Genomic DNA, 64,678 nt, shown 5'->3' on the forward strand with positions numbered 1-64,678 from the left:
TAAAGTGTGTTGAAGAGCAAGGTATTAATCCTCAAGGAAAAATAGTGTCTACTTGTACTCGTCCTTCACCTAAAAATTAGTCTACTCAAAATTATATGATGTGAAAGCAATAAATAAAAAGGAAACATAAATCAAAAGCAGTAAGGCAAATACGGTTAAACAACCGAGGGAAACGAGATGCTCGGGCATAGATTTCCTCTAGGGTTTTGTAAGTCTAGAACAAAGGTTGTAAGTTAGCAATCTCATTTAAACTGAGAGAAATCCTAAAGTACACTATCCCCTTTCTCAAGATGAATAATAATTGATCCAATACGATGCTGATATAGACAACCCCACGATAGCAATGCACTCCATAAAATCTTAACAAGAATCAACAAGAATTCAAATTGTAGACAACCCTTCTCTAGAAGTGATCGCCCCTAATCCCAAACAAAGTAGAAATGAGATGTCTCTCTAGATCTACTCCTTATGATTGCAAAGAGTACAAAATTAATTGTCAAATCACTAGGAAGGATTGTGGTAGGAAACTCTCGATTCCAAAGTACCCTCTTTCTTGGCTTACTCACAAATCCCCTTCAATCGCAGCTTGCCTATGCTAAGTGGGTCTCTCAACGTGTCACACAAGCACATTAAACATGAAACTAGGGTTTTCACCTTAATAGCATTCAAGACAATAAGAACACATGATTATATTCAAAAGTAAAGGATTACAACTAGAAACCAAAATAAAGCATGAAAGATCTGCAACCAATATTAATCAAATCTAACCCTAGAGTTTATATATGCGCAAATACCTACAAAATTAATTCTCCATCAAGGGAGAACAATCATACAATCCACAAGAGATAACAAGAATCATTGAATGCATTAAAACCCCCTCTTCTATTGCACCAAAGAACTTCCCCCTTTTCATTCATAGACTCCAGTAAGGTGCTCCTCAATGGCTCTAATCTTCATCATCCAAGGTGGATAAGCACTCTCTCCTTGATGATTTGCCCTCCATGATCTGGAGAAAACTTTCCCCTCTTTCCTAAAGCTTGGCCCTCAAAAGATTGCCTTAAAACCCTCGTCAAAATCTTTTATACTTAGGTACTTATGAGCTGCTTACAAACATAAGAATGAGGCTATAAAGAGCTAGATATAATGGGTCACTTGCCTTATGAGCCACATATAAGGTCTTCTATATTGGTGTTACGGCCCAGCTTACGACCGTAAGCATTGGGCCATAATCTTCTCTAAATTGCGCTTACGACCACCCTTACGGCCATAAGTATGCCCCAGGGTTCTTGGTCTGAGTCTTACGGCCATAAACACGCCGTAAGATGCTCGTAAGTGGTTTTGTCTGCCATGTTCTTCAGTTGCTGATGTCGAGAAAGCTCCATTTTCTTTGTTTTAACTCTTGATTGCTTCTTTTGGCGCTTTCTCTAGTCCTTTAGCATTGCCCCGCACTTGAGAATATAATTTTCACCATGTTTAGCACCGTCTTCCATAAAAATAATCTAATACACGCTGAATAAATGTACAAAATGATATTAAATAGAGCATAAATATATGCTTATGAACTATAGTCACTATTTTAAAATTTCATGTCGACATGGTTATTGTTTAACTCCCATTAAGAAGGTTAATGCATAGTTAATTGAAGACTAAAGCTTTTATGTTAAAATAACTTTATTGTTCTAAAATCAAGCAAAATATCCAAATTTCAAACTAAGGATTTACAAAGTAATCCATTGGACAAAAATACTAACATTCATATGATCCCATTTCAATATAAATAATTAAATTATATTTTAAAAAATAATAAACTTAATATTTCAATTATTAACCAACATAATTAAATTGATGAAGGAATTTATGATTCAATGAAAGAAAAATTTTATATAAGTAATTTTAAAAGAAGAATTTAACAAATACATAAACAATATTTTCTCACATATAATAACAAATTATATACATATATATACATAAATTTATATGGTGTTTCGTACCTGATTAACTCCTAAAGTAACATAGATTCAAGTGAAATCAAGTTTCTCTAGTATGCCCTAAAATTGGTAATAACCTATTAATTTCTCTAATCCACAAAATTTTAAAAAATTTCAGAGATAGAAAATTTCCAAGTTTTCACATGATGATTGCCTAGTTTAGGAAGTCATTCCAAAAGGAATTGAAATTATGAAATTCTGAAGGGCATAATACAAAAAGGGTCAAACTAACATTTAACTCTCATTATTGTGTATTATAATGTTGCCCTATTATATATAAAAAGAGTTCAAGGAACATATATATTAACAGCGATAAAGACATCCTTGAGATGGAGATATTTTGCTGCAAGAGCTCCTTGGACCCCACTCTTTTAAATTATCTTCCTGTTTATCTTTTTAAAGTTAATTTAATTAGTTTCTTTCAAAATTTTATCTTATCCTCTCATAACTATCCACCCACATTTTAGGTAACCTCCCACCTGCGCGATCTTTTAAATTTTAATAAAAGGGATAACTTCGTAGTCTTCTCCCTATCATCTCTATAGCGTTGTGGTGGGAGAATCGAGAGGTTCTCTTGTTCCCAATTGTCAAACGAGGATCCCAGCGACTTCCAAATTCAAGGTTAGGCTATCATCTGTTTTTTTTTTGTGCCTTGTGGTTGTCTTGTTAGGCAGTGTGGGGTGTTGTTGGTGTTGTATGTTAGAGGTTCTCTGTATGTAGGTTCTTCTTGTTCTTTTAAGTTCTTCTGTTAAATATGGCTTTATAGTTTTTAATGCTAATGTATTGAAAGCATGTTACTAGAATGTTAAACTTGCTTGTGTTACATGCGTGGTGCAGTGAATTCATGCAAGCTTTAGTTCTCTATGTTTCGGCCTGGTCATGTTTCATTTTTTTTATAAATCCTTATTTACATGGAGGCTAAGTTGATGTATATTTTATCCTTCAAGGGTTAATTAGTAATGTTTTAGCAATTTAATTATCTTCTTGTTGCACTGTCCTGTTTGGGTTAGGAGGTGCAGTGTTTTAATTGAGGTCTTATGTTATTCAATAATATTTATTTCTTAATCCTTTATAAGAATAGGTGTTATACTTAAAATCCAAAAATCCTAGTTAACTTGTAAAGTTAGGGTTATTGAACTGATTTTTTGTCTATAGGTTCTTTTGTGGAGAGTTATGTGGGAGTCAATTTGGATTTTTAGGGATTTAACGAATATCAGGTAAGTATCCCACATATAAATTATGCTATGTATATACGTTATTTGACACTAACTAAATTTATGAATTTAATCATTTTAATTATTCATTTTATAAAATTAGATTACTGTTCTGAATCTGACTTTATCCTTTCAAGTATAATTAATTTCGAATTTATCATTTAGTTATTTAAAATATTTTGGATTAAAGACGTTTTAAACTAAGAGATCTGGAAATTATTTAAATGTTAGTTTACTTAAATTTTTGAATTATTATGTACTACGTTTGAAATCCGGATCATATCATTCCTGATTTTGTTTTTTATTCATTTGTTTAAATTATAGTTTAAATTTTGAATTTCAAAGTTGTAATTCATTTGTTTTATTCAAATAGTATAACTTGTGAATTTCAGATACTATATTTAAACTTTATTGTTAAATTCTTATTTAAATTCAGATTTTCTATTTTCTGATTTTGGGTATTTTATTTAAATTTTGTTTAACAAATATTATTATTTTGATTATCTGTTAATGTATGGATTCTATTAATTGGTTTATTTTGATATGACAAAAAATGGGATCATGTTACTGTAAATTCTTGTAATTTGCTTGTTTTGAATTTTGTTAGTTCATTGTTTTGTGAACATAAGGTACTTTGATATAGAAACTAGTCCCCAACTAACTATGCAACAACCCTGTCACTGGGGGTTAAACACTGACCGTGTCGACACGTATTTTGTTATAGAAACTATAGTTTCCCACCGCTTGCCGTCGGTGAAGAATATCGGCCTTTGATAATTTTGGTTCGTGTCACCGAGGGTAAAAATCTGGCTTTTGATAATTTTGCCTCGGGTCACCGAGGGTAAATATATGAATTTTGCGATTTTGTTTTGGCAATAGTTGTTTGGGGGACCTATATGGTTAATTTTTGACATCTATGTTATGTGAATTAAATTTGTGTTGTTGGTTTTGCAAATTGTTAAATTATGATTTTTGATAAGTGATCCCTATATTTTTAGTGGGTGCTTACTGGGCTGTCAAGCTCATAAATTTTGTTGATATTTTTTTTTCAAATCAAGAGTAGAGATCAGTGACGGATAGCTTAGCAGGGATCGTTGAGCCACCGTTAATCTTATAAGCATGTAATAAGTCCCGTTTGTTGTTGGTATAGGTTTTATTTAAATAAACTTGTATTGACTGTGCAAACATTTAGTTTGTTCTTTTTGTATCGAGCTCTATTCTCGTTTTTAGTTTCTCTCTCTGTTAGATGTTTTGTGTTTTGTTGAGAACAGGTTTTTAGGTCTTGCATGCCTACTGGGCCTCGGCTTGGTTGGTGTGTGGCCGTTTGTCAGTGCACTGGGCCTGGTGAGCCAGGTTCGGGGCATAACAAGCTCCTATCGCAAATGAGATGTGAGGAAGGAAATCATTTAGTTACAAGACGCAAAGGCTAGGAGCTCCAGAGAAATCATAAAGCAATTAACCGTAGGCTACTAGCCAAGCTATGTAAGAACAATCCGAATTAATGGGCATCCAGATAATGAAGAAGCTCATGGAACTAAAAAAAAATTCTCTAGCATAAATATACCTCCTAACAAGATACATCCCACATTTAATAATAATAATAATAATAATAATAATAATAATAATAGTAATAAGTTTGGATGATCACAAACTCGTCGATTGGGGGGAATAGGATCAAATCATCGAGATTCAGAGGCAGATGAAGATAAGAGAGAAAGAAACTTCGTAACTTTAAAAAGAAAAATAAAATAACAAAATAACAAAATAAAAAACTAAGAATTAATAAAAGGTGGGGTTCCACAATATTCTCCTCCCCTTAAAATGATTTAGTTCTCTATGTTACATAGGGACTCACCACCCTAACTTCTCCATAACTGCAGTTGTGGGGAAGGTTTGGTAAGGGTATATGAAGCTAGAGAGAATTGGTCTCACAGGTGATATGGGACTATGGACCTGAGCCACTACGTCCCAACACCCCCCTGGGCCCACAACGGATGTGGGACCCAAGATCATAACTGCAGTTGTGGGGAAGGTTTGGTAAAGGTATATGAAGCTAGAGAGAATTTGTCTCACAGGCGATGTGGGACTATGGACCTGAGCCACTACGTCCCAACACTCTACACCCACACCTAATTACCCAATAAAATTTCAAAGACCAACAGATTCAAACAAAACTTGACTATGATATTGCTCTGAGGACGATGGTCACAACAAATGAACAATAAACCAGGATTTGCCTTCAGCGCATATCAAACATAGCATAGAAATCAATGCTCCCAGACATCCCCTATTAATAATCATCAATATGAGGATCTATTATTACGTACTTGTCATCCAATTCTCAAATAGGATTTAAAACAACAAACAAATTACCACCATCTCAATACATCAAAACCCCTCATTTAGACATATTAATCCTGTAAAGCCGATGAATATGATGGGAAAAAAACCAATGGATAAGATTTAATAAAGAGGTGTGTTCTTCAAATAAACAGACAAATAATAAGTGAAAAAGAAGCGTTTTTTTTTTTTAAATGTATTAACATCAATTCAGATTACAATAAGATTACAAACGCTTAGAGCACAAATCTATCATCTAAAAAGACCATAAATACAATATTGCAGGATACCTAAACAATTTTCACTTGCCCTAAGTTCAATCACATTTAATTAGACATCCTTCTTACAATTGCTACCAGACAAGTTGATCATGCATAGAATGGCTCCTCTTGCTGCTGAATAGTCAGCAGCTCACAAAACCAATTCTTTGATTCTCTGAGATAATGTGGAAGCCTCAAAACCACTTGGCAAACCATCAGCCTGCGACATCACAAAATATCACTCATAAACTTACATTTACACCAGCAGAACGTGTTTGATGGAAAAAAGAAAAAAAAAAATCATAAAACATTACAAGTACTTGGGTATGAATTGTATGATAAATCTTGTCACCAACAACAGAGAAGCTGCCATTAATGACTACAGCACCTTCTTCCTCAAGAACGGAAATGACCTTGTGAAAAATGAAGGGGTTTTTCCAGCTCACTAATCAGAACCACTTCAAGGACAGAACCCAGTTCCTTTATTTCAATCAGAGGCAATCTATTAAGTTCTATCATCTTTGCACCATTATTTTCATTGTTAAGTTCTTCAGTCTTTATTGTTGCGTTCTTCTTTTGCTTCAAGTTTTCAATCCTCTCTTTCAACTTCTTTATGTAACATGCAGCTTGGTCCAAGTCATTTGATGCTGTAGATGCTTGCTGCAATGCATTAAAATCATATATAAGAGGTTTAAATCTCATAATCATTGTAAAATAAGAAGCATTTTGATCAGCAGTGGTGCTAGCTAGTGTAAACATGATTTTCTTAGTGCCACTAACCAAACATTGTAAAATAGTGAGTAATTACGTCATTACATTTTTGGAAAATAAAAACACCTAGAACTTTAGAATTTATAAAAAAAATTGGGCTGTTTGTGATACCAAATTATTGACCACAAATAAAACTCTAGTTCCAATAACTTAGCAACAATAAAGGATATAAATTTGGTTGATAAATTGGGTTGACATTATAAGGGGAGAAGGCACTGAACATAAAGAATTATAGGAGAATTACTCAAGTGCGTTAGAACAAAACTATATAAAGTATCTATTAGAAGCAAAAACATAGATGGACGAGGACGAGGGCTGGTCCAAGTGGTTAGAGACTTAGGGCCATTTAAGCAAGTGATTCAAGTTAGAATCCTTGTGGATGTAGAAAACCCCACGTGTGAGAGATCTACCCTCATAACACGCTCCAGTAACCTCACCTTGAATTAGTTTAGAGTTAATAAACTCTTAAGATTCTAGTGGTCAAATGACCGAAAAACAAAAGGGGGAAAACTAGTAACTTCTTAGTCATGTATATTAATAAGGGAACAAGCACTTAATGTGAGAAACTTCACATACCTTAATAAGTCGTTGATATCAAGGTTTTTTGCAGCTAACTAATCAACTAAACAGACTACCTCACCAGATAAGCTCACAATACAATAAACCTGACAAACTTAAAATCTTAAATGGAATTGAAGAACTAGGAAAAGAACTAGCATCCTTGACATACAAAGAAGAAAAAAAGGACTACAAAATCTTTTTACCTTTGTAATTAATTTTACATTGGTGATCTCTAATAATACAAATTCTACTATTAATCTATATATCATAACCTCGCTCAAACAGCAACTCATTTTGCAAAGAAGATTTTGGTGAAGACCACAAATATAATAAACATCAGCAATATATGACCTAGAATTTAGAGCCACTTCTATTATAATATGAATGTGATATTTGCCCATAACAGAGATTTTTGAGATATTTTTTAACATTAGCTTCAATCATGATAATATCATGTAATGTCGGGAACAACACTTTCTACATTAGAAACAATTCTTTCTGGGATCACATATGATTGATGTAACTTGATTATAGAAACCAGACATTTTGTTGATCTTTTTACTACTACATTGCAGGTGAGTAACATAGCATTCTCAAATTTATCTCTACTATCAAAAGTCCTTCAATTTTAGCATGTTAATTGCTTTCATCTCTTTGTTCATTCTTGCCTATATGCTTGTAATTGCCAAATCTTTAATTACAATAATAACATTAAAGATTAAAGATATTATTCTTCCATATTTCACAGTTTTTATCTCTTCCTTTACCTCATTCATGTCCATAAGAAAAAATTATTTTTCCCTTTCACTAATTGCCATTAATTGTGTTCAACCATACTGAGGACCTTGTGCACGACTAAAAGCTTGATATTTTTTTTATTTATTTATTGATTGGGTTTTCAAGAGTACTAATAGGGGCTTTATTGTTTGTGCAGTCAACCCTTTTGATCTTTGTCGTAATCAACGCTCATATGCTATTATTTTTTAGTTATAGTGTGAAGAATCCTTAAAAAATTCATGAATCTTTATATCATCTTCAATTAGTTTTATTTGATTTAATATCAAAGTCATTCCCCCAAAATAATATTCAACTAATTCTATATCATGCATATGTGGATTTACAAGCGTACTATTTTAATTGTTATGATACTTCAACATCTTGGATGATTTGTAAAAGTGCGCTATTATTTTTTTTTTATAGCTTGTAATCCATTTTTGCTCTATTTTTATTGTGCGACATCGTCTTTTTGAATAAGATCCCACAAATATTGAAATCACAATACCAATTCCATCTCAACCCTCCAAAGATAATAGTTTGTGCTTTCAAAAAAAATAAAAAAAATAATAATAATAATAATAATAATAATAATAATAATAATAATATAATATTCATTATCCATACACTAATATATGGAGCATGCATATATTTAGTGAGGCAAACTTTCAATACCCTAATGGGATTGGGAACATGCACCCACACGAAACACACTAGACTACCACTCCCACAATTAACATACATGATACTGTATGCAGAGAGATAGATCATACAAATTAGGTCTTATAAAGATCCAAATAAATTAATCACGTACACTAACCTTAGAATACATAGTATACTCAAACTATATCATATTTTAACTCAAATTAATATTTATATAACTTCAAAAATTATTAGCTTGAGTGTACTGCAAATTCCAACAATATCAACACACAATAAAAGACTCCAAATACAATAGGTAACTCTCTTATATATTTAACAACCTTATCAAACACAAAACGAGTTTGCCACCCTAAGATAGTGATTGGACATTGATTAAGCATCAATGCAGGGAAAGAGGGAGACAAGCAGGGCAAAAGAGAGGCATAGCCCCCTAACTTTTTACAAACTAGGTCCTATACAATAGAACAGTATCACTAAATTTTTGCTTGTTGATAAAAGTTTTTTTCTTTCTTTGACCAATTTATATTCTGATGTAAGTTTTATAATTTATTCAATAATTTATATTGGTAATAAATTCTTTTATATTTTTTATTCATAAATTATGACTAATTGGTTTAAGCGATCAACTACTTATGCATATTTCAAGAGAAACCTTGAAGATAAACCATCATCAACCTCTGATGATGAAACTTCATCTTTTATCCCTAATGTTGAAATCTCATCATCTATCTCTAATGTCAATGAATTAAATTAGTTTTTGTTAAGATTAAATATTGAAATTTTTATTATTTGGACCCTAAAAAAATTTCTGGGTCCATCTGCGCAATACAAATTTACATATGGACAACATTGCTGTATTAGATAGAATGATTGCAAATAAATGATGAGACAGGAATACATGACACAACTGTATATATATGGAAAGGTTGCCTAGGTGCAACATAATAGTAGCAATTAGCAAAAGGAATAGTTCCATATAGACGGCCAATAGATTGAAAATATTTGTTTTTAATTATATTTTAATCTCTTTTCTTTCAAAATTGTAAATGGAAATGGCAGAGGAAAAGGATAATAAGAGAAAAAGAAAACTCAGTTGAATGTAACCTATGCAATTGTATCAGGGGCATCCGCTCTACAGAGCAAAAAGAAAAGGAAAATCGTGCATAAATATTAATTAAAGATATATTTTGTGTATGTGTCCTGAAAAACAAATTTGTTTATATAGCCCCCAACGCTAGTCATATTATGCATATATATGTAAAAAAAAGGTTTAACAACATAAAACGGAAAAACAAATTAAGAACAGGAAGAAAATAATTATGGATTCACATGTATGCCCTTAAGTTTTGATCTTCACTAGTTATATTTATTTATAAATTAAAAAGATCATTATAAGTTTATATAGCCTAATGGATTGTTACTAAAGTAATTAAGACATTTTTTATGGTCTAGTAAATAGTTAATCATGATTAACTTTGTATTATAATAATCTCAACATCTGGAGGGATATATGCAGTAATTTCCGTTTTTTGTGAGATAAACATAAATATTATTTTTATAGAAGTATACCGATAACAGTAGAGCTTTTTAGAGGTATGTAAATGCAAAAATTTTAAAAAGAACCCCCAAAAATCCACAAAATTAAGTTGGCTCTAGATTTGAATTAAGAAAGATAAGGAAAAAAAAAAACCTCCATGCAAAAAGAATTACAGAGAAAAAATAAATAATTTTTTTATAATTTGTAGCCGGAGGAAAAAGTTACCTTAGCTTCAAAATGATAGTTATATGCGAATATGACATGATAAAAACTAAAAAAAAAAATTCGACATGACATGACATGACATGTATTTGTCGTTTATGAACATAAATAATAAAGGCTGGAAAGGGAATCTTCAATAATTTTGTGCACATGTTTTATTTAAGTTTCTGAAAGTCAAAAGTCAGTGGGACATCAAAGGGCTACTTCCGAGAAGGGGGGGGGGATGTGTCATGTTTTCTGCGTAGTGATCCAAAGGCTGGTTAGTGGTTACTTGAGTAGAAAAAAGTCACTCAAGAAAGTAATTTAAAATTCCATGTATAGAACATAAACTATCCAACTTCAGGTGGTTTTGAGCTTATCAAAATAGAAATAATTAGTGTCACTAGCTTGTCATGAAGCAATTTCAGTGGTTTCAAATTTCTTATTTGATTCTCTCTAGTGTTAATTTGAGACATGAAATGGAATTGGCCAACACCAAGGAACAAAAAGAACATTATTAATCTTTCATATGACACCATCTCATTTTGTTTTCTCTACCTCTACTGAAGAAAATGAACAGAATGAAACAAAATTGCTGGCTGGCAAAGGGAGTGAGAGAGAGATTGATTAGAGACAAACAAGCACATACCATGGAGCTTTTTTTGTCCTCCTTGGGTATGAGCTTTGAGAGCTTGAAGCACAAATGCTTCATGTGAATTCGTCTATTCTTTTCTACTGTCTTCCTCTCCACCTTAGCTTCCTCGCTTCCATTCTTCATCTCTCTCTCTCTCTCTCTCTCTCTCTCTCTCTTTGTCTGTCTCTCTGCCACAAGCTAAAGATAAAGGAAAGAACAATTTTTTATGACATCGCTCTTTTTATATATATTTATTTATTTATTTATTTATTTATTTTATGGTCAAAAGAGCAAAAAAAAATATCCCAGCCAATGAAGGTCACAGCACTGGTGTTGTCCCGTGAAAACCTCTTCCCTTCCGCTCCGCAGTAGTGTCTATAGGCAAAGCATGTGGGGGCACATGGATGGGGACACACATGGGTTTATTATATCAGGGAGGGCTTTACATAATATCAAGAATGTACTTCCAAGTGGTCTCACAGGTAGACATGGCCACGGTTCAGGAACCGCTGGTTACGGTTCCTAAACCCAGCGGTTCCGGTTCAGAATTGAGCCGGAACCGAACCGCCTAAAGTAAAGTTCTTGGCGGTTCGGTTCCGGCTCGATTTTCGGTCCCAGATTCCCGGCGGTTTGGTTCAACTGCTCCGGTTTGACCGGTTCATACTGGTTCGATTTTTTTTTTTTAACTAAATAATTAACACAAAAATACATGAATTAATTTAATACTAATATAAGCCCTTTGCAATCATAGATTTAACTAAGAACTTTGCATTTAACTAAGCACTTTTGTTATCCTCTTGCATGAGTAACAAAAGTTTCGCATGACATACGATCATATAAGTTGGACTGAATGTCACAAATCGAGCCTAATTGGCTAATCAAGTATTCGAATCGGACCTAATCAATAATCAATTTGGTTAATATCTTTAATTATTTATTTAAAAATATCTTTTAAACATGCAATTACTTAATTAATTACTAATTAATGATATTAACAAAATAAAAAAACCTAATCATAAATGAGCGTTATTTATATAGTATGACATTATTCATATTATATTTATATAATATAATATGAACTTTTGTTTTTGAACCTTTTGGTTGAGCAGTATGTGGACGCTAGGTTGAGCAGAGATATGGAACCACTGGGTTCCCACGGTTTTTTAAATTTTGAAAGCCGGAACCGAACCTTATATGAAGGTTCGGTTCCGGCTTTTAGGACGATTCTTGCTTTTTCGGTTCGGTTCCCGGTTTTTGGCGGTTCGGTTCCACGGTTTCGGTTCAAAATGGCCACGTCTACTCACGGGAATATACAAGCGATAATTTTTTAAAGTTGTTCAAAATAACGAACAAAAAAATCCTCCCATTTTAAAGAATCCACATGTTGTTCTCAGAAATTTCAATATTCTAAAAAAACTGTTTTTTTGGCATATTGACCACAAGTTCAACCTAGTAAAAAAAAAAAAATTCACTTAGGGGTATGGAGTTAATACATCAACACATTACTCTCTTATTTGCATGGGTTTTAGAGTTTGAGGTCAAGTCCTCTCCAATGGAATTAGTTTTGATATGAAATGACAATAATGCTCCGCTTTGAAAAGCAAACCTTTTAAAAGGTTTAAATTTTGATCTAAGGCCTATAATCACATTCGTTGTCACACCATAAAAGGAGTTAACTAAAAAAATTGTTTGCCGCGCTAGATGACCTCTTAACAACAACTTCTCCATTTCTTTAACAAAGAACCCATTGTTCACCTTTGAGCCAGAATCTTATCTTTTGAAGACATTCTCTTTTCTTGGTTTCCCTAAGTTTTGTTTTTGATTTATTATTTTTTTATTTGTATGATTTTCGCATCCAATTAATCATCTCCTTTTCTTAGATCTTCCAAGGCTTGTCCTACAGTTAGGCTACCCGTCCAAAAAATGGCAGGGTTTGGATAAATATATAAGGTCTGATAACCGGGATTTGGACAAAAAAAAAGAGCCCATTTTAAAAATGGGTCGGATTTTTTGTTTTATTGTTAAAGGCCTGGGCCCAGCCCAGCCAGGCCGTAGTTATAAAATATATTTATTAATTAGTTTTCTATATACTTATATATGTAACGGTTTGAATTGACATTGATTATTTAATAATTAGTTTTGTATATATTTATATTATATATATATATATATATTGTTGATTACAATTGATTATAATAGTTTGAATTTTAGTTTTTGTAATTGAATTAAAATGTGCATTTGGTATTTTAATTTTAATATATTTTGTAGAATAATATTTGGTTATATTCACAGATTAATATTATTGTTAATATTTTTTATAACTTATATATTATTTGATGAAAAACCTATTTGGGCGCATTTGGGCGAGCCTTCGTTAAAGGTTTTATCAAATTGGGCAGGTTCTAGCAAAAGTTAAGGCCCTTGTTATTGGGCCAGCCAGGTTGGATTTGGACAAGCTTGAATTTTAGTAATTATAGACTCAACTTGGCTCGAACCGACCCATGGACAGGTCTAGATCTTCCCTTCCCCATAGGAGGCTTTGCCTTATCTCCTTTCAATCATGAACTATATACCATTCTGAGAAAGAACTCACTGTGAAGATGCTAGAAATAAACCCCCCAACTAAAAGACATGAAAGCTAGGTTAATTGGTAAGGACAAAACAAGAGTTTTTGCTTATTTTCCTTTTGGGGCGTTTTGGTTGGGGGTAATATTAGATTACCCATGGATTGTGGACCAAAAAATCTTATATTTCCTAATTTGATTATATAAAGTGAGAATGTCATATTTTCCAAATTGGATAACTTAACTAATATTACCGGTATTATAATTAACGACTCTGGTAATCTCACATTCTAAGGGGAATATGATTTTTTGTTCCCGTTATACCCTTCAAATTCAATAAAATCTCAAAAAAAAAAAATAAACTTTTTAAAAATTGCTTGAATTTTTTGAAGTTAGTGATAAAATATCTTTAATTAATTTTATAATGCTTTAGCAGTTTGTTTTGAAACTGGACATATATTTTATATGAAAATATACATATCCAAACGCTTGGATGAAGATAATAATCATTTGAGATTAATTTTTTTTCAAATATAAAGTTATAAGAAAAAATTATATTTATTTAAAACAAGTATGAATTAATTAATATATATTAATAAAAATCAATTGTGTAAAAATCAAAATTTTATTTTTAATAATTACAAATATTTATTATTAAACCATTTCGAAATTTAGTTGGAAATACTATGAACTTTGATATATTTGGGACTTATTATCTAATGTTATTTTAGTAAATATGATAATTTATAATGAAAGATTTTTAGCTAACCAAACACAACAATGTTACATTCCAGTCATATTATTGATTTGTCAACCAAACAAAAATTGCATATATTTCTTTGAGCATGACTTGAGAATCATATTCATAGTAATCATATTTCATACCGTAAGAATAAGATTCTGTGAACCAAACGACCCCTTGTTGTTTTAGTTTTTTTATTTTTATTTTTGTTGAAAATCATCCAATTATGAGCAAAAGGAGATTCATGTTCATTTTGATTCTTGGTTCAATTATTAGTTCAGCCATTTATGTATAAGTGTTTTATGTAATTGTTATTTACAACCAAAACGTAAACGACAAAGATTTAAAAAAAAAAAAGTATAGATGCAAATAAATTTTAGAACTTTATGCCTGCCGTTTAGATAGAACAGTAGATTAATCTTCGTAAAAGATGTGGGACTATTTATGATATTATAAAATTTTTTAAAATTAGTTGATAGATTATATTGAATTGATTAAAACTTAAACTAAAATATTTAAATATCGTAATTATTTTAAATTTTAAAAATCAATATGTGAAGATAAGTTTCATCCAAAAAAACCATATTGTGGGTTCGTGCAGACCGACAAGGTGACCAAAACAGAGAAGGAGGCACACTTTGACAAGATACCATGACTCTATGCTACAAGGAAAACTGTTTTAGAAAGCAAACATTTATTAGTTTCGTTATGTCATCTCTCGCGGGTAAAGAAGTAAGTCCTTGTTATTTGAGTGTTGTAATATTTCATATTTGTTATTCGACAGTTTCTATATATTACTAAAAGTTTTTGTTTATTACTAAACATTTCCATTTCCATTTAATACTAAGGCTTTCTATTTATTATTAAAAGTTCCTACTTATTATTAATTGTTAGTATTTATTAATAGAAAGGGTTTATGCTTATTATTTAGAGTATGTGTTTATCATACACGTATTATGTTTAGTATTTAGAGTTTTGATTAACATATGATACTTGTGCCACCTTAATTTTTCAAGCGCGTCTCCATCAATCAAGAATATATTGACCTTGTAAGAGCCTTATAGAGAGAAAGCCATGTTTTCCGGATGACAAAAAATGAAAAATCTTCCACTGCATCCCTTTCCCGTGGCAAAGAGAACTAGAAACCCGCAACGAAAAAGGGTTGCGATCACTCCCCATCAAAAAAACTCTAGCAAAATAGTAACAAATATTTTTTTATGGATAGACCTCCAATTCATCGCCAAGAAGAAATGTTCAGCTGATTCATATGGTTGGATAATCTAGAGTACGCAATATTTAGTTTATGCCAGAACTATAGGATGGATAAATAGGATTTCTCCCTGTCAACGCATCTTGACTTGCAAAGCTATTTATATAATAGATTAACGCTTTTTTATGTCCCCATGGTATTTATTATACAGCATTAATTAATGTTTATTAAGTTATGTCCCACTTATTATTAGATGTTTCCACTTATTACTAATCCCTACTATATATGTACTATACTTTGCCTATGCTTACTGTTTTATATTTTTTGCATATAACATAGCATTACCAATTATAACCTTATGATTTTGTTTAAAATATTTTCTTATAAATTAGTTTATTTAACATTATTTTCCATTGATAATGTTTACATTTTCTCACATAACAATAGTCTGGAAAACAACTGGAAATACACCATCCTAGCCCATCTCTATACTACTGGAGGGAAAGATAATAGTCACAAAAGATGTCTTAAACATTCGGATCATGATTGTCCTTGATTTATTAAAGAAGAAACTCTCATCATATAGAATGCAGCTTTCTGTAATAATTTCCTCAAGCTTTTTGTGTGTGATGCGGCAAAGATTAGTTTTCCATCAGTGGCAATGTTTATGTTACTCACATATCATACTCATTAGCCTAAACCTTAGTGAAGCGAGAAGATATATACTAAGTGGAAAAGATAGATAATAATTGGAAATATACTATATTAAGCTGAATATCCAACTCAGCTAAAAGCTAAAATTTTAAATGTAAACAACGTATATTAAGCAAAAACATCATATATTAAATGGAAGGTTGGAAATACAAGCAAGAAGTAGAAAATTTGGAAACAAGATATATTATAGAAAACAAAAAATACGATATTGACTGGGAGTTGGTTAATGCACAGAAGCACAAGTAATAAATACTTCTGATTATGAAGAACACAAAGCTAGCCATATAAAATTCCACCCGATATAAAAACATAAACATACGATAATTACAGTGGGAACAAAGAGCCCAAGAGAACATCCACTTTTTCTTCAACTATATCAATGGTGAGATCGACTACGTTTTTGCTAAATATGTCGCATATATAACACATGTTGAAAGTCAACCTCTAAATCAATAAGATAAACCATTCTGTGATCCATTGTGACAAACTTCACACTTACATAGGAAAACATCAAAGGCCCATCGTTCACATATCTTAGTTAATATTGATTCCACAAATAACAACACATAAACTACAGGACTTGTTTCGCCTCTTTATATCTTATGATAACAAAAAAGTTTTCCATTAACAATCTATAGCAAACACAACTTGCACTAACATAGTTTTATGTTATACAAGATATGAGAAGCTATTCATAAAAAACAAGAAGAGAATTCTGTTGAAGATCTGGGATTCACCTGAGTACAAAAACAGAGACGGAGAAGATGAAGAACTCACAGGAATCACAAGGTGTTGGTGATGATGCCTCTCAAGCTGTTCTCTGGTCAAAAACTGGAAAGAAGGGAAGAAGACTTCACAAAGAGTTAGTCCATCCAATGAGCATTCAGGCTCTCACATCATATTATATATCAAAATAAGAAGACAAAACAAAACAGAGTAACAACGTCATTGGCCAACAACTTAAACTTAGTTTCTATTGATCATAACATAATCTAGTTGAGCTCTCTCATTGGCCAGATACAAACACCATATAATATTAACTAATATTATACTAATTAACCCAATCAAAGATATACTTAGCTTAGTTTGAACACTCTTGACTGGTACTCTTCAGCTCCCATTCTCACCATGCTTCTCCTGACGAGAACCATACTGGATCATCATCTTCATTCTGCTAAAACACCATACATCTTTGCAGTTTCACCATGACCTCCAGCCATGCATTGAACCCATCATCGCAGTTTCTCTTTACCTTTTGTCAGCCTCGCATCTTCAGTCATATCTCCAACACCCCCTCTTGAGTGAAGAGTGCGCATTCGAATCAGACCTCTCATGATTGAGTGCTTCTCTGGTGACAGAGGCTTAGTTAGAATGTCTGCCAATTGACGGTCAGAAGAGCAATGATGCAAAGATATAACATTGTCTGTAACTAAACTCCGAATGAAGTGATAACGAACATCAATATGTTTTGTTCTTCCGTGATGAACTGGATTCTTGGCAATTGCAATCGCTGACTGATTATCGCACCATAGAGGAGTTGCTTCATTGATTAACACCCCAGCTTCCTGCAGAATCCTTCTGAACCAGACAATCTGACAAGCTGTTGAAGTTGCAGCAATGTACTCAGCCTCTGTTGTCGAAAGAGCCACGATCTCCTGCTTTCTTGAGCTCCAGGATACAGCATTGGATCCCAATCGAAGAAGGACTCCAGAAGTGCTCTTTCGATCCGACATAGAGCCTCCCCAGTCACTATCTGAGTATGCTTCCAGCATCCCTGCATCACTTCGTGGATACCACAGTCCATAATCCCTTGTACCAGCTAGATATCTGACTACTCTCTTTGCAGCTGAGAAGTGTACATTGCTGGGAGAATTTAAAAATCTAGATAAGTAACTTACAGAGAAGCAGATGTCTGGACGAGAGTGCGTAAGATATAAGAGTTTTCCAACCAGACTTCTGTACATTCTCTGATCTACATGGCTGTCGTTTGAATTTTCAATCAGCTTGTCATTAACTCCCATCGGTGTTGCCACTGGTTTACAGTTTGCCATGTTTAGCTGCTGTAAGATACTCTCAATATAACTCCTCTGTGCAATGAACGTGCCATCAGCCTCTTGATTCACCTCAAAACCAAGAAAGAAATTCAGTTTGCCCAAGTCTGACATTTCAAACTTCTTCATCATTTCAGACTTGAAATTTTCAATAAGAACACTAGAAGAACTATTGTATATTATATCATCCACATATACACTTAGCAACAAACTTTCTCCATTATCCAGCACTTTCTTATAGAGCTTATGCTCACATTCGCTTCTCACAAAGCCTTGTTCCTGAAAGTGCCTGTCAATTTTGCTGTACCATGCCCGAGGGGCTTGTTTTAGACCATAGAGGGCCTTCATCAAGCGATAAACAAGGTCCTCACTTCCTTTGATCATATACCCTTCAGGTTGCACTACAAAGACCTCTTCCTGCAAATCCCCGTTTAAGAAAGCTGACTTGACATCAAAGTGGTAAACTGGCCAGCCCGTTTGTGCAGCCAATGCCAGGATCAACCTCACTGTTTCCAACCGAGCAACTGGAGAAAACACCTCCTCGTAGTCTACTCCATATTGTTGTGAGTATCCCTTGGCCACTAGCCTGGCTTTCTGCTTCACCACCTCCCCTTGAGCATTGAATTTTAACTTGTATATCCACTTCAATCCCACAGCTTGTTTCCCCGATGGCAGCTTGCACAAATCCCAGGTGTCATTCTTTGTAATGGAGGCTATCTCCGCATCCATAGCCTCTTGCCACACCTTGTGTTTGACTGCCTCCCTGAACTCAGTTGGGACAGTGGCACACAAAGCAAAGGTGCATGTATTATATATATCTGCCAGCAATCTTGTTCTCTTTGGTGGAGAACCATCAACTTGCTTCTCATATGGAGAATCCCTTTGCTCATTGACGTTGTCTTTTGTTTCACCTTCGTACTCTACAGCATTCTCTTCAATTGTAATCATATGTTCCTTCTGATGCTTGCCTTCCCAATTCCATCGAGACCCTTCATGGAACACAACGTCCCTGCTCACTATGATCTTGCAGGTGAGTGGATTATATAATTTGTAGGCCTTGGACTCTGAACAGTACCCAATAAGCACACACTTCTCTGATTTATCATTCAATCTCTGATGCTTATGTGATGGAATTAGAGCATATGCGACACTGCCAAAGACTCTAAGAAAGCTTACAGTGGGCTTGAAGCCATGCCACACTTCATAGGGGGTCTTGTTCTGGAGTGCTTGAGTGGGCGATCTGTTGATGAGATGCACTGCCGTTCCCACCGTTTCTCCCTAGAACTTCACAGGTAATTCTCCACTCTTCAGCAAACCTCTAGCCATTTCCACTACTATCCTGTTCTTGCGCTCCACCACTCCGTTCTGCTGAGGTGAGTAGGGGGCTGTATACTCTCTTTTAATTCCCAGCTCGTCACAATACTTCTGGAACTCAAGCGAGCAGAATTCTCCTTCTCGATCACTCCTCAGCATCTTGAGTTTCAAGTTGGTTTGTCTTTCCACCATTGCATGAAAACGCTTGAACTTTTCCAGAGCCTCCGACTTGTTTTTGATGAAGAACACCCAGCACCACCTGCTGTAATCATCAACAAACAAGTAAAAATACTTGTTTCCGCCGAGAGATTCTTCACTCATCGGTCCGCACAGGTCCATGTGCACGAGCTCAAGACAAGAGCTTGCCCTCCGAGACATTCCACTGGGGAATGGACTCCTTGCCTGCTTGGCCATCACACAACCTTCACACTGAGCCTCTTCCTTCAGTACTGGTATCCCCTTCACCATTCGCTTGCGAGATAACAGGGATAGGCTTCTATAGTTCAAATGTCCAAACCGCAGGTGCCACAGCTCCTCTTGGCTTTGTTTCTTCACTACAACATTCAGGCTCTCAACATTGGTTATATCTAGTGGAAACATATTATTGCTGCACCTTGAAATCATCATCTTTTGATTCTTCCGTGAATTATCAGTGATAATACACTTATCATTCTCGAACACGATTGAGTATCCCTTTGCTACCAGTTGGCCCACGCTAAGGAGATTGTGCGCGAGTCCCGGCACGTACTGAACACCATGCACTCGCTTCAGCTCTCCTGATTGCGTGCTCACGGACACAGTCCCTACACCAAGAACTTTCATCTCTTTGTTATCTCAGAGTCTCACACTAACCCTCAATGACTCATCTAGGCTGCTGAATAGAGACTTGTCTCCAGTCATATGATTCGAACATCCCGAATCAATCAACCACACCGAATTATGATGAGTTTCGGCGGGGGTGCAAGCCATGAAAAGATTCTCGGCTTCACTCTCTTCTGCTACAAGACCTGCTCTTGTATCTGGTTGCTTTTCTCTCAGCTTGCATTCGGCCTTTATATGACCATATTTTTTTGCAGTGATAGCACTGGATGTGACTTTTGTTCTCACCTCCTCTACCTCGATTGCTCTCTCCACCTCTACCTCGACCACGAGTGCTTCTCCCTCGTCCATGAGAGTAGAATCTTCCTCGGCCTCTGCCTTCACCCGATGAGCCACCTGAGTAGTTCCCATTGTTATGATATGTACTAGTGGATTCACTTCTAGACAGAAAAGCCTTCTCACCAGCCTTAATAGCCGAGCGATTCACCCTCACCTCGTGTGCTTGAAGTGTTCCACAGAGGTCGTCAAGGTTTAGTTTCGAGATTTCCTTCGATTCTTCTATGGCCACGGCCACCAAATCAAACTTAGGTGCTAGGCTTCGGAGAACCTTTGACACAACTTCCGAGACCCTTTATCTGGTTTGTAACAGTGATCACACGAGATGTACTCATGGACCCCTTCATCATCTCTCATTTGAAGAGTCTCAAAGTCTTGCCGGAGAGCTTGAATCCTCACCGCCATCACTTTGGAAGTCCCTTGGCACTGCTTTCTCAGAGTTTCCCATGCATCATGTGCTGATTTAGCTTCAGAGATACGGTCCAAGTTTGGGCCGTCGACAGCTTGTTGGATAATACTCAGCGCCTTGGCGTCTCACTTCTTGTTCTCTCTTTTCACAGCCTCGTACTTCGACTCCGCCACTCCAGTCTCGATAAGATCCCATAGTTCTAGAGACCTAAAGATGGTCTTCATCCGAAGACTCCAACGGCCATACTCTGGCCCTGTGAAAACCGGAACCGAGGGCTGAGAGAGTGTAACCGGAGCACTTGACGCTGCTGTCGCACTGCTGGCTGCCATCCGAGCTCTGATACCAGATTGTTGAAGATCTGGGATTCACCTGAGTATAAAAACAGAGACGGAGAAGATGAAGAACTCACAAGAATCACAAGGTGTTGGTGATGATGCCTCTCAAGCTGTTCTCTGGTCAAAAACTGGAAAGAAGGGAAGAAGACTTCACAAAGAGTTAGTCCATCCAATGAGCATTCAGGCTCTCACATCATATTATATATCAAAATAAGAAGACAAAACAAAACAGAGTAACAACGTCATTGGCCAACAACTTAAACTTAGTTTCTATTGATCATAACATAATCTAGTTGAGCTCTCTCATTGGCCATATACAAACACCATATAATATTAACTAATATTATACTAATTAACCCAGTCAAAGATATACTTAGCTTAGTTTGAACACTCTTGACTGGTACTCTTCAGCTCCCATTCTCGCCATGCTTCTCCTGACGAGAACCATACTGGATCATCATCTTCATTATGCTAAAACACCATACATCTTTGCAGTTTCACCATGACCTCCATCCATGCCTTGAACCCATCATCGCAGTTTCTCTTTACCTTTTGTCAGCCTCGCATCTTCAGTCATATCTCCAACAAATTCACACAGAAGATAAATGTTTCATCAATCCTTCTTTTTGCATTTTAGGGTGGTGAGCCACCATAGAAGTTGAGATGGTCGGTCCAAAAGATTAAATGGATGGCAATGAATGGCATCGGAACAAAATAGGATATGGAAAAGAGACAGATTTATCGCATGGAGATGAGAACAAAATGCATTAATTGAGGAAAAAGAAGAGATGAGAACAAAATGCATTAATTAAGTGAGGAAAAAGAAGAGGAAGAATGTTCCATCTCTCAAAAGGAAAAAAAAAGTACACAATTGAAGAAAAAGTAAATAAAACCATGAAAAGCTGGTGAAGTGATGGCCTTTCACACAATAAAATCAAAAGTTGGGGCGACCATTTCCTCAACCTAACACATGAGTAAAAATATGAATCTAGTCTAAGTCATGTTAGCGTGTGAAGCTGAAGGATCACAAAGTAAATAGTTTGTAAAAGGTGAGATTATTTGGGATTTTCAAATGTCTTACAGTTTATTTCACTACAAGAAAAAATGCTATTTGCGACACATATATTTGTGACACATAAATGTGTTGCAGATTTGCGACACAAATTGCAACCATTTGTGACAAAAAAACAAAAACGTTGCAGATTTAACCAAATTACGTCGCAAAAAAATGACCATTCAAGAATGTCGCTAATTTTGTCGCAAAAGTTTTTACACCTACCATGTAATGGTCTGCGACACAGATTGCAACACATTATTTGCAGCGATCTATTGGCGTCTACAAACTTTATCGCAAATGTTGGCACCTAAATTTATGAAGTTTTGAAATTTTCAGTAACCTATAATTAATTTTTTTTAAAAAATTATTTTTTTTAGAATTTTTATATTTGTTTTAATAAAAAGGAAAAAATAACAAAACAAGGAAGTGGGTTAATTTATATATATATATATATATATTCTCTCTTTTAATGAAAAATTATGAAATGAGTTTAGATTAAAATAAAAAAAAAAGTACTAAAGTACTACAAAATGTCATGTCCACTTCTCAACAGATTGAACATATAATTGAGAAAACGACGTCGATATATCTCATTGACTTTTCCAATTTTAAAAAATACGATTTGATATGTTTGATTTTTGTTAATTAAAATTTAAAATATTTTTTTTTTTTTTTAATTTTAGATCAAATTAATCAAATTGACATACACACGTCCGCTGAAATAAAAAAAGTATCCATGTCACATACATAGTAAAATGCTTATATAAATTGAAGTTTTAATGTTTATAATTCAGAAAATTATATCACATCCGAAAAAACTGGATAACTGCTATCATCTTTTTGTAAATTTTCTTTTATATTCCGAGAAAAACACTACTATTTGCCTATTTTTTAAAAGAACTTTTTTATTACTGCCCAAGGTATACCTATAAACATGATAGATTAGGGGTAACATGAAATTTTTTTCATTATAATCCCTGAAATTTTCAAAAAAGAAACATTTTACAAAGATCTGCACATTTTATTATGCGCTAGTTGATGTCATTATTGTATGTATGCAACCTACAAGAGAAAACTGAAAAGCAAAAAATTGGTAAAGACATTATTGAAGTTTTCTTGTTAAGATATTCAAAAAATTTTTTTAAAAATTAGACTCGCTTTCTAGAAAAAATTTATTGATGGCACTATTATAAATAAAATCCAAAATAAAAAGTAAAGGCCATGACAAATATATATATATACGAATTTTTAAGGAAGAGTTTATTTATAATATATATAGTTAAGTGCATGAAAACTTTAACTGTGAACGTATTTTTTCAGCATTGTATTTCCTATATTTTAAATATCGGTGAGAAAAAAAAACGAATTGGATTATCTAGCCAATTTTTTTCCCCAAATTTTGCTGGTATCCGAAACTAATTTTTAAGATGAAAACAAGATTCGGATATGAAGAAAACAATAACAGGGCATCTGAATTTGATCCGGTTTTCAATATATTCTTTTAATATAAATATTAATAAATTTAAATTTTCATGAGTTCAAAACTGAAAAGTCCAAGCCTTTGATCTAATCAATTTAAGAGTTTATATATATATATATATATAAAGATTCATCCCCTGGTGACGTCTCTAGAATTCAATTATAGGGATGTCTCCTGTAGCAGCCGTTAAATGGCCATCTAACGATTGCTGCATAATTTAGAAAAAAGAGACATTTGATGGTGAAAAGTTGTTTGGATGGCAACCCCCCTCTCATCCTCCTCCCACTCCTCCTTCCTCTCTGATGAGTGCATTTTATATCATATTTTGCATACCTCTAATGCACTCTTTAGCTTATCTATTAGAGCATTTTGCCTATGAATGATGCTATTCTAGGTAAGTTTGTCTCTATTGCAGGTTTTTAGGGCTCATAACACATATGGAGTGAAATCAGGGACAAAACCAACAAAAGAAGATAATTCTTCTTAATATCCCATGCAAGCACGGGTAGAGCACGGGCATGCTATCTCCCCATGGTCGTCTCTGTCTAGAACTTTCCTCTGGTTGTCAACAAAAGTATGGGTGAAGCACGGGGGTATTATCTCCCCGTGATTACTTCAGAATAGGAGTACCCAATGCTTTCAACAGAAGCACGGTTTGCATGCTCCTTTCAAGGGCGTACTCAAGCTGAGCATGGGTGGAGCACGACCGTGCTCTCCCCGTGATTCCCTCTGAATGACACTTAGACATTTTCACTAAGAAGCCTCAAGAAGAGCACGGTCTAAGAATGACCGTGCTTAGACCGTCTCGAGCATGAAAAGTCCTTTTATTGCCCAGATCTAGGGTTTATGTGGATCTTTTGTTCTGAAGTTTTCTTCTCCAGCGGGGAAACTTTGAAGGGCATGATGATTAGTAGCCACCATTAGAGCTAAGGAGGCCAAGGATGAGTTAGAGATGCCAAAGAAGTGGAGTTGCACATTCCATGGAGCTCTTGAAGTACATTTGAGGAGATTTTGTAAAAAAGGGAAAGTCTAGATGTCTCTCTTCCTTATGTTTATCTTCCTCTTTCATTGAGGGGCTAACTATTTCATGGTGATCCAGGATTGTGAACTATATTGTCTTTGATAGTTTAACTACTTGAGTTCTAATGCCTATAGAGTTATATTGTTTTCTTGTGTTTATTCATGCGTTGCATATCTTGGCATGCTTGATTTGCGTAAATGCTTATGTAAAACTTGGAGAGTGCGGACTACCGTAGTTGTAATTACCTAGTGTAGTCGCAAAACATGGCGTGTATGAAGCCGGTAGTTATAATTGCAAAACTTGGCATGTTTGATAGCCGTCAATGCAACATTGCTTTTGAGCACCCAAAAGGATCTTAGAATGTACCTTGGTAGGGATAAGACTCAAGTCAATATCTAGGGCACTTAGGAATCATCCCAGGGCATAGGGCATTGTTTTCTTATTATCGACACTCAACCCTAGTCTACTTAGTTCTTCCACCCCTTTGCTTTTATTCTTGTAGTAGTTAATCTCTTAATCACCCTTTAAATTGACTAGACATTAGAGGATCAACTAGTTCTAGAAGTTCAGTCCTTGAGGTTCGACAACCGTACCCCTTTGTAAGGTACCACTTTTATTACTGGTAACGATCCGTGCACTTGTGGAGAGTTCATCACTCTCCGCCCTCTCAGATACTCGCCCTTCCGACAAGCCCCCTCTTCGCCGTCCTCCGCCTCCTCCGTGACCCCGACTCCTGCATCCGTGCCACCCTGCCTGAGAGCCTTCTGTCCCCTCACCACCGCAGCCATTGATGTTGCTGTCAGATCTTCTTCCTTTACCTGATCCGATCTCGCCAACTAGCTCTAATGCCTTGTCCCTCACCTTGAGAAACTCGTCTGGAGCAACACGTTCAAAGACAAGCCCGCTCTGATCTCCCTCCTCGGTAGCATTGCCAGTGCTCTGATCTCTTAGGTGGATTTAGATCTGGATTGTGATTCTAATATTCTTGTTTAGCAGGTGAAGATTGTTTGGGACTTCATGAATCAAATGGTGAATGTTTGTAATTTTATTCCTGTTATTGTTGTTGAATATTGCAATGTTTCTCATTGGTTGTCACAATCAAATTAAAACATTGCTTCTCTTTGCCTTAATTTATTTTTAAAGTTTCTCATTGGTTGTAACTTAAAAAGTTTTGTTATTCTGATATATATCATCCCAATTGTTAAACTTTCTTTCTTTTTAAAATCAAAGCTTGCAGCCATTGTGATTAATTGTGTGGTTGGATTAGTTCTCAGACATAATAATATCAACTAGTTATGTATTTATTTTTGTATAAAGATATTACTACAAACAACTTAATGTTATTAAATGAAATGGATGTGGTTCATATCATTGGAGTACCGATTTTTTTTTTTTTGTACCGATTCCAAGTTCATATCATTTTGACTAACTAATGGAAATACAAGAAAATAATGAATTATGTGATGTGGGTTTGGTTGTAAACAAATGTAATTAACTAATCTCAAAATATAGTTTCTAATAATTTCTTGGAAACCATTAAGGAAGCACCTAACTCTCATCATGAGTTTTAGATATCACTTGTTTATAATTATAATAAAATTCACATTAGCAATATAAATTTAGGACTTGACTTAGTCAACATATTAATTAGCCATTATGGCAATTAGATTATGCTTAATGATATCTCAACGGGTAGATTTCTTTAAATAGTTATCTTAAACATGAATGAAGTTAGTAATTCATGAGACACTAATTTTTTCTAAGCAATCTAGTGAAATAATTCATTGTCCTAAATAATTTTTTTGGTATATGCTTTGATATATTCTAATTGGTTGTAGTTTTCTTTATAGGATATCATGGCGAATATCACCGATGAAATATGCAAAAATGAAAATTCCACCTTTCAGGATATTGAAATTGATACAAACGAGATCGAGTTATGTGGGTTATATGAAGAAGGTGATGGTCAACACAAGATGACATAGAAAATTGATATCCAACAAGTTGAAGATATGCATGAATTGACGACACAAGATGATCAACAAATGGCAATGAGTCAACAATTTTGAGATGAACGGGAGGTAAAAATCCCATTTGTCAGTATGGAGTTCGAGGATTAGGATGAAGCATTTTGATACTACTTAAATTATGCAAAGTCCAAAGATTTTGGGGTAAGAAAGGGTCATGTGTATCGTTCATCTAGTTCTCAAGTAATTAAGAAGGAGCTAAATGCATGTTAGACAAAAGGCAACTAGGAAAAACTATTCAAAGGCGTAGAGATACAAGGACAAATTGCCAAGCTTGAATAGTAGTATCAAAAATGAAGAGTGGACTATGGACCATAAAGACGTTTGATGATGTGCATAATCATTTTTTACTAAGAACTCTATCTAAGATGATGAAGATGCAGTCTCACTACCATATTAGTGAGACATGTAGAAATTTGATGGAGACATTGTATAAGAGTAGAGTGGGACCGAGCCAAATGAGTCGAATATTAAATGAAACACTTTCAAATACACGATCTACTATGATTACAAGGGTTGATTGTTCCAATCATTTGAGGAGAGTCCAAATCAACATTATTGGGCAAGAATACATAGCTATTGTTATGATTTTCAAGGGAAAAAAACTCAATGACGAGTTTTTCTTCTTTGATGTGGATCTTGATGAGTTTGGTCAAACTAGATGTGTCTATTAGGCAAATGGAAGATCTAGAATGGCATATTCAAAATTTGGAGATGTTGTCATTTTCGACGCTATTTATAAAACTAATAGATTGGTTTCCCCTTTCCTCCTTTTGTTGGCGTCAACCGTCACATGCAGTCAATTTTATTTGGTTGTGCTCTAATTGAAGATGAAAAAGAAGAAAGTTTTTTATTGGTATTACAAACATGGTTCAAATGTATGCTAGGGAAACATCCAAAACTATAATTACAGATCAATACTTGGCTATGGGGAAGGCCATTACAAAAGTGTTTCCAAATTCTGGCCATCGACTTTGCTCTTGGAATGTAGGAAGAAATTCAATGAAGTAGTTAGTAAATTTAAAGAGCAAAGAGGGCTTCATGAGGGACTACAATAATTGGTTGCATCATAGTGAATTGATTGAAGCATTTGAAAATAAATGGGGTGAACTTGAAGCAACATACAACATTGATGATAAATATTGTTTGAGTAAGATGTATAATATTTGACACAAATGGGTGTCTCTATATTAGTAAGATATATTTACAGTTGGAATGACTTCGACACGACATAGTGAAAGTATTAACTCATTTTTTTATGGCTTTTTTAATGCACAAACTCCATTGGATGAGTTTATTATGTAATATGATAAGGCTTTGTTTGCTCAATGAAATGATGAAGAAAATGAAGATTTCAAGATGTTGGACTCTATAGCTAACTATTACATAAGTCATCCAATTGAGAAGCATGCAGGAGAGTGTATACAAGAGCTTTGTTTAATATCTTTCAAGTAGAATTGTGAGAAAATGATAGTATGCTTGCCGAATTGGTTTGAGATGTGTCTGAAAATGCAATATATATAATCTGTAATCAAACTATTGTGTTTAGCAAAGATTGTAGTGAAGATGGGGGGCCTTCCGCTACATGCTCTTGTAAGAAGTTTGAGAGAGGAGGTGTGTTGTATCGCCATATATTGAAAATATTAAGAAAAAAAAAAAGAGGCTGCAAAGATTCCCAAAAAATATATTCTATGCCGCTAGACTATGGATGCAAGATATAAGTCAAGTGTTATGATGGTTGAGACATGCAACAATGCCTTCACACCCTTGATAAAGTGGAATGTACAAAAAATGTGTTTTTGTATCGCACAATCTATATCATCCCAAGAGATGTATTAGAAAATTATGCCTAAGCTTAAAGGAATTTTTGAAATCCTTGGTGAAATGTCTAGTGCGGCAGAACATAGATCGTGCACTGGGCAAAATGAGGAAAATTAAGAGATTATTGGTTCCTCTTCTTTCCTTGCCTTCTCAAATGAAGATAATGTTTGTGGGTCAAACATTAGTATTCTTGATCCAAAACTATCAAGAGCAAAGGTCGACCAAAAGTGAATATGAGGATTGAGTTTGCGTTGACATTCAATTATTAGCTAAGAGAAAAAAGACTTGTAGTAGATGTGGAGAAAAGGATCATTAGATGACTACTTGCACATTTAGTAAGACATTTTATTTTTATTTTTAAAAATTGTATCAATTTATTTAATATTTTAATCATTTTTTATTACTTACTAAATGAAACTTTTCATTTGGGAATGTAGATCCACCCTGAGCAACAAGAAGCACTCACTTTTCAAAGCTACTTGTGATTTTAGTTTTGGAGTTATAAACAAGCTATCATTCTAATATAAGTGATTTATATAATCAATATTGTAATGTGTACCTTAATATGTTGGATGAATCTTTTAATGGTTTCATTGTGATGATGGTCATGTTTTAAGGTATTTTTTATTTTGGATGAAGTTTTTGGGTTTTCCAGCATTGTAATGGCCTATATTAGTTGATTAGCCAAATGGTATGCAAAATACTAATTAAGTGTGAAAAATGTGATTTTTGATGTAGTTGAGTTCTCATGTGATGTTAATGAGGTTGATGGATTTGTGAAAACTGTGATTTTTAATGTAGTTGAGTTCTCGTGTGCTCATGATTTTTATTTTTCCATCTATAAATCTCAACCTTCTACCCTTGAAAAACACGCACCTGCAAATTTCAAGGCATGAATCATATTATTATGTCTGCGCTTTTGTATATTTGTCTAATTAAACAAGTTTGATCTCATATATGGGAATTTCTTGTGGTTTGTCCAAATATGAATGATATGCATTGCATAATGCCCTGTAGGCCCTTGTTATGGCTAAACCTGCATACTCCAATTTACTCCTAACAGAGTTTGCTCAATCCATTCTGAGAAAAACATAACATGCCACAATAACGCATTAGAGCAGTTTTATGAGCAATTGAGCATTCAAATCCACTTTGGAGAAAGAAACTTTTTGATGATGAATGGTACATGGTACATATACATAGATAGTTGCCCACTTATGTGTTTGCTATATGCATATGTATTAATCAAATCATAGAGCATAATTTCACACTTCGGTATGCTACTCTCTCCAAAGTGGATTTGATGATACAATACCATAATTTAGATAGGATTGAAATATAGAATCAAACAACAAAATACAATCCATTGTATCCTGATCTTTGTTGGAGCTGAAATTGTAAAACAAAACTATTGAGTCCATTATTGGTAATACATCTTCAATTCCTTTTTGTTGCACCATCAAGCAAGAATTCTCCATGACAAGTACTATTATCTTTATTCAAATCAGTACTCCAATGATATGAACCACATCCATTTCATTTAATAATATGAAGTTGAGATGATTATGTCCGAGAACTAATCCAACCACACAATTAATCACAATGACATCAAGCTTGGATTTCAAAAGAAAGAAAGTTTAACAATTGGGATGATATATATTAGAATAAGAAAACCCTATAAGTTACAAACAATGAGAAACTTTAAAAATAAATTAAGGAAAAGAGAAGCAATGTTTCATTTGATTGTGACAATTAATGAGAAACATTGCAATCTTCAGCAACAGTAACAAGAATAAAATTATAGATATTCACCATTTGATTCATGAAGTTCTAAACAATCTTCAACAGCTAAACAAGAATCTCAAAACCACAATCCAGATCTGAATCCAACCAAGAGATCACAGCGACGACAATGCTGCCAAGGAGGGAGATCAGAGCGGGCTTGGCTTCAAATGCGTTATTCCAGACTAGTTTCTCAAGGCGAGGGACAAGGTGTTAGAGGTGGCCGACAAGATCAGATCCAACAAAGGAAGGAGATCCAGCAGTAACATCAACGGCGGCGGCGGTGGGGGTGGAAGGCTTCGACGTAGGTGGTAGGGACAGAGGAGTTGGGGTTACAGAGATAGCAGAGGATGGCGGATAGTGCGTTTGTCAGAAGGGCGGGTGTCGGAGATGGTGGAGAGGAATGAGGAGAGGGAGGAGGACAAGAAGGGGTTTGTCTTGTAGACAAGGAAGGATGACGAGAGGGGTTTTGCCATCCAGACAACTTTTCACCATCAAATGCCTCTTTTTTCTAAATTATGCAATAGTAGTTAGATGGCCATCTAATAGCTGTTGCAGGGGACATCCCTAGAATTGAATTCTAGGACATCCGCCGGGGATGAATCCTCTATATATATTAATAAATTTAAATTTTTTATGGGCTAAAAGTTAAAAAAAAAAACTCAATTCCATAATCCAAAAAGTTATATTAAGTATTCATCTCCCTACGTCTTCTCTCAAGCCTTCATTATTGAAGAGACATTTGACGCTTCACAAGATTTGATTTCTTTTTTGTACTATTTAGGATTGATAAAAAAAAATTATTTTGTTATGATTTTCTTTTTGTATAGATAACAATATAAGATTTTTTTAATCTTCTTCATAAGTTATAAGTTTGTCATAATTGTTTTTTTAAATAATGTTATTATATAAACAAATTCCATAAGACCAATAAAACATAAATTTGTATATGGATATCTGATATCCAATCTGGTTTAAACCGCGTACCCGGTTTTCAGTATCTAGTTTAAACCATGTCAAATACTAGTCACATTTTTGCCTATCCGAAATACTAGGTACATGATCGATTTTCAAAACTGGATCGGTTATTCAGTTTTGCTCATTCCTAATTTTAAATATCTATAGGACAAATTAAGGTCATATTTATAATTACTCAAAATTTGGCCCATGTTTGTTTTAATCTTTAAACTATAATATTGCCATGTTGTACTCCCAAAATGTCATATTTTGTATGAGATAATGTTTTTACATTACTGCAAACCAATCCACCCCCTAAATTATTTATTTTTCCTATAGCCCATCTAATATTTAGTAATTATCGGTGCAATGACGACTATGAAGACTAAGTTGGTAATTATGTAAACACTTCTCGTGGATTGGTTGTGTTTTGTTCGGGGTAACTGCCATGCCCCGAAACTGGCTAAGCGAAACCCGGCACACGGACAAATGGCTACAATTCGTAGGGCATGAGCCTAGTGAGCCTATAAGGCCTTAGAACTAGTCTCAGACTAAAAAAATAATAATCGAACAATAATACTAGAAATACAGGTACCAAATAAGGATGCACTAGAGGTTCAAATATAGAAATGACCAAAATATAGGAGTGTCCAAAATATAGGATCTAGTGTCCCAATAACAAAAGCAATAACTTAAGATACAACTCCAAAGCAAAAATAATACAACTACTAGCAATTTGCTAAACAATTCGTGGGTCTATTACTCCTGATCTGAAAAAGATTTAAAACAATTTCATGAGCTCACTAGCCCAGTGAGTAATAAAATATTTTAAAACAAAACTCGAATATGAAATATATAAAGAAATTAGGACCAAAACAAGAGTTTGCCAACATTTTAAAAGAAAGCAAGCAGGGAGCATAATCAAGTCAAGTGCAATCATTAACCCACATACAAATATTGCAATCAGAGGATATCCGAACTAGAAATGTAAAACAGAAAGATAACACATTCTCAAATAACATAATATGTCTCCACATTCACTATAGATGTCAAAGGTCATTTGTTTACCCTTAGTGACACGAACTAAAATAACAGAGGTCATTTCTTGACCATTGATGACTCGAGACTGAATATCAGAGACCATTATTATTTCACTAACGGGTCGTTGTGAAGCTGTAGTATTATTTCTCTAGAAAGTTTTGTCGACAAAGTCAGTGTTTAAACGCCCACAGATAGGGTTGAGTATAGTTTATTTGGAAACAAAATAAATATAAAAAAAATTTTAGAGTCGAGATTCAGAAATATTCACAGCTTCCTCAAATATTTAACTAACTATATAAAAAAATTTCATATTCCCACTTTAAAGAAAATAAATAAATAATTGTTTTTAAAATAAATGAATGAAGCAAAATTAGCCACTATTAAAAAAACATATAAAAAGTAAAAATGCAATTAATGAATATCTAAGCAAATAATAGAATACTAAGAACAACTAAATAATAAATATATAAAGGAAGAAATGGTGGCTTTTGAATGCCGAAGAAGAAGAATACGGGTATCAATAATTAAATAAATATGGCTTTATAACTAAACCCATAGATAGAAGATAATCATTTCACTTGGGTGATTAAGCAAGTGAACATAGGTAGTTGAGAAACAATTACAATACCCCAAATAAAACATGTATAAAATTTTCAAAAATTTTATAAATTCAAAAATATAGGAGTTTAAATATGAATTACTTACCTTAAAAAAGCCTAAATTCAAATTAAATTCCAAGACCGCTCCTTAAAATGTCCCTAAATCGCAAGGATTGGCAACACTAATAAAACAAACAAACAACCAACGAATGAATATGCATACACGAATGAGTACATGCATTAACTAAAGATGAATTTAGTCTCAACACCTTAGAATGTATTAAAAAAACTAATTAATGAATGAAAGGGTTGCAGAATCAATTCAAATAGCTTTCAAAAAACATGTATATATAGATATACAAAGCTCGTTATACAATGCTACAAGTCATATATGCATTACTATATACATTTACACATATACATACACAGTTGGGTGGTTGGAAGAAGCACATACATATGTATGATATATGGGGATGGTTGCAAGTCCTCATGAGAGTATATATATATATATATATATATAAACATAAAGACAAACTTTAATATGTCAATATGATATATATAAACAAACAAATAAATAAATAAATAGAAGTTCAGCTTAGCATAAGCCTTTAACCTAAGAAATATCGGCATGAGATACAACTACAACATGCAAATCCATATACATATAAAAAGTTGATAACATGGTTGTACACCAAGTTTAACCCTGCTTGAGAATCATGTCAATATTTAACTACACTCCAATTCTAATACTCCTATTCTAATACTCAACAATAACATGAACATAATAAGGGGTGATGGCGTAATGACAGAGAAACCATTCACACTTTCACAGGAATCAAAACATTATTCTCAAAACCTAAGCATGCATCAACAACATCACCATCTTGCAACAGCAACAACCAAGCTTTAGGAAAACCTAATACTAATGCCAACGACCTGCGGGTCTATTGGTACACGGGTCGCCGATAGAGCTCTCACCGAGTGGTGAGAGTTCGATTCTCGGCTGAGGGCACATTTCTGGGAGTTGTGAATAGTGGTTGTGTACGAGTGGTTCCGGCACCCACGTGAGCGCGGTCTCGTCCCCACTTGTTCCACCGAGGCTTGTGCACGTCCCTGGGTCTCTAGTGGGTTCGCCCCGCTCCTCTTTCCCAAAAAAAAAACCTAATACTAAGATAATAGCTTTATAATAATTAAGATGTTAGGTACTAATCTTAAGCACTTGCCAACGAACTAGAGATAGCACCCTGCCCTCACCTCATCATCGATGACGTCAAGGAGCTCCGACCGGAAGCTCACCATGTCAAAGATGCTTCATTTGTTAGGAAGGAACCTGACTCTTTTCTTGAAGCATAGAACTAAGAGAAAGTGTGGAATCCTTGTTGTTTCTCATAACAAGGGGAAGAAACAAAGGTGGGCCTACAATAATATCAAATTACATTCAGAATGTGGAACAAGTAACTTGTACTAGTCTCACGTTACGTTCTCGGGAATGTGAATTTTTTTTTATTATACAACTTAAGTTCAATATAATTATCAAAATATCAATTTTAGAAAATTTTAAAACTAAAAAATTTCAAATATTTGGACATAAAAAGCATTTGAGATTTAAATTTTTTTTCAAATATCATATAATTAAATAGTAGAGAAAATTTTATATTTAATGAAATTAATTAATAATTAAGTTTGATTTAATTATTATTTTTAAAATATTAATTAGTTAAAATTTACTGGAAATAAAAAAAAATCCCTTCAAAATTCAGGTATTCACAGAAAAACCCTACTAGTTTGGAAATGCACAGATCATCGCTCTTTTTCCGTACATATGCATTTTAGATCCTTGTTGTTGCTAACTCCGTGAGTTTTGAGGAGAAAAGACCGAAATGCCTTGCTAGTTACATCAATGGTGTGTTACCCTCTTTCGACGTTGGGAAGTGGTGGGTTAAGCGGCCACGAATCCCAAGAGGGGAGCGATGGTTTCTATGCGCGTCTTCTCTCAGTTGCCCCTGCAGATTCTGAGACTTGCCCCTTCAGATCCTGAGACTTTCACACATTGAAGGCCTCTGTTCGACTGAAGGTATTGAGAAGAAGTTTGCTAGAGCTTTCCCTAGTCTTCATTGTTGTTTCCTTGAAACTATATCCATACTCTTGAATCAGCGAGCCTGAAGGTATTAATGGAAGGTTGTAAGGTTGTTTACATCGCTGTTTTGGGTTTCTAGGGTTGTGTAATTTAAGGTTTTTTAATTTTTCTTTGTTGTGTATGATCCAGTCTTAAATTTGGAAAGTTGTCATTCTATCTCAAATGGAAGATGATGTTTATGAACATATGGTTTTAGTTTTAACTTTGTCTTTTTTTGCCTGCGTTGTTTACCCCTTAAATTAATCGGTTTTCATTTAAGTAAATGTGTTTTCACTTATAATATCCAGTTTCCGCTTAAAAATTATTGATAGTTCGTTAATGCTTTTCGTCTTGGTGAAGGTATTGGATATATGGCAACCAACTTTGTAAACGGCAGGTGTTATTTAGTCTCCATAGCTGAAACGCTTGCTGAGTTAAGACAAAACATGAGTTCTACGCATTTGGAAATCATCCAGAGTACTCATTTCGCATCTTTAATGGAAATTGAACCTATACTACAAGAGAGGGGATTGCTTGATGCTCTGTTGCAGAGATACGATGGGCACTCCCAAAAATTTAGAATTGGTCAGAGCTTGTTGATGTTCAGGCCCGAAGATGTATCCATTATTCTTGGTCTCAAATGCGATGGGGACATAGTGGTTTTCAAGAAGAGAAAGGCACATTCAGAATTTGAAGTAAAATATTTCTCGAAAACCGATGAATGACATAGGGAATCCATCAAAAAAACTCTTAGCACACTAGTCCGGAAGAGGGGAGAAGAAGAAAACTTTGTGAAGATATTGTTAGTATTCATCATGGGGACCATGCTGTTCCCGAACTCATCATGTTCTATTCCCAATTGACTTGTAGACTATGTGGACGATCTTCCCGCAATGCGGTGCTATGCATGGCCGCAAGCCACATAAGTGGCTTATGGATGACGTCCCGCAAATGGCCGCCAGAGTTCAAGCAAGATGCTATGGTTAGAAGACAAACACTGGCTACTTGCGAGGATGTGATGTCGCTCTAAATATTTGGTTCTACGAAGTAACTGCCATCGGCAAGAAGGTGCGATTTGGTAAAACTCTCCGAATCCTGTGTTACAGGGTGAACAGTTTCAAGAAGCAAGCATCCATCGGTTCATTGCCATCATCAATCGAGGGGAAAGAGGTATTCATATGGGGAGTTCTCGCTTAGTAAAGTTTGTTTCAGTTTAAAATCGTTTTACACGTATTTAATTTAGTTTTCCGCTTAAGAGTTAATGTTTCCGTTTAATATTATAAGTTCTCGCATAATAATGTTTGTTTCCATTTTAAATGTTTAGGGCCTGTTTGGATAGCCAGAAATTATGCCATAATCCGTACAATATGGCATAATTTAACATTTTCTGAGAATTATGCCATATTGGCCGTTTGGGTACTTATTTTAGAGTATAAAATTATGGCATAATATAGGTATTATGGCATAAAAAAATATTCCACTAAGAGTGGAATATGTTCTCATTGTAAAAAGTCTTTCTCTTCCTTTCCATCCAACCACCAGCCATGGGCCTATCGACGGTCCTGCCAGCCTCCGACGATCGGCCGGCGGTCCGGCCGACCTCTGGCGACCTGCCACCAGCGGTCCGGCCAGTCTCCGGCGACCGGCCCCCGGTCCAACCGATCTCCGGTGACACACCGGCTGTCCACCGGTGGTTCGGCCGACCTCCGGCGACAGGCCACTGGTGGTCTGGCAGGCCTTCGGCGATCGACCTTTGTCCGACAGACCTTCGGTGACACACCGGCTGTCCACCGGTGGTTCGGCCTACCTCCGGCTATTCGACCTCTTACCGGCTGGCCTCCAACCACCGGCCACCGGTGGTTCGGCCGACCTCCAGTTACCGGCCACCGATCCACTGGCGGTCCATTCATCGATCGCACAGTCTATGTAATTTTTTTTATTTTGTTACCCAAACACTCATTCTGTAAGTATAAAATATGCCACAATTTCTGTGATAATCACTTGCACTTCCCACATAAGAAAATTATGCCATATATTATTATTTTGCAGCCAAACAAGCCCTTAGTTTACAGTTAAAGTATTTCGTTTCCGCTTAATATTTGGAGTTATCACTTAATAGTAAATGTTTCACTTTAAATTATAGTGTTTACACTTAAAATATCTTGTTTCGCTAAATAATTTATATTTCCTTTTAATATTACGATTTTTCGCATAATAATTTATGTTTCCGTTTAAAAGATTTTATTTAGACTTAATTTGTTATGGTTTCGGTTAAGAATTAAATTTTGCTGGTATTTTTTTTATGTTTTTTCGTTTAAGTATCATTGTTTACCTTGACTGTATGTCATTTCCACATTAAATTTTTCCGCCCTCGTCCCGGCTAACGCTGAAGAAGAAGCTTTAGTCAGGACAAGCCACCATGGAGAATAAGTGGCTAGCACAATACGTCTAGGCACAAAATCTGGGGAGAAAACCGCAAGGAAACGTGGACGCTCTCCCTCGCCACCGAGGAGCCGACCACGTCAGGGTCGACGTGGTTCTGTTTCTGTTAATTCACCGAGGGGGTAGTTGATGAAGATATCGGGTTACGTTTACTGAAAGGTTTTGAAAAGTTGGCAGAGACTATTGGTGGGCTTTAAACCAAAGTTGAGGTAATTGAGGGTCGTGGCCCTTCCAATTTCGCACCGATAGATGCATCGATGGCAGATGTTGACGACACCAAGGATTTGCTGCCGAAACAAGCGGCCACCACTAGATGTCGAGTGAAGAAGGTTGTCACTAGGCCAAGACAACCATTGACTCTTTCTGCATCTAATGATTCTGAGGATGCTTCTCCCAAGCCAGTTATAAGACGATCTACAAGGTCTGCGATTTCGCAAGCCGATCGCCGACCAGAAGAACGGTCTCCAAAAATTACCCAAAAGGGCAAAGTCAAGACAAAATCAACTCCATCTTCACCAACTTCGTCTTCCGGACCCACATCACCATCCCCACCCCCTTCCCTCTCGCACCCTGCCCGAGCAGGCCCCACCCGCTTCCCCCTATCGGCACTCGCCACACCATCCCCACCCGCTTCCGCCCCCGGACCCATCTCATCATACCCACCCGCTTCCTCCTATGCACCTGATCTGTCATCCCCACTCCCTCCCTCTTCCGCACCCGCGCCGCTATCCCCACCTGCTTGCCCCTCCGCACCCGATCCATCATTCCCATTCCCTTCCCCTTCCGGACCCGCGCCACCATCCCCACCTGCTTCCCCCTTCTCACCTATTCCATATTCCCAGTCCCTCCCCCCTCTGGACCCGTGCCACCTTCCCTTATCCCCTCCCCCTCCGGACCGGTGCCAACTTTCCCCGTCCCTTCCCACTCTGGACCCGAGCCATCTTGCCCACTTCTTTCCCCCTCCGTACCCACGAAGCCATCCCACCCGCATTATCGCCAGTCAACGAAGCCGAAAACGTCGACGTCGAGTCTATAATAACTACACTAACTGCAATGAGAAATGATCTGCCCCCTTCTTCAAGTGAGAAGTTAGGAAACGTGGAGGACATCCACACCGACTCACCAACTTGCAAGGAATTTCCGAACGTGGAGGACATCCACACTGACTCCCCGGTTCGTAAAATGTCTCCGTCGACAGGCACGAAACCATCAACTGATACTACTGATGAAGCGTCAGTTGTCATCCCAAAACTAATACCTGAGACAACATCAATTAACGAACAGGCAGTGGTACCGACTGAGCAAAATAGTCAGACTTTTAGGGTACCACAGAACAAACGTCCCGCCGGATTCATGAGATTAAATAAAGTCAAACAACTGACAATCAACCACTTTCTAAACTGTCCGATGGACATGTAAGCATCTTTTTTTAATTTTTACTGCTTCCGCTTAAGTTTTAACCGTTATGATTAATTTTAATGTTTATCGCTTACATTTTAGTGTTTCTTCTTAAATTTACATGTTTTCTCATAGGTTTACAGTTTACACTTAAGTGTTAATGTTTTCCTCTTAATTGTAAATTTTTCGGCTTAAGGTAAAAATTTCCGCTTAAGTTACCATATGTACGCTTAAAGTTTGATGTTTCTGCTTAAGTTATAATTTTTCCGCTAATGTTTTAAAGTTTCCACTTAAGTTTAAATGTTTCAGCTTAATAATTCTATGTTTCCACTTAAGTTTCAATGTTCTCGCTCAATTTTGCTGCTTTGATCCGGTAGGACTTATGTCTGGATGAATGATGTGTCATACACCACTCGGGAGCATGTCTACACTCTATTAGAGGGGAAGGAAATGGTTGCTGATGATGTGATAGACGTATATGTATTGATACTCATGGAACAGATGAATAACAAATCATACCCTTATAGGGTACGTGCAGCAATCACCCGACCACTTGCTCTGTTGATGTTCTCGATAGAGCATACAGGAGAAGAGTCATTGCTCATGATGGAAAATGCTGTATGTTGTTTTGCAAATGTTGACATCATCTTAATGCCTATTATACTTCATGGTCACTTCCATCTCCTCGTGCTCGATAAAGAAAAAAAGGAATATATTCATTATTCCTCATTTGTCAGTATGAAATATGATCAAGATGCCATCCGCATGGTACACAATGTTTTTATTCATTTAAACTATTTCTAATTTCATCGCCTTTTGGCTTGACCGATGCATGTTTTGTTGCCAGCTGGAACTATTCGACAGATGTTTAGCAATTGAATTTGGTGATACTGCCATAGAAGGTTACCCTCTCAGACATAAACAGAATTGCCCGCGGCAAAAGCCGGGTACTGTCGATTGTCCAGTCTATGTCATGCGCTTCATGGAGCAAAGTACTCGTGGTGATAACCTAAAACTTTCCCAGACTGACATTCCACACTTGCGTCTACGTTTTGCGGCTCGCATATTAATGGATGGCATCGCTCGTTGTCATCGAACTCCCGGAGACCCAAAGAACTATTAAGATGTGTCATACTCATCATTCTCATTAACTTGACTTTTCTTCTATTTTCAGTTCAGGACATGTAGTTATTTGTCTATTACTATGCTGCTTCGAACAAGAGTTGTTTGTCATGCACAAATATGCGTTTTTACTTAAAAAGAACAGTTCCTAGTTAAAATTAGTTTATACTACTTGAAAGTAGATCATACTAATTAAAATTAGTTGTTTTCACTTAAAAGTAGATTATACTAATTAAAAATTAGTTGTTTTCACTTAACATCATCCATACATTACCGCTTTTGATGTGGCAAACGGTTTTTGAACATGCAAGGTACATGTAAATAACATCCTGTAGTCAATCAGCTATTGACGCATTACAAGATCTACAGTTATAACCAGCATCATGGCAACGGCTCCATCGTAATTCATGAACGATTGATGCTTGTGACTGTAGACGCTTCTGTCTTGGCCGACCAACTGGCTTTTGGTGATTGGAGGGAGCATAAGTAGTTCGCGGTTGACATCATCTGGTTTGTCAACATTCGATACTGGGAAAATGGCTTCTGCATATGCTTGTCGGTAAGCGTCCACTGTGAAGTAGTCATCGACATATCAATGAATATTTGTGTTTGTCTGCAGTATTGCTGCACATGCATGTTTACATGGAATGCCATATACTTTGCCACCTACGACATGAGCATGTCCGAGCGTTCAAACTGATGTAGTAGTTCTTCTGGTAAACCACTTCAAAATGGTCACCATCAGAACGGCCGACCAATAGGTTGCTAGACTCTTCAACAAATTCCTCAGTCTTTCTATGTATGACAAGATATAGACGTCTCTCCCATCTTTGAGATTATTTACGTTGATGACACAACATGTCCATGCATTAAATGACTCCGCCACGTTTGAGTACATCTCCCCCCATCTCTCACCTTTGAACCTGTAGTTGGCCTAGTGCGCCAGATCTGATTTTTGCATCAACCAATGATGTGCATCCGCCGATGTGTTTAACAGATTGGCAATAGCGTCATCGAATTCTTTTTCAGTGCATGAAAACACAATTCTCAATAATATAGACCAGCACATTTTTTTAATGACTTGCCAAGTTTGACATTTGCTTTCATGAAGTTTGCTTCCAAGTGGCGCAAACAATATGCATACTGTGAGGAAGGGAATACCCTCGAGACAGCATTGATAAGGACCCTTGGACCTATCAGATATGAATGTAATAAGTTTCACATATTTGTCATCATCGTATATAGTATCTCCAAGCTTTGACAAAAACCATGTCCAGTTGCTATCTGTTTCATTATCTACAATTGGCAATGCCACATGAAAAGAAACCATCATTCCCATCTTTTCCCATTGCACCTAACAAAGTGCCCCCGTATTTACTGAGCAAGTGAGTTCCATCCAGGTACAACAATGGCCTACATTCTGTCTTGAAACCAATGACACATTCTTTGAAGGCAAAAAAACACGTGTTTGAACCGGCCACCGTCATTCTCTACGATAGCAACGCTACCAGGGTTTGTCACTAACACCTTCTTTGCGTACCACATCAATAAATCATAGCTTGCCACCTCACTCCCATGGAGAACATCCTTGGCCACTTCTTTCCCTAGCCAAGCTTGTTTATAGAATAAATGGACACCATGGCCTCGCAACATATCACGCTGAATGTCAATAGCCCTATACAGGGGGCGGTCCTTAAGCTTTTGTATAACACGTGCACTGACCCACTTTTTTTATGCCTTGGGATGTGAGGACGTGCCAATACCACTGCCATATGGTGTGTGGGATACATCATCTTGATCCTAAACATCTCGTGGTTACCTTCCGCGGACACGTGGACACGCTATTCACAAACTTCAGCAGCACTCTTCACAATCACTCTCTGCTTGTCATTCTTAATGAATGTAAAGTTAAAATTACTTTTGATAGCAAAATGCCTAAGTGCATCCTTCAAATGGTCACAGTCAGAAAATTGATCACCGACTTCCACTGACTCATGATGTTCTGATGAAGGCCGAATGGATAGGATCCCCGCAGGTTGTTGATGGGGTGGAAATGTGCCCCTATTGAGTGATATACTCTCTGAAAATGAATCACTGTAGTGTACAAATTAAGCAAGATTAGATAAATTTAAGTGAAATCATGACACTTTTATATGAAATTAGACAAATTTAAACAAAATCAGATAAGTTTAAACAAATTCTGAAATTTTTACTCGAAATTGCATAGGTTTAAGCGAAATCGGAGATATTTAAGCAAATTCAAAATATTTTAAGTGGAATCAGATAACTTTAATCGAAATAGGATAATATTAAGCCTAGGATGAAAAGAGTTTATGAAACATCAGATAATGTTAAGCGAAAACATAAAATATTAAGCGTAAACGGGAAACTTTAAGCGGAAATTTAAACTGTTCACAAAAAAGAAGGGTTTTGTTAAATTTAAAATATAATAATAAAAAATAAATTATGGTTGGAGATGAGGAGGATCAAACCCCATGCCTCTCGCATCTAAAGCGAGCGCTCTTCCATTTAGGCAGAGTAGCAAAAAATTGAAGCGATATCAGTTGATGTTAAGCGAAAACAGAAATATTTAACTAGAAATGGACAAATTTAAGTTGAAATAGATAAATGTTAAATGATATCTCCAAAAATTAACCGGAAAGAGCATACAATAAGTGACCACTCTATATACTATACGAGAAATATTATTTATGAATGAGAATATAATGCAGAAGAATGAAATAAAATAACTACACATCAAGCAAACAAAGGATATTTACAATTGGGAGTGAAGAACACAATGGCATGTCTACAACATTTGCATCTGCATCAACAATAAGGTCAACGGTTGCGCTGTTTAGTATTTGATACATTTGGCACATATGCTTGAAGTCAATTTCAGAATCAATGGGACAAATAGGTCAGTTTGCATCGGGTGTGACAAGCTTCACTTTCACAGTGCCAATGTCAAGCCCCCATCTTTGACATATCTCATCTAGAATTAACTCCCAAGGAGTCAACACTGTGAACTGGAGGACTGGACCCTCCCTCCTATACCTAGCAACTGCGCAAAAGGTATCTATTGGCTTCCTGCATGAAGAAAGCATGGTCAACAATTGCATGACCACAAAAAATAAAACCAAAACACAAAACAAGTGTGAAGAAGCTCACATGAATTGTCTTCCGAGTGAAGAAATATTCAAAGTACAAGAGTGCAAAATAAAACCAAAACAACTGGAAAGAGACAAATCTATCTATCCTGCGTAGATAGAAACAAAGAAAAACCAACAAAAAGGACGATGGAAGAAGAAGAAGACAGCTTGAGTTAAAGAAGTATATAAAGTAATACTGATAACTGTACTATTTTTCAAAAAGTTGACAAGACCAGGCGCCAGCTTTCCCTCCAAATAGCAGGGCAAAAATGGAATATTGCATGAAGTTAACTGACGGAGTTTCACCCAGGGACCTAACCGTCAGCAAAATAAAAAAGGAGGGGCTGTCTGTCAAATTCAAATGTCAGAGGGACTTTTCGGGAAGTTTTGAAACTTTCAGGGACTAAAAAATAATTTTCCCTAAATTTTATATATTATTAAAAATTAAATATTTTAATATTAAATTTTAATTTTTTAAATAATAATATTATTATTATTAAACAAATTTTTATATTTATAGTTATATTTATATTAGTAAATATTATAAACTTTAATCTATTTGACACAAATTAATTAAGAGTATCTTAGTAAAATGATAATTGATAACGTAACATTCTAACCTAACCTACACTAGAACAATTATGATATTTAGTGGCAAATTTTCAGTGGTTATCCATCATTTTGTCACAAATGTGAGGTCTTTGTGACAAAAAAAAAAAAATTAATTGACACTATAGGTTAAGTTAATTGTGATGACTTATTTTTTTATTACCAATACAATTACAATTATGACGACCAAAGTAATTTCAGTGGGAATGAAATATTAATGTGAAAACAAATATTATTGTCACTAATACTATCATTTGTTTGACAAAAATATTTTCCCTCACTCGATATTTTATTTTTTCGTGTCCTTAAAAGTCTTCCCTTTAGAGCACAAATTGAAACCCTCGGAAAACTAAAAATTAAAATATGTTAAACATATTTTAGGTACCAAATTGGATATACTTATATGCATAAACTTTTTTTTTTTAAAAAAAAAATGTTCAAATTTTAAAAATATTTATCAAAATATGATGTAAAAAATCAATGTAAAACACATTCTTCAAAGTCAAATCTAATCCTCAAAATTTTTATTCTGAATGGTCTAAATTTTATATTGATAATTGACAAAAATCCTCGGAAGTTTCCTTTAAGCACACTTGGCCCTTCCAAATTTGGGTATTCCTGAAAAGACCTTCCTTTTTCTTACAGCTAACTTTTCAGTAACTCTAGCATTAAGGTAGCTAACGTTGACAGGAATAACCCTCAGTTTTTTAAGCGAAAACACAATATTAGGCAGGAAAATCAAATATTAAACAAAAATGTAACATATTAAGTGAAAACTTATGTAGTTACACGTAAACACCCAATGTTAAGCAAAAACTATAATTATTAAGCGCGAAGTACATGTTTGTATCATAGAATAAACTGACAGAGTGAGCTGCACTTATGGAAAAAGAAGTGTAATGAAAAAATAGGGACATAAAAAATTCATTTAATATATTTTTTGGAATTTTGTAAGATTGTGTATCTTATTAAATATCTAAAAATAATCATACCGACCTTAAAAAAAATACAAACTGTATTTTTTTTTCGTTAAAAATCAAGTGACCATAATAACCCCCAAAATTTCTTAAATTTGTAAGGCCTAGAAAACAGTTCTTTTATTTGGATCATACTTGAGATTTATATAGTATTAGAGAAAAAAATTTTTAAATTAAAATTAAAATTGAATATATATTTATAAAAATCTCACAAAATAAAATCTAATAGACAATATAATTTTTGCTAAAAAAATTATATTTTTAAAAGATAGATATCTTGCGTTGGGTATTTATGTGCGTATGAGATAGGTGACAACGGTTTAGTTTCATTTGATTAAATGACCTATAGTGACTCAACTAGCTTTAGATGTAGACATGATAAGAGATAATTATTATTTGTGGAAATTGCCAAAAACACCTTCTAAATTTGCAATATGTACAAATTGTCCCTCTAAATTTGATTATCCATAAAAAACCCCTCCTTTTGAATGCAATGAATTTGAAACCCCTCAAGCATTTAATGGAGTTAGTTTTGAATTTTTTAGACGAAATTATCCCTTGCATGGGAAGTTGTGGCAAGTGAGACATGGTTTGACCATAAAGCCTTTTGCTGCAATAATTTTTCCTCTTCAAGAGGAAGCAATTTTTTTTTCTTGGTTAATCCCCAGAGAACACCATTATTGACACTGGTTTCCTTTTTCTCTCTTCATCTCTTCAGCTTTTCCTTTTCAAAAGTTGTCGATGCCTGGACATCTACTATAGGATTGGACCACTGCCTCGAAGGAAAACTCCCGCTCAACTCTTCGGCATTTCATTAGTTTGCGCTCCAAGGTATTGAGGCGAGGTGGATGTCGTTGAAGATGTTGTGCAGTTTTCTTTTGTTTTGATATTCTGTGGGTTTCTTTCTGATTTGATTTGTAAAGTATTCTTTGTAAGATCTACAATTGTGTCCACACTCGTGGTAGTGAAGTGAAATTTTTAAATGGTTAGTGCCTACAAAACGTTATCCGACATGCAATGACAAAACTTCAAAATGATCTAACGAGGAACGGATACGCTCGTAGAATCCGAATACCTACTAAAATCATTTCCGTTTAAACAGAAACTGGATAAATTTAAACAGAGACATAACATTTTAAACAGAAACTTGATAAATTTAAATGGAAACATTTCTGTTTAAACAAAAAACTGTATAATTTTAAACGGAAACATGGATATTACAAGGATAGCTGAGAAAAAACATAAGTTTTAAGTGAAAACTGGGATAATTAATCAATAATTAACTTGTACAACTATGTTTCTATTTAAATATCATCGTTTTATTTTAAATTTGTGTTTATTTATGAAAACGATTTTCATAAATAACGAGCAAAATGTACAATAATATGCGATAGTTTGTGGCAAACATATTTAACGAATATAAGTTGTCCTCTATGCTTAGTTGGCGATAGTTTATTTGCAAGATCTACGATTGTATCCGCACTCGTGGTAGTGAAGTGAAATTTTTAAATGGTTAACGCCTACAAAACGTTGTCTAACATGCAATGAAAAAACTTCAAAATGATCTAATGAGGAAGGAAGGCCTACTAAACCATTAGGGTGACCCTGAGGTGGAACGGATACGCTCGTAGAATCCGAATACCTACTAAAATCATTTCTGTTTAAACAGAAACTGGATAAATTTAAACAGAGACATAACATTTTAAATAGAAACTTGATAAATTTAAACGGAAACATTTCTATTTAAACAAAAACCTGTATAACTTTTAAAGAAAACATGGACATGATAAGGATAGCTGAGAAAAAACATAAGTTTTAAGCGGAATTTGTTAACTTGTACAACTATGTTTCTATTTAAATATCATCGTTTCATTTAAATTTGTGTTTATTTATGGAAACGATTTTCATAAATAACGAGCAAAATGTACAATAATATGCGATAGTTTATGGCAAATGTATGCAACGAATATAAGTTGTCCTCTATACTTAGTTGGCGACAATTTCTTTACAAGATCTACTATTATGTCCGCACTCGTGGTAGTGAAGTGAGTTTTTTAAATGGTTAGCGCCTACAAAATGTTGTCTGACATGCAATGACAAAACTTTAAATTGATCTAACGAGTAAGAAAGGCCTACTAAACCATTGGGGTGGCCCTGAGGTGGAACAGATACGCTCGTAGAATCCGAATATCTACTAAAATCATTTCTGTTTAAACAGAAACTGGATAAATTTAAACAGAGACATAACATTTTAAACAGAAACTTGATAAATTTAAACGGAAACATTTCTGTTTAAACAAAAAACTGTATAATTTTAAACAGAAACATGGACATTACAAGGATAATTGAGAAAAAACATAAGTTTTAAGTGAAAACTGGGATAATTAATCAATAATTAACTTGTACAACTATGTTTCTATTTAAATATCATCATTTCATTTAAATTTACGTTTATTTATGGAAATGATTTTCATAAATAACGAGCAAAATGTACAATAATATGCGATAGTTTGTGGCAAACATATGTAACGAATATAAGTTATCCTCTATGCTTAGTTGGCGACAGTTTCTTTGAAAGATCTACGATTGTGTCCGCACTCGTGGTAGTGAAGTGAGTTTTTTAAATGGTTAGCGCCTACAAAACGTTGTCTGACATGCAATGATAAAACTTCAAATTGATATAACGAGTAAGGATAGCCTACTAAACCGTCAAGGTGGCCCTGAGGTGGAATGGATACGCTCGTAGAATCTGAATACCTACTAAAATCATTTCTGTTTAAACAGAAACTGGATAAATTTAAACAGAGACATAACATTTTAAACAGAAACTTGATAAATTTAAACGGAAACATTTCTGTTTAAACAAAAAACTGTATAATTTTAAACGGAAACAGGGACATGACATGGTGAAAAGTCTTCCAAAGTTTGTTTGAGAAAAAAAAATGTATAAAATGTTAGACTTGATGTGATTGGGCGGTTTTTTTCCCACCATTTTTAAGGTCAATGATGGAATTTTACAACATGGACCCAGTCCAAATGACCTACAAGGGGTAAAAAGGAAGTGAAATGATAAAGGAAGGGCTGTCCGGGGTATTCAAAACTTACAGGGGTTGTTTAGGAAGTTTTAAACAGTGTAGGGGGTAAATAGTAATTTTCCCTTATTATTTTGCTTTATTTTTTTCATCTTCAAAGTTAGGTATATTGAATTCTTTTCAATGATGGTTATTTGTTAATGCTTTCTTTTTCGACACTTTAAATCTTAGGTTTAATACTAGTAATATATTGTTTAGATTTTGATTGTGTGATGTTTTTAAAGATATTTTTTTTATCTATTTAAAACAACAAAAGTCAAATAGAACATGGAACTTGATCTCTTTTCAATTGGGAAGAAACAATGGTATCAATGTTGTAATTAAATTAGAACCTTTTTAATATTTAAAATTATTTTATTAGATTCTTATTTTTTAATATAAAAATAAGGATTAACAAAAGAGAATAATATTTAAATTTAAAAAAAAACAATCAAATTCTTGTAGCTAATACTGCAAAGACAAAAGTAGATATTCAAATGCATAGCGGAATAAATTTGTTTTTGACACTATCTTTAAAAAACACTAGTGACGAAGTGATGGTCACTAATAAAAATCTTAATAAAATAAATTATTGTGACCATTTTGTTTGTCACGTCGCAAATAGTAAACTATTTTTGTGATAACAATTTGTTTACAATTTTTTTACGTAATTGTGACCATATTTTTAAAGTGGTCACTATTGTATTTGAAATGAAGGTACTTGTGGTGACAAGTGACGACCTTAAAATTGGTCACTATTAATACTAGTGACTAAAATTATTGCTTTTAGTAGCATATTTGGCTATCACTAAAACTATAATTTCTAGTAGTGCTAACATGACAATGTTAAGATCGAACCAAATTAATTATTTATCAACCAAATTATTTCAATGAATATAACTTAAAAATTATATTTTTTATAATTATTTTCTTGGAGATAATTTAAAATGCTCTGAATCAAATTGTTTTTATACTAGTGTAAAGGTCCGGCGCTAACGCCACGGGTGCAATATATCACGAAAAATAGTTGTAAAAATAATACAAATTATATTAAAGAAGACATCAGTAATATTTTTTTAAAATCATTTTTTAGTATGGGAAGTATATTGTCAAATTGAAAATAACTTTAGATCATTTAAAGTTGGAAGCTGCAATAGTTTTTGTGATTTAAAACCTAAGTAAAGGTAGGTATAATTTTAAATATAAATTGAAGTTTGAAAAAAATATACGTAGTGGACTTTTGTTGCTAACGTGGGTTTTACAAATGAAATCATTGTCTTTATCAATTAGGCATTCATTGACAAATATAAGCACAAAGTTTAGATTTATTCTGATTTCATTGGCAAATATTAATTCTTTATTATTTAGAAATAGCTAGGTTTCTTAAAATTATGTTAGGATCCTGGTACCATTTCCATGACACCCTTGTTTGTTTCATACTCCTTGTCTTCCCATTCCTAACGCTTGCTATTCTTTTTATTTTTATTTCCTTATTATACTTTCAAAATTAATAAACTAATTCCTAGATAAGAAAGAGAGGCCCTTATCTCAAGGACAAACCAACCCACATATCAACCAATATAATTTTTTAAATATATATATATATATATACGTATATTATTGGTTATCCTTGCTGCAATAGTGATTCTAATTATATACAAATAAATAGAGAGGGGTTGAGTATAGATATTTAATTTTTATAGTTTTAGTTCTGTTTGGTTCACAACAAAAATTGAATGGAATAAATGTTCTTTTTAATAGAGAAGAATATATTTTCTAATTTTCCTAAAAAAATGCATGTTTTTTTTATCTCTCAAATTTAGTGTTTTTTTTTTTGAGTCTTTGATAGAGGATGAGAAAGAAAAGACTCCATCAGAAAAGTCTCTATCAAGATTTCACATGCCACCCTTGTGTCTCTCCTATTCCTTGTCTTCCCCTTCCTAATACTTCTTTTTCTTTTTGTTTTTATTGTCCATGTTGTTTTCAAATTTGATAGACTTACGTGCAAATAACAAAGAGAGGCCTTAGTCTCAAGGACAAACCAACCTACACATTAATCACTATAATATATATATATATATGTATTATTGGTTATCCTTGCTGTAACAGTGATTTTACTAATATACAAATAAAGAAAAAGGGATTGAGTATATATAGTTAATTTTTATAGTTTTAGTTCCGTTCAGTTCATATTAAAAATATTTGAATGGAATAAATATAATTTTTTTTTAACATAGAAGAATATATTTTTTCTGATTTTCCTAAAAAAAATATGTATATTACTGCAAATTTATTGTTTTTTTAACAAAGGAAAAGAAAGAAAAATCACTATCAAGATTTCACATGCCATCCTTGTGTGTCTCTCCTCTTCCTTGTCTTCCGATTCCTAACACTTCCTTCTCTTTTTGTTTTTTATCTTCCTTGTTCTTTTGATTCAAATCCAAAATCAGTTAAAAAAAGCCTAAATCCTCTTGGATTAAATGAATTCATTACTAACCAAAACAAAATTGAAAAAAACAAAGAACATATAAATCAATATATGGTTTTCCAATATATATATATACGATTCATTATTATATGGTGGTATTTCATAGGACCATGTGATCTCATTTTCATAAAAAGGGAAAAGTAACAATTTGCTTTTATCCATAGACTAAATTTAAGATGCTTTTTTGTCCATAAAAAAATAGATTTTTTATTAAATTTTGTTTTTTACCTAAAAAAAACAAAAATTAGATCATTCAGGAGATGAAATGAAGCTTGTCAATTTAATCACCAGAAGATGTTTCCTCCCCAAATTCATAATCCAATCAAGTTTGTGAGCTCATCATATTTTTTAACATAAATACATTTTTTTAAGAAAAATCCACAAAATTGTTGAATAATTCAAAGAGCACGGTGGACATGCCGAAAAAACTTACCTCAGCTGGCTAGCTTTTCGGTCGGATAGCGACTTCTGAATCCTAGACTCAGTAGAGTTCTCAGGCCTACAGGACACTATACGCCTTATTTCTCCGCTAACACTTCAAATCATGTATCATCTCCGGCACTGTCAACTACATCTTCGAATAATTGAAGAAATAGGAAATCATTTGCATATTTAAATTAGATTTTGCTAGGATGAAAGATTCTTGATGTAATAATTATTATTTTTTTTTTTTTTGCATTTTTCCTATACATAAGAACATTTTAGACTAAAATTCAACTAATAATATAAATATCAAATAAAATATGACTTGTTTTAATTTTTTTTGGCCAAAATTATGGAAGATGTGGCATCAAATCAAGGAAAAAAATAAAAACATACAAACAAAATATAGAAAAACCTTCTAATCGAATTACAAACGGTTTCTTTCTCTCCTACCCTTTCTCTGTTTCACTCCCGCTAAAAAGATACCCAACAGAATCATATTTTTATATGAATACTATTTTTTTTTCAAGCATGTATATCACTGAAGGTTTTAAACTGAAGTGAGAGAAAAAAGAAGAAAAAAAAACAAAGGCAAAATAATAAAAACAAAGCAAAGACTTTGAGAATACTAATCCTCTTAGTTGCATTTCTTTCTTCTTCTTTCAAAAGATAAAGTGAGAGCTGGTGAAGAAGAAGAAAGATGATAGCCTTTCATGGTTGCCAAGGTCCTGCCTTTGCTTCTCTTGGTAGTAGTGGTGCTGGCGGCGATGACATCGCCGCTTGCAGGATGGGACAAGAGTAAAACATTGGGGCAAAAGCGGTGGAGAGAGAAGAGCATGAAGAAAATGTTGTTAGTGAGGGACCCCAGATCAGTAAGGAAGGCCATGGTGGAAGAGATCTAGGAGGACCAGAGGAAAAACTTGATAGGGACTCATGCAAGTGTACTTGCCGATCGCATATTAAAGTATGCTTGAAGTGCAGAGTGTCTGTCCATAGGAAAGAAAGTGAATACTAGTAATAACTCTAAATCCGAAAATTAGCCTAATAAAGTATGTGAAGTGTGTGAAAACAAAATAAAAGAAAACTAGAAAATACGAGAAAATATCAGGAAAGAATTCACGGAAGAGAATGATGTCTGAGTATAGCATCCCTCTAGGGTTATGAAGTACAGGACAATAGTTGTCTAAGCATGTAATCCTATTAGAACTGAAAGTTCCAAAAGCATACAAAACACCAATTTCTCAGGTAAAGTATAACTGAATCAATGCAGAGCTGATACAAACATCCACGCAATTGCATTAACACTCTATGAAACCTTAGTGTGGGCTAATGACAATCTCTTAAGTAGATAATCTACCTCTAAAGAGAGATTGCTCCTAATTCAAATACAGAGTAGAAATATGATTTCTCCTAAAATCTACTCCACATGATTACAAAGAGAATAGAGATTATCATCAACCCACTCGAAGGATTGTGGGAGACAAAGTCTCCTAAATACCCTAACCAGAGGGCACCCACTATCCTCTTGAATTGCGGTAAGCCTATGCTAGGTGAGAATTTCTTCTCGTCATATAGCAATACAAGATATGAGAGCTAGGTCTTTCACCTCATTAGCCATCAAGCATCCATTCACACAATTAGACTCAAATAGATATAATTGCAAAGGAGAAATAAATTAAAGATAAGAGATCCAACAACCAAAGTCATAAATATAAACCCTAGAGTTTAACTATGCCTAAACATCTATAAATTAGCCCTCCATTAATGAAGGACAAGCATTTAAAAAAAAGGGATAAATGTAAACATAAGATCCATGAAATCCCCCTTGTCAATCCCTAGGATGAAGAGTTGCCGAGGTAGAAACCACGCATGCCGCCAAGATGACCTTGATAGCTACGATCTCCAATCCACTTGAATGCCGAGCCAAATCCCTCTCCAAATCCTGTTTAAGGTCCTGGAGATTCTGCCTTTTCTTCCTCAATCTTGCCTCTAAGAACTGCCCTGAAAGAATAGATAGATAGAATTGATGATGCCCTAAAATCCTCTTAAGTTCTATTTATACCCAACTGCTTACGGGCTACTTGCGGGCCTAAGGGCTAAGCCGTAAGGGAGTTGGGGAAGATAGTCGCGAGCCTTACGGGGACACTTACGGCCATAGGCCTCATTCGTAAGGTCTTTTAAATATGTTACGGTCCAACTTTTAGCCGTAAGAACTGAATAGTAAGCTTTTTATCTCCTTCGTTCAATTGCCCTTACAAGTGTGCACTGTGGTTATGAGTTCCTCTAGATAATCCTTACGAGCATAAGCCTTAACCGTAATGTCCTTTGAATTGACTATGAACCCTCTTTACGGGCATAAGCATGCCTGCAAGATCTTCTGGACTATATTTACAGACTAAAGGTGGATCGTAACTGTCAGTATGTCACCTAGTTTGCCTTGTCCTTATTCTAATGATACCGAGAAAACTCTCTAACTTCATTATTTTCAGTCTAAATTGCTTCTTTTGGATCTCTCTCGGCTTTAAACACTGTCCTAAGCCCGTTAATGCAAAATACATGATATTTAGCATTGAATTCCATATTATGGTTCTAATGCATGCCAAATGAGTATATAAATAGATATGAAATTGTGAACAATGTACACTCATCAAAGGGCATCACGAGTTCGCAATAATCAGGGTAGGTGTGAAATGATATGGTAATTAAGAGTTCCCAAATATCCTTATAAAATACACTAAAATAAAAGTTTAGAAGAAAAAAAGTTTTTAGAGGATAGAATGTCACAAGAGTCATCATGGAGGGGAAAAGTCTTTAGATGATAGAATTACGATGTGACATGTTAGCTAATCAAGAGTCATCATGAAGGAAAAAGTCTTTAGATGATAAAATCATGATGTGACATGTTAGCTAATCATGAGTCACCAAATGTTGGTAATAAAAAGTTACCAAATATCATTTCAAAATAAACTAAAATAAAAGTTTAGATGGATAAAAAGTCATTAGATAATAGAATCATGATGTGATATATTATCTAATTAAGGGTCATCAAGAAAGAAAAAAAAAACCTTTAAAAGATAGACTCACGATCTGGCATGTTAGTTAATCAAGAGTTATCAAGAAAAAAATTAGAGGATAGAATTACGATTTGACATGTTTACTAATTATAAGTCACTAAATGTCTTCTCTAAAATAAAAATTTAAGAACGAAAGTTTTAAAGAATAGAATTAAAAAAATATATATATATATATTATATAATATGCTCCATCAACTGTCATGTTACAGTTAAAGTATATTTTTATATTTAAAAAATATATTTTTTAAAAATAAAATGCACTAACAATATGATAGTTTTCTCTTTCAACTTTCACATCTTTTCCATCTTCCAAAAATAAAACTACTATTTGCACTTTCATTATCTTCCCTCACAATCATTGTCTTTCACATCACATCGTCCTACGAAGGTAAACAATTTAATTAGGCCACGTGACGGTCCTCATTTATCCCAGAAGACAACAAGAGCCTTAATGACAAATGACAATTGCTGAGAAAAATTGAAAATATGAAGCCTAGACAAGGACAAGATAAATTAACAAGCAGAAGAAAACCCTACCTCTTTTATAGGTGTGGGGATAAGAACCTTGAACTATTTTATCTTACCAATCCATAGATTCCAAAATCATTCCCGTCTAAACTATATATTTTAATTTATTTGATATTACTATTTTATTGTTGTATAACTCCATCTCCATATATCTCTTTCTTTGCCAGGCTAGTCTCAAACTTGTGTGGCCGGATGATCCTACAATGAGCTCACAGGACCTCTGCACAATAGCTTTGCTGAGCTGCTGCTAAGGCCGAGGTTTGCAAAGGCCACTTTGTTTAAGTGGCCTCGATGAGCGGGTGTTGAGGTCAAGGACAGGGTGAGCACCAGAGAATTAGTGCCTTCCCAAAGCTGTGATGAACTTTGCACTAGATCGTTGCGCAAGCTCCCCCAATCATTGGATGTTTCGGCAAGGACCTGGTGTAAAACAAGCTCCAACAAAAAATAAAATTTACTCTACCTAAGCAAACTTTCTGGAGAAAATAAAGAAATAAATGATAAAATCACAACTTTGTATCAAAACAGGTGTTTGAGGGTTGATTTAAAAAGAAAATTAATAAAAAAAAGTTTTAGGTTGCAGAAAACTTCTAAATATTTAGGTGTCTTTTAAAACTTACAACGAACTTCTTGGTTACAGTTGGTTTCCCATTAGAATTAAATAAAATTAAAAAAATAAAATAAAAAAAGGGCCCCCCAAAGGATAAGATATAATAATGGGATTTAATCAAAATGAGTGGTTGGATGGCAACCCCATGGATCTGATGGGATCCAACCAACGAAAAGGACAACTATGGAATAAAAAAGGAAGATTCCCATCCCAAAACCCAGATGCAAAGAGAAAAGAAAAGTTCCTCTTTTAATTATTAAGCTACTTACATAGCAAAAATTTATGACACGGATGCACACTTAGCAAATGTAAAGAGATGATGCTGACAGCTGCACAAATAGTGTTTCGACATCATAAATAAATCAATGGAGAAATGCAAATATAACTTTACATAAGTAAGGGTCGTTTCACATTGTTTCTGTTTTTTTATTTTTTATTTTTATTTCACTTTTATTTGTTTTTGTTTTATTTTTGTTTTATTTTTTATTTTTGAAAACAAAACATATTTGGATACACTAATTATTGTCTATTTTAAAAAATAAAAATAAAATTACATTTAGTTAGTACAAATTTATTATAATATTATGATGCTTTTTTTATCATTTTTTCAAATTCATATTTTTAATTTTTTTATATTAGTTTACTTGATTGTACTATTATATAAAATTAATAACATAGATTGATATTTTATGGGTAAAAAATATCTCATAAAAATTGTACCATTTGGGGTTTGCCTTAATATATATATATATATATATATATAAATTGGATCCATTGGATTTTAAAAAAAAATTACGGTGTATATATATATATATATTATATTTTATCCTAGTTTTTAAAAATCAAGGGTAAAAAAATAATTTTCATAAATACATTATAAAAATAAATTTTTTTATACTATATCAACTAATTTGTAAAATATCAAGTCCAAATAATAAATTTTTATAAATATTTTTCTTAAAATATATATTTTTTAAATTATTAATAGTGATTTGTAAAAAAATTGATATTTAAAAAAAAAAAAATAATAAATAATAAAATAATAAAATAATAAAATAATAAAATAAAGGAATTAAAAATTAAAAGGGAAAAGAGAAAGTGAGAGAGAGAGAGTAGAAGAAGAAGAGTTTCATAGTAGGAGAAAGAGTTTTGAAAACGTTTCCAAAAAAATTGAAAACATAAAAATCTTGTTTTCTGTTTTTTTGGAAACATAAGGATTGTTGTCAAAATTTTTGAAAATAAAAACAAGATACCAAACATGTTTTTTTTTTAGTTTTGTTTTCAAAATATAAAATTAAAAACAAAAAACAGGAATTGTCAACAATGCCAAACGACCCTAAATAATTATGTATCGTTTTATATAAAAAAATGGGATAAAATAATCTAGGTTTCACTAAATGCCAGTAGAGTACGGGATTGGGGATTAAAAATTTTGGATTAAAATTTTCCTTTTTCAAACAGTGAGTTAAATGAAATAATTTTGCTTTGAGATGTATAAAATTTGATTTAATTAATATTCACAAAAACTAAATATTTTAAAATAACAATTTACTTTTATAAATAATAATAAATATTTATTTATATTAGTAACATTTTAAAATTTATTATCAAATATATTTAATTAAAAAATTTTACCCAAAAATTTAAGGTAAACTATACAAATGGCCATTAAACTATGAGGGAAATTCTATTTTAGCTATCCAGCGAAAAAGTTTTTAATTTGCTCCTTTACTTTATTATTTTCTTCTAATTTAATCATGAAGGTTTGTGGTAGATTAACGTGGCAAGCCACGTCACATGCAACTTACCATGCAGCTAACAAAGCTTTTTTCCCCCTTTTTTCTTTTTCCCTTGCCAATGCTTGAGCTTATTTTTTGCTTTCCTTCCAATGCTTCGAAACCTTAAACCTCTTCCTATTCCTCTTCCATAATCATGATGTTGGGTAAGAGAGTGAGCATGTAGGTAAAAATGGTTACCGGAATATTGGTCCCTAGGACAATCCAAATTTAAGATCAATTTGAAATTCAATTTTGGGGATGAGATGCACCATACATGTAGATTGAAAAGAAAGTGGTAAGTACCTTCCAAATCAAATGATTTGTGAATTTCATTTTACATTTTAACAAGAGAAAGTGAGGAGGAAAGTTGAATATTTTTTTCTTGATTGTTACAATATATGGTGTCTTTATAATGGCTTACATATTTGTAATGTTGATGAAGAAATACCATTCTGTAATGCTTCCTTGTTAAAATTTAATGCATTCCTTATCAGTTATTTCAAATCCTTCATCTGCTCAGATATAGGCCTTTTGGAGGTAGCTTCTTGTTGGGGTTGCAGATTTAATGTTTGTATATCACCTAAATACCAGAATACATCTACATAATTGAAGAACTAGTTTTATTAATCTTGAAGGCTTCCAATACCGTAACAATGCTCCCATCTTCAAGCCATGATGAAATAGATATTACAGGCTTCTAGGATTACAAATATATTTGTAGAATATTTGTTGTTGTATAACATCGTAGTTGCTCTTTAGAATTATAATGTAAAATTGTAATTGTGTCGTAAAATTATATTTCCAAATGTATGAAACAAAAGTTTATAAAATCATTATGTGATTGAATGAAGGTTATTGCTTTTCTTGTAAGTTGCATGCCCCGATGATTGTGGAATTTTTTTGTTATAAAATTGTAACTACATATGCATCCTTTTCTAAATTTTATTCTTGAAGAATGGTAATTGATCTATGAAATTTAGTGAGTTGCCTGCCTCAATGATGTAAAATTGCAATAAATCTCGTGGCTAAAAATTATAACTGTAAAATAAACATATGAGAGAGAAGAGATATATTCGTAACAATAACTATAAAACAGATAACATATGCCATTGATAGGACATAATCTGCTAACACATATTTCTTGTGGGAAATAGATATTTCTATTATTAACAAATCGCAATCACCTTCAAATTTCAATCATTTGTACAAAAATTAGAAACATCATGTGATTTGTTTGCAACTAGTTAACACAAAACTAGATTTATATGTAATTTGCTTCGAAAACAAGCAAGAAAATACTTTGCTATTCTAATCCCAAAATAGAAGCTTATTTGATACTTATTATGTGTAGTTTTCCTAGTAGCAGTCCCATCTCTTTGTGAGTACCCTTGGATAATTCCTTCTTATTTTGTTGGTGGGCATTTTAAGCAGATTGAGGCACATTTTTTTTTTTTTGGGCCACACTTCCAGCTTGAGAGTAAGAAGTGCATAATTAAGCATATTTTCGTATTACTTTTTGTATGGTTAATTGGCATGTATTGTAGCATTTATATGGAAGATGATGCTTACCATGGTGTAAAATGGATTTTAGGTCATGGGTAGAGCATTAGGAGCATGAGGGAGCTAAAATAAAAAAATTGCAAAGCAAGATGAGGAAGAAAGAGCTCACTTGACATCAAGAACAAGAGAATAGGTTAACTAGAGTACCTTATGACCCACTTACAACCATAACCCCCAAACAGAAGACCTTACGGGCATGCTTATAACCGCAAACCGGATCATAAGGACCAAATAGGACTTATGGGCAAGACTTACACCTGTAAGCTTGGGCATAAGGATCAGGCAGAGGAGCATATGGGAAGACCATATGGCCGTAAGGAAATCACAAGCAACATATAGTGAAGTTTACCATTCATTACTTACGGCTGTAAGCTGAATTGTAACACCCAGATAGAAGACCTTACCAGTGGAGCTTACAGCCGTAAGTTGCCCGTAAGGCATGCAACCTCTTATCTCCAGCTCTTTCCAGCCTTGTCTTATGCCCATAAGTGACCTGTTGATAAGTCCTATTTTATACATGTTTTATCAATCTTATTTAGCACTTTATCAACCCTATTGAAATTTGTTTTTATGGATAACTACTTCTTAGTTCTTCATTTTGTATCATAGGTTAAAAACACACACAATAGGAGCCAAAGGAAGCAAATCAGGAGTAAATTGGTGTGAAAATGATCAAACAGAGAATTACACAGTCAAGTACTGACAACGCCCCTTGCGTCTGACCCACAAGTGCACGGGTTTGTCGAAGTAATAAATTCCAGGTGAATAGGGTATCATATCCACAGGGAATAAGGAATAGAAACACCAAGATTGCTACTTAATTAAGTGAAAATGAAACAATGATGGTGTGGATAAAGATCGATGCAAACAAACTAAAGAAAATAAGAAAGAGATGCACAAATAAATGAGAGGAAAGGCAATCGATAAAAGTGGGGTACTCAGATATTGTTCCTTCTAGGATTATTGTTTCAAGTGCAAAACCAACTATTATGCTTGCTAACTAATGCTTAATTAGTCGTGGATATCCTTAAATACACGGTCTTAAACCTAAGGTCAACCGTGACTAACTCTACACTATATCACGCCAGAGAAATCAACCAGTCTCAACACCTTACACTGTGTAAAGTTGCAAGAAGCTCTAGGGATTCTAAGTGATAATCCCTATTCCTATATGTAGATCTAACCCTTTGGTCTAGGCGAAAGATCCCTAGTCACAATTAAGGCCCAAGTGTTAAAGTCATTTCAACACTTCACTCTATTGCTCACGCAACTAAGCCCCAGCGGAGTTCATCCCTTAACCCTTCAATCTATTGCGACTGCAAAGAATTCTTGGAACGTGGACGTAGGATAAATCGCACCGGAGGGGAAAAGGGATGCTCTGCTACCTCTCAACTCATCCTCTCGACCCTTCTCCAATCTTGCTTTGTCTAACCCTCATGGTGTGTCACAAACTCACAAAGATTACCAATGTAGACACTCAACCCTAGTGTCACTCAAAGGGAGAAATCATTCAACAAGCATTCAAGATTGGAACTCAATTAAAGACATCAATTAAGGAAAGCATAATAAAAGGTTAATGAAACAAATACATCCTAGGGTTCACAAATCGAAGTACCCACTAGGGGTTTTAGCTCTCCATGAAGCAAGATACAATCAATAATGAAATCGAAAGTAAAAACATGCAATCCATAGTAAAACCCCCTCCATATTCTTGTCGATGGTCTTGTGGAGTGGCCTCATCCTCTCCAAAGGTCCCCTTATCAAGCCTAGGGCACACCTCGCCGGATCGGTGCCGACGAAAGCTCCCAAATAAATATCTTCCAAGAGAAACACGGTGTCGAAGCCGTAGAGCCACACCAAAAGCCTTGCCAAAGCCACTCTAGACCCTAGCCGCCGGTCTCTCAAAAGTTGGAGAAAAGATAGAAAAAAGGATGCTGAAATCAGGCTGAAAAAGGCTTTAAATAGGCTAGAATCGGGCATTCACAAGGACCTGTGGATGTTCCATAGGCTAGAATCGGGCATTCACACAGTCACCTCCTATAGTACCCCCGTCAAAAACACTCCCGAATCCATTTTTCATCGAGGCAATATAAACGGGAACACATTTATGCTGTAGATGCGTCACTTCTTTAATAAATAGGTTCATTAGTGAAGATCTTGCTATCATTGCACAAGTTGGGATACGCAAATGTGACTACCTTTGTGCCCCTCCAACTCATTATAATGGCTTGAATACATGGAGGTTGACACACATTCACGTATCTTAGAGCCCCACTTGTGTCTTCACGTTTGTTCCTTCCAAGATTCCACCAAATAGTGCGTTCACGATATACTTTTGGCTTCTTTTCTTAATACTTAGCTTCACAACCCTATATGCACAAAAGAACACAAATACACATGTATTAGCGCTTAAACCTAATAAAAGTAATGCTCATCGTAAGGAAAGAATGCTTCGCGTTCTTAACACAGAAACACTTATCAGCTACACGCCCGTGTACCTGCCTGTGTATACTTCGGCCAAGCAGCATACAAGATATTACATACGCACTGTATGATCAGCTATAGACTTCCGGAGCACTTCCTACCGAGAAGAACACGCCAGTGTAAACCAAGTACATGCCCATTTATATTTGAAAGATTACAGAGCTTATCCCAGGCAAGAACAGGAGAAGAAGAAAATTTGGGAGATACATGGCCAGGGACTGAAAAACATGGTTATGTACAACAACCCATGTACACCGAGGTTCACGATTTCTAGGCTTTCTCCAAGGAGTTACATGGGCAAGGTACATGCTCTTGTACCTACCTTTGTACTGATTAGGCCCTTTAAGTGTAAAGAGAAGATTGAAGAGCTTTCTAGGGCATCTGAGTTTTGGCCGAATTTGGGGATAAGGTTATGGAGACGATTGGCTATGGTTAGAGAAGGCTTTGAAGGATTGAAGGGAGAGCTCGAAGGACTTGCCGGAGTGATAATGCATTGGCTATGATAGCGGCTCACATCATCTCCAATCACATGGCATTAATAAAGAGGTTTTTTTTTTTACATGTTTAGGGTTCTAAAGATTGAGATTTATTTTGTATTGATGAACATGAGCCCCATGGAGAACTTCCTTGGGTGCCTAGATTGTTGTAGCTTGGGATTGCTTTATCTTTTGATTGTTTTCAATTTAGATTTACCTTCCGCTTCAGGACTCATCCTTATTTTCATTGTTGGTTTTGTGTATCGAAAAATGGCTCTACCATTATGATTTCACTTGTGTATTGAGAGATCCTTGTGAATAGATCACATTTGAATGAATAGGTATCACTGTTGCTTGTTAGAGGTAATAAGGGAGCCATGTACCTTTCAAGTGGAATTTCGGTGGTTCACCTCTAATTCTTGACATGAAAGCCTAAAGCTCATTACAACCATGCAAGGGTAAGAGTCGGAGAGATCCACTTCTACCTTTATCATTAGATTAGACACTATAGAGTCTTGAGAGAGCACTTAGTGTGATTTTGGTTTCCTTCATCCTAATTAGCTAAGGTTTAATCTCCTATAATTTGCAAACATCTTATTATTTAAATTCCCAAGTAAAATCTATCCAGGCACTGCTTTATTCATTGTGTTCAGGTCCTTGCTTTCTCTGATTTAGTCTCATGTTTGCTTTTATGTTTTCTTTTGATTCTAAAAGTAAACTTGATCTTTATTTTGATTGGCAAATGAAGATAGAAGTAGTACTTGTAATATATAGTCTTCGTGGATTTGACCTTGCTATTTGCATGTATTACTTGATCTTTATCCATAATCGAGGGCATCATAGGATCCGCCAAGGCAAGTTCTCCGGGGCATTTGTGGAAGATTCAATGGCAATTCGAGGTGACAAAGTTTAGATGGAGTTTTAATATTTTTATTTACTTTCTTCATCATGATTGGATTACATGATTGTTCTCCACTATGGAGAATTAAATTTCATGGTGTTTGGGTATAGGTAGAACCTATGGTTTACTTTTTGGATACCAATGGTTGTAGACTTTAAATCTTGTATCGATTGACCTATTGCAATACTTTGTTTACGAATTCAATTATATATGCATTTTTCTTGTCATGAACTCTATTGTAGCAAAAGCTAGGAGTTTCATAAATGATGTACATGAGTGACGTATCAAGAGATCAACCTTGTATAGGCATACCACAATTGAAAGTAACCATAAGTCTGCCTAAACGTAGAGCACTTCAGGATTGAGTCCTCTCTCCTCATAATTTTCCCAAGTGAGTTGACATTAGGATTCTGATGGTAATGCAATTGTAGAGAGTGAGAACTAGTAGAGAATATAATCCTAGTAGCCTTGAGAGAGGGATTGGCTACTCACTAAATCTATGTCTTCTTTAGATAGAGTTCACCGAGTGTAATCACTACACCAGAGGGGCCTTTTGGCGGCGTTTTTTAATGGGTTTTGCGGCGTTTATAAATGCCGCCACAATACCCCCCGGTGAATCTAGAAAACGCCAAGGAACATGCCGCTGAAGTGAACGTCGGTAAATTAGCGGTGTTTAAACATAAAAACGCCGCCAAATTAGTGACGTTTTATAAGCAAAACGCCGCTCTAAGCTTGTTTACAAATTCTTGAATACGACATCAATTTAGTGGTGTTTTAGTAAATAAACGCCACGAATATGGTGGCGTTTATTTTGAAAACGCCACGAAGTTGGTGGCGTTTTTGTGAATGAACGCCGCTATTTTGGTGGCGTTTATTCACAAAAATGCCACCAATTTGGTGGCGTTTTTGTAAATAAACGCCGGTATTAGTGTGGCGTTTATTTTCAAAAACCCCACCCAACTTAGTGGCCTTTTGATGAAACATGCCGGAATTTGGTGGCGTTTTTATGAATAAACGCCACTAAATTAGTGGCGTTTTCCCTAATAAACGCCACTATGTTTGGCCATTGCTATATATAAATTAAGGTGTACATGCCGGCGTTTAATTCAAAAACGCCGCTAATAAAAAATTTATTATGCCATTTTTCCTGAATTTTGCCATTTTATTTTTGTTACATTTTCAAACAATAATACAACTACAACACCTGGAATATGCCTTGAAAACTAGAACAATCACATTATTTCTGTACACAAACATGGACAATTGTTAATATTCAATAATTTAAACCTTTAAAGTCGAACTTTTTTGACATTCCAACGATAATAAAAAAAATACATAATAACCAAAATTAGTAAATATTTAGGTTTTTGATATATTCTTGTCTTGCACCAAATTAAACCATAACAAAACAAAGCATAGGTTAAATAAAAGAGCTCCAAAGCATCATCAACACCACTATTGATCTCCCGAAAACTGATTCTGCAATGAAAAAAGAAGTTATGAGAAATTGATTTTCACAATGCAAATAAAATTATAACAAAATAGATACAAACATAGTAATATTGGTACTTTCTAAATACCTATGACTGAGAAGTTGAGCCAGCTTCATTAACTCCAGGGATAGTAACTCCAGGAAACTGGTTTTGTAAAAACCCAAGAAGAGCATTATATTGAGCACGTTCTTGGTCCCGTTGAGCACGTTCTTGATCACACTCCTCTTTCATTTGTTGCACTTCTTGTTCCATTTGACAAAATCGCTCAACGAATTCATTTGATTGATTACTTGAGCTAGTAGAATTTCTATTACTTCTACGTCCATAATAACTTTTGGGTGTTGGACCTAAACCAACACCTCTCACTCTGCCACATCTTTCTTTTCCAATAATTTCTGTCAAAATTTCAGTTTCAACTATTTGCATATCCTCATCTATTGTTTCACATTCAGCTAACTTCTCATTTGCCTTATCCTACATATATTCAAATAAACATTTTTAGAGAAGTAATATATTTCAAAACAAATTACAAAGTATGCAATACTATAAACATAATTATTACCATAATCTGTTCAGTTTCCACATTCATGTGAGAACCATCCTTTTTGCTATAAGTTGCTTTTAAAAAAATTCAAGCCAGTCCTACTTTTTCTTCCATCGCTAACCTCCTATAAGTAATTAAACAAAAAAATTGTTTATAAAACAAACATCAAGAGATTAACTTTAACACATCATTGAAACACACACAAAAACTAAA

At 34.4% G+C, this 64,678-nt stretch overlaps 1 protein-coding gene and 1 pseudogene across 1 annotated transcript; both read right to left on the reverse strand.

The window, feature by feature from the left end:
* Positions 1 to 5,953: 5,953 nt before the first annotated feature.
* Positions 5,954 to 11,167, reverse strand: LOC120259995 (annotated as a pseudogene).
* A 27,286-nt stretch (positions 11,168 to 38,453) lies between these two features.
* LOC120259996 (spore wall protein 1-like) lies at positions 38,454 to 38,771 on the reverse strand. The gene has a single exon (XM_039267443.1). It carries the CDS (start codon positions 38,769 to 38,771, stop codon positions 38,454 to 38,456), a length of 318 nt encoding a protein of 105 aa, XP_039123377.1.
* Positions 38,772 to 64,678: the final 25,907 nt, after the last annotated feature.

Source organism: Dioscorea cayenensis, chromosome 5, assembly GCF_009730915.1.
Source record: "Dioscorea cayenensis subsp. rotundata cultivar TDr96_F1 chromosome 5, TDr96_F1_v2_PseudoChromosome.rev07_lg8_w22 25.fasta, whole genome shotgun sequence".
Classification (NCBI taxonomy): Eukaryota; Viridiplantae; Streptophyta; class Magnoliopsida; order Dioscoreales; family Dioscoreaceae; genus Dioscorea; species Dioscorea cayenensis.

What these genes read in the sequence shown, in the direction of transcription:
- LOC120259996 (XM_039267443.1), bottom strand. Translation starts at nt 38,771, where the DNA reads ATGCGGGTGGGATGGCTTCGTGGGTACGGAGGGGGAAAGAAGTGGGCA.